This window comes from Pezoporus occidentalis, unplaced genomic scaffold, assembly GCF_034315485.1.
Source record: "Pezoporus occidentalis ecotype Australia unplaced genomic scaffold, CSIRO_AGI_Poc_V1 ctg14, whole genome shotgun sequence".
Classification (NCBI taxonomy): Eukaryota; Metazoa; Chordata; class Aves; order Psittaciformes; family Psittacidae; genus Pezoporus; species Pezoporus occidentalis.
This window is the reverse complement of record NW_026913209.1, coordinates 2,844,336-2,916,424: the sequence shown is the minus strand read 5'-3', so window position 1 is coordinate 2,916,424 and position 72,089 is coordinate 2,844,336. Positions and strand designations below refer to the sequence as shown.

At 36.6% G+C, this 72,089-nt stretch overlaps 1 protein-coding gene across 5 annotated transcripts; it reads right to left on the bottom strand.

The window, feature by feature from the left end:
• Positions 1 to 12,258: 12,258 nt before the first annotated feature.
• MDFIC (MyoD family inhibitor domain containing) lies at positions 12,259 to 65,248 on the bottom strand. Of its 5 annotated transcripts, none has more exons than XM_062609598.1 (6): positions 65,096 to 65,247; positions 62,870 to 63,025; positions 52,417 to 52,548; positions 29,683 to 29,958; positions 25,230 to 25,268; positions 12,259 to 15,900 (listed from the first exon to the last, which is right to left on the bottom strand). In XM_062609598.1, exons 2-6 carry the CDS (start codon positions 62,958 to 62,960, stop codon positions 15,653 to 15,655), a joined length of 786 nt encoding a protein of 261 aa, XP_062465582.1. In that variant the 5' UTR covers positions 62,961 to 63,025; positions 65,096 to 65,247; the 3' UTR covers positions 12,259 to 15,652. The 5 variants fall into 5 exon arrangements, with proteins under 5 accessions (XP_062465582.1, XP_062465584.1, XP_062465583.1 ...); XM_062609600.1 differs by lacking the exon at positions 65,096 to 65,247 and adding an exon at positions 63,474 to 63,608; XM_062609599.1 differs by lacking the exon at positions 65,096 to 65,247 and adding an exon at positions 63,316 to 63,397.
• Positions 65,249 to 72,089: the final 6,841 nt, after the last annotated feature.

The following is a 72,089-nucleotide window of genomic DNA, read 5'->3' as shown; positions in this document are numbered from 1 at the left end:
GTGGAATCCTTAGAAATGTTTTTCTGCACTTTAGCTACTATTGTGAATGATTCCCTTGCATAGCTCCACAAGCTACTCTTATACAAGGAACAGAAGGACAAGTTAAGAAAATGGTAAGAGAAGTCACTAGGGAAGGGAGTACTGCACTGTACATTAGAGATCAGAGGGAGCCCAGAAGCAGAACTAGAAAAAAATCTCGGTTCCCAACATGCATCACAGTGCAGAAATTCCCAGAAAACTCAAATACCATCATTGGGAATTTTGAAATCAAGAAAGCTGGGGAAAAAATATTGCAGAAGGGACCTGATAAAAATAAAATCTAACGAGTCACTTCAACAGAAAGATTTTATTGAGACATTTGACCTTAAACAATGGATACATTAGATTTTTAAGTCCAGAAAAAAGACTATCAGTCCTTGAATCCAAAGCACCTCCATATATTGTGAAGAAAGCTACTAAAACTTGCATATTTTTATTTCCTACTGTGAAAGGAATTCACTGAAACAACCAACCAAACAAAAAAAACTTTCAGCCTAAGAAAAAAAAACAGAAATTGCTTTAGAAAGAGTTTAGAGCAGCATATTTATCCAGAAATATTTACCGTGATGAACTGTAAGCATTTGGTGAGAGAATGTGTCCAAAACACTGCTGTGTTAAGGAAACAACCCTTGAGTTTGTACATACACAACCATATAAATCCCTCAATTTCATTTGTTGTCGCCTCTTGTTACAGAAGTGATAGAACATGTTTCATTGGTATGTTTACCAGGTGTTAGAGAACACCAAGAATAGAAACCAAGTGGCTGTTTTTTTTAGAAATAGAAATGAAATTGAGAAAAATGCTTTTAATAACTAACCAGAAGAAAATGTAGAACAAGTAAGGAATCTACCTGGCAACAGACAAATCAGAAATCATCAGGATCATTTAGTGGACCATTCAGAAAAGCTGAAACGCAATTTGTGCTGAACCTGATCACTTTCTGTATAAGTTACTGATCAATAAACTGAGATCCAGTACATGGAGGCTTTTTAAAATTATTTTAATAATGGAACACATCTGAGAAACATGCTGCAAGTTGGTGCAAAATTTGCTGATCAGCAAAACAAGGAGAAGGAGGAGGCTTCAGCTAGGGCAAGTATTGCAAATGAAATAATGGCATATCATTGTAAGCTGCACAGTACCTTGTATTGTCTTTTAAATGTCAGATATTGGAACGGTTCATATGAGAATCTTTGTTTTTTGACTTTTTCTTTTAAGTTGTTTTTTTGCTACTGCTTTTTAAGGAAGCAGCCTCTGTGATTCTGAAGCATGAAAATAAAAGCTGTGTTTTCAGGTATCCAGCTACTGGTTTGTCATCCAAACTCTACATAGTTATAGATCATAAAATAATAAATCAGTGATCTCTGTGATTCAAGATATTCTAATATATGACAGTTCATTAACATTAGTACTTATAGATTTGTATTTCTGTATATAAAAATTCTAGACTACTCTTATTTGTGATATTCTGATATTTTGTTTATTTGAAGAATTAAAAATAACCCCAAACCAAATGTGAATTACAGTATGTCTAAGTTGGGAATTACAAAGTCTACAGAACGGGTGATGAAGTCTATGTCTTTCATTTAGGAAGCACAAATTAAAATAAATTTTGCTCTTTCCTGGATGGTTAGAGTTGCAATGTTACTATGATCCAGAGATGTCCAACATCTCCATGCTTACATGTGATATTCCCCTGATGCAGTCTCTTCCATTAATCTTCTAAATGTTGTGTGTGATTCTTTCCGTGTGTAAAAGCTACAGGGCAAACTGCAATCAATGTGCAATTTGACTTGATGCCCTTTGAGTTTCCCAGTACTCTGAAACAGGCAAAACCACTTAGAGCATCTGACTCAATTTGTCAGGCAGCACTGTGTGTATCGGCCCTAATTCAGCTCTAGCAGAATAGTGCGCCTTGTCAGTCTGTCAGCACATTGGGTTATTCACACAAGCAGGACAGTGTAGAACATGAACCATAAGCACTCCAAGCAAGAATATTTAGTTAGAGAGGAAGTCATATGCATGTATAAATATTAACATTTACAGACACATAGCAATACATTTTGTGGAGATAAATTCAGTGCTTGTAGATATTGAAAGTTCACAGGACAGGTGCTCTTCCATGTACCTCACTGAAGGAACAAAAAAAATTCTCCCTGGGGCTGTTTTTGAATATGGTTTCCAGTTTTCTAGGCTACCATGTCTCAGGAGGCTTTGAGGGTTCTCTTTTGGTTTTGGTTTGTTTTGCGTTAGTTGGGTTGGGTTTCTTTTGTTTGGTGGTTAATTTGTGTTTTTTTCCTCTTCAACTGCCTGACACCATCTCTCCCAGCACTCAGAGGCATATTTCTGAGCTGGGAAAGGAAGAAGGAGTTTCAGGTTCCTCCTGCTATAGGAGGAGAAGAAAAAAAAACTTAATAAAAAAAAAAGCCCTTAACAGTGATTTCAGCGCTGAAGTTCTTTATACAAATCAGCAAAGGCAGAAGTTCCCATGCCATAGCAGACTGCTACTCTACTGTCAGACCTTTATATTCAGTGTTTGAAACATGCTTAGCAATAGAAAATTATAATGGAACAAACAATGCATGTCTGTTAACATATTAATGTCAGGAAGTAGCCATTCACGCTAATTGTATCTACATGTGAGCAATCAGTTCCATTGTTCATGGTTTAAAAAACCACTACAGAAGACTATGTAATGATACGACCTCCTTAATTCCAGGATTTACCTGAAGGCTACGGTAATATTCATACAGGCAGGCAGACAGTGGGCCTATGCTAATGCAGGTGGACATTTGTAATTCCATTTCATAAATAATAGTTTTATAAAATATACAAATTAGGTGTTTGAATTGTAACCCAGGATCATATCTTTTGCTTGAAATATGCTGGAACACCTTTGCCCTTTATTGAAAATACAAAAACATCTAACCTGAGAAAAAAGTGAGATATCCTACATTTATTTAAACCACATACAACACTGAAGAATCTTTTACCAAAGATGCAGGAGTACTTACCTTTCCTGCTACACTATTTCTTGAAATGTCAGGATCCTAGAGAATTTCCATTAAGCCTCCAGACAGCATGTGCTTTCTCTGATTTTCTCCTCTATTGTTTATCTGAGCTCAGAATTGGGCCCAAATAATTCAGACTCAAGGCTTCAACAAGCACATTAACCCAAGCAATGTCACATGCAGTGTTTCATACATCATTAGCAAAACATCAAGCATCAGACATACAGTCAGAACAGACACTGAAAACATATTGTGCCCTTCCCATTTTAACTTTAACAAAAGGCTTCAAAAAGTCTTTACACTTCTGTGCAAATTGCCCTTTGTGCGCCAGCATCCTCACTGGGGTTCTACTCAGGGCACCTACAGTCAACAGGATCTGCTTTTCACTACCCTGATTAAGTAAGTAATGTTCACTTTCCAAGAATCCCCCATGGAGCAGCAGCATTCCTATGTGCCCAGCTGCAAAACCAGTAATGACTGGATTTTGAGAGGATTTGAAAACTTTCATCAAACACTTATTTCTGTTTTTCAACCTCTATTCAAAGAGATACTTTGGCATTGTTATGTGATTTCTGATGGGGACACAGTAAATTCATCATGTTAAACTGAAATATTTCTGTTAGATGTCCACTCTGCAACAATCAAGCTATGTGCACAGTAAAATGTGACAACCACAGTACTACTTCTACTTGTAAAAATTACACATACAATATTTATTAATGCTAACTGGGAGCATAATTATGCAGTATATCTTTTTCTTTTCTTTTTAGAGATTTTTTTATTGCAAGAAGTTGTTTCAGTATATTATATGGAATTAAAACTTTAAAAATTTAGTCTTGAGTCAAAAATTGTTATTTTTAAAAAGAAAATAAACAAATGAATTCATTAATGAAAACAGGCTTTCTTTCTCAACCCCTCAAATTTTTTCTTAGCCAATATCAAATTATTTTTTTCAGTCATTTTTAGTTTTCTTCCTGAAGGCTACTCTGGAACAATGGATTTAGAAAGCTATTTGGTGGGGAAAACCCATAATCATTAAAAGGGAACACCATCACTTTTTCAAAAGTCACGTTAGAAGCAAACGTTAGAAAACAGGAGACAAAGAATCAGCAATTATTTTGAAAGCAATTTAGTCTATTCCTATTTACAGAAGTCAAGCTTGTATTTATCACATAAACCAAGTTGTTTCATGAGCAGAGTTAATTTTTATTTGTGTGATTTCAGTCTCTCAGCTTGGTTCCCTTCCATTTAATAAAATGGGAACTTCAGCTACAGGTTTTTCCACAATTAAACATTTTCAGTAAGTCTCCCTTCTGTGGATTCTCTGACAGCTTATAAAACCTGAGAAAATTCTGCAAGTGCCCCTTCAGTGAGGTAAGAATAGCCTCATTCTCCTTTGTTAGGTTTTTCTTTTTTAAAATTGTTCTCATTTTTCTTATGGCATAAATGGGCACAACAGGTCTAAAAGTTATTAACAGGGAATAAGAAAATGGATAAGCACACATGCAAGTATATACATCACAGTGGATTAATTTTCTCTGGAAAAGTCTAAGAAGGGGAAAATTCATTTCTGTCATTGGAGAAACCCACATATGTCTCACGATACAGTCTAACAAACTACTTACGATTTCCACAGGGGTCACTTTTCATTTTATCATTTGACTCCCTCAAGTACACCACAGAAGCACATGAGGGTGTAGCCTGAGGGAAACAAACAAACAAACAGGAAAACAAACCAAATGGTATAGTTTGTGAGTTAAATTTCTCCTGGAGTAGGGGAATGCAAAACTATTCCTGAATCTATGTAACACAGCATTGCATTAGCCTCTAACTAAGGAGTGGGGAAGAGAAATATGCAGTAAAGGCTCTACACACGCCTGACCTTTCTACCTGCTCTATAATTTCCTGCATTGCAGCATGGGAAAGGATAGCATATAAAAAAAGTCAGTATCCACTTCTTTCCCCCAGCCCAGAGAACTGGACCTTATAGCTCTATATTTTTGCTCTTTTAATATTTCAGAGTAGATCTGTAATGGTCATGATGAGCCTACTGACAGCTCACAATACACAAGCCCCAGTGGTCCTTTGTTTAATATACTGGAATGCATTTTGTCTTGTAAATTTTCCATAAACTTTTATATCATAGATGAACTTTCCTGCTTTATTTCAGTGTGAGTGGACTATTTATCATAACACTACTGCTCATCTCCTTTCAAAGCCTGTTTTATTAACTTTTTTATGCTAAGTAAATTCACTTTTTATTTATGATGTTTGTTTTACAGGTAATTCATCTAATTTAAAGTATTTCTTAAGAACCTCAATTTAGCTTTGCCCTTGAAATTAACATTTAATGTTTTTTACATTTTTACAACAGAAATTAATCTTTATTTGAATTATTAGTCCAGAACTATAACCTACATTCACCATATCTGAATGTTGGTAAGGGAAACATCCATGACTGTCACATTAACCCAGAGAACTACCATGACAAAGGACATATACCTTTGCGTTGCAGAGAACCTGCACTAGCAAAGAAAAAGCACCATTTCAGGCAAGTCTGACATGGTCTAGGGTGAGGTGTCCCTGCCCATGGCAGGGGAGTTAGAATTAGATGATCTTCTAACCCCTAACTATTCTATGATTCTGTTTCAATGGAATAGACATATATACTGATACTTCTCATGCTCCCACCAGTAAGGGGAAGGAAAGAAAGAAAAAAAAAAAAACACAAAAAAACCACCCCAACCCACAGAGATGTTGTAGAATCTGTTAGAGGAGCAATTCGCCTTGTAGGTTCATGAGAACTGTCCCTGCATTATCTGACGCATGTATCCTACTTGCAGAGCACAGATCAGAAAACGTCACTTCCTCATTAGATAATCTCTCTAAACACAGGTGATAAAAATAGCACAGAATACTGTTACTTTTCTTATATACCTAGAGTATATAGAGATACTCTGCCAATGAAATTTTTATGGAAAAACATTTTCTTCTATTTTTTTTTATGTTTGACAGAAATAAGAATTTTACAAACCTCACTCAAATAATTAAATTGTTTATTACTGCTGTCAGACAATAAACCCACGAGGTATTACTTCACCATCTCATCTAATCTCACTAATATGAAAGAAAATAAAATTCCATCCAGTTCAATGCTTATTGATTATATATATTTTCTATATTTTTTATATATTTATATTTAATTTTTCCTATACATGCTATTTATATGTATGTATGCATACAGCCACAGCCTTTGAAAGGTAAGCAGAAAAGCATTCAGTTGTGAGCTAAGACTATCAGGAGGTTAGTAATCAAATGCTGGGTTTGGTACTTTGCCCTTCTCATCCTCACACTTACATTTGGATAAGAAACTAGACATGAATTTTTGTTTAGCCTTAGTTTTTAGCTCCTTCTGCACCTGTCTGGTGCTTCAGAACACTGTAATTTGTACCTGTGAAATTACTGGTACAGTGTGATGAAGTCACAACTCAGTCTTCTGCTGGATATACTTGAGCAGAATAAGTTCTGCAGTTCTCACTGTTAAAAACAATTTTATGTCTCTAAGTAACTTCTCTGCCTCTGTTTTGGACTATTTCTGGTTTTCAGAACAAGAAATTCTGAAAGCAGACTTCTGAAACTGGTTTCCTATGTACACTCTCCCCTCCTTCCACTCACTGCATATCTATTTAAAAATCAGAATGTCACCATGAAAGGCCACAGCATTTCTGCTGAAAACTACTGTTCAGTACATTCTTCATCATAACTCTCAAGTCTTTTCAAAGCATTTAAAATTAATCCTTTTTCTATGAAGTAAACTAAGTATTTCTTTTCCATTTCATAGCATGGAAAAATATTTCCTTAGAAGAGGTGCATCCTACAAGATCCAGATTGCTCTAAATTAGCTCCTATTAACAAGGGACATATTTAATTTATTGTTCCATCAGCTACTGATTCATCTAAAAATTCTTCCAGAAAAACTTCTAGATTGAAGAGCAATAGGGTAGCATCAACCTTTGGAAATACAGTTAAAATCTCTTCTTGCCCAAGGTCTTAAAACCATTTTATAAGGCTACCACAAATTTCAGGGAAGTTCAATAAGCAAAATGCCCCACTGTTGTGCAGGGCCTTGGGTTTTAGGGTTTTTTGTTGCTGGTTGGTTGGTTGTGGTGTTTTGGGGGGATTTTTTCACCAGAGAGAAAAACATATTTATTAATATACATTTATCAACATAGGCATCAAAGAAGCAATAAGAAACAATATAACTGGACAGGAAGTTTTAGTGAAAACACGGAGGACACTGGATTAGTAAACAGTTCTGAACAAAAGTGGCAGGAAGCCAAAAGCTGAGACAGAGTAAAAATACAGAAGTAACGAGTGGAGATAAGTGTTAATGACATGATAGATTTATTTTGCCTCTTTGTTTGTTAAGACAACACTTGTGGTTCTCCACCCTGGAAATTTTAAAAAAGTGTTGTACAAATCCCATTAAACTCTTTCAAGTGCTTATGTAGGAGATCATAATGTTGATTCTTTGGACTGTTTCCTTTACAGAAGTCCAACACCTACCCTTCTCATTAGTGGAGAAAGTTGCTTCACAAGATATTTCCTCAGTCTTAGAATCATAGAATAGTTAGGGTTGCAAAGGACCTTAAGATCATCTAGCTCCAACCCCCCTGCCATGGGCAGGGACACCTCACACTAAAGCATGCCACCCAGTCTTGTGATACTTTAAAATGAGAAGCATAGCTCACAGAGTCTATAATGGCTGAAATACTGAAGAAGACAGATTGAAGAAACCGAGCTGGATTTCTTTGGACTAAGTAAAACAAAACTAGGTAGGACTACGCAATCTGTATAAAAGGTTATGTTATGAAAAGTCATGACAAGGGTATGGTGACTGTCCTACACATCCACTGGGAATATATCGGTCTTACTTGTGGAAATGAACATAAGATTAAATGGGATGTTAGGAAAAAATCTATCTACCTGTAAGATTACTATAGCACTAGTGCAGACTATCTCTAGATAGGGTCCCAAATCCCCTTCATTATAGGTTTTCAAGAATATGCTTTTAGACACTATTGGAGCTTAGACTGCTGAACTAGAAGTTCTCTAGAAGTTCCTTCCAACAATGTACTTGTGTTGCCAGAATATTCGTGCATGCATTTTGGAATTAATATCTTTCAGTATTAGACTTATTTATACAAATGATTCTGCAAAATTATTTCCAGAAAAATTTAGAAGTTAGTATTAATCAGAAACACAGTATGTTTTTGTCCTTTCCAAACAGAACGTGAGATACAAGTTCAGTATAATATAGCCGTTTTTTTCATTTACATGTATAAACTACAAAAATACTACAGTCCTAGTTTCAAATACTATAAAAATATCAGCTTAAAAAGGAATTGAAACATGTGAAAATATAATTTTAACACCAAAACATACATTTTCACCACAGGTTTTTGTAACAAGACTTGCATACGCAATATGTGGAACAATTTAAAAGTCATTTTGATGCATTATGAATCATCTGTAAAAAAATAAATAAGTGAAGACATTCTCAATTTTGGTAAATATTTATAGAGCCAAACAATATGAAGTATATGTAACAATCAAATTTCTAGTGAAAATGTGTGCAAGTAGGTTTATTTTGAAAGGAAAATTCCTACTCCCAGTGTCATACCCAATTAAATTCTCCAGGTAATGACCCCATTTGCATAGAGAGCTGAACCCACAAGTGGGAATTTTAATGGGCACACCACCTGAGTACATTAATTGAGAGTGACACTACTTGAACTAGTTTTGTGCTTACCCCACTGAAAATTCTACTCATATTATTTTTAATGTCAAGCTACAAGTCAAATTTCAAGATGATGGATTTGTTCTTTTTTAAGCATTGAATTTGAATAAAAGAAAGCTTTAATTCTGTTATGCATTGCATAGCTTTAACTAATCTGTAGTTCTGATTCTCACCATTGCTTCATTTTTTCAGTGATTGGAATTTAATTTTATTCATTAATTTGTGAATAATTAGATAGAAAATAATGCTTTCAGCAGCTAAATTGCTTTTGGATTGCTGTTTAATGTACTTCTACCAGAATACATGTTACAGTTAAACTGGCATAATAGTTTACTAAAATGTAATTGAGTAAATATGTCTAATTATGCTTTCTGAAGAAACAAGACTGAATATAAAATTTCAGTCATGGATACCTTAATTTTCTTAAACTTAACCCCAAGAAAGCTTGGTAGCTGCAAAGCAGATTACTGATGCAGAGACAGCAGTTGTCAACAGTAACGGAATACTCGCACCATATTTCCCTTTATCCTTCACACGCTACTTGTAATGACCTTGAAGTTATTGTGGATTCTGAACCACTGCTGTTAGTCTACATTAAATATGTAATCAAGGTGTCTCCTCCTCACATGAGGAAACAGACAAATGGAGTTGTGTTTCCTAGGGAGGAAAGCAAATTCATGTTGTGTAATACATTTCTTTTTCCCAGCTTATTTTTATCAGTAGCAGACAATGTAGAACTAGCAATATATATGCCACTGTAAAATGTGTTAAACTAATGTACCAGTCTTATTCTTGTGAGTAGAACTATTTTGAAGATTGCCAGTTTCCAAGACTCTGCAGAGTCCATCTCAGCAGAAATTCTGAGGTTTTTATTTGAATGAGCAAGACAGAATTAACGTATTTTGAACTGCATATATTCAAATATAAACCACTGTTGAGCTACAGTTACTTAGATATATTCAAAAGTTCCAAAGGCATCACTTTCACAAGCCTGTTTGACCTAGGAGTCGCATATAGCAGTGAACACAGAAAAGATGGAGAAATAACTTGCAGTGTAACATACATCTTTGTATTGTGCTAGATGTCCATAATGAAAGCCCTTTGAACATCAAAGATTTAAAAAAAAAACAACAACTAAACAAACAAACCAACCACCTTGTGATAAAGCTTAAGAAACAAAGGTAGGCAGTGTGGAAAAATACTATAATGTGAAACACTTTTGAGTTTGTGTTCCACTTGAAACCCAAGTTGGAGTGCAGCACATTCACAGTGTGGTCACTTCGTGCAACTTGGAGATGAGACAAATTGCAGAAGCCTACACCACTGATTGAAGAGGAATTGTATAGTGCTTGGGCACCAATTACATAGCCTACTGAGATGATATAAAGAGCCTCAATTACCTCAATTATAGTAGAGGATTTTGTCAGTTAAAATAGCATATGCATATCAGAATAAAAATTAGCAAGATACTATTACAGGTATAAAAGATATATATTTTTATCATCTAACATCCCATTTTTATGAGTATCGAATAGTAATATACTAACTGCTATTATATACATACATAAAGGAGACAAACAGAATTGTATGCAGTGTTTTATTAAATTTTTAAGTGAGGTGAACTGATATACTAAAACCATAAAGATATTAAGAACACCTAATCAAACTCAACATCCGCCTGTTTTGCAGAATGGTAATTCAGGAAAAGTTCTCTCTTTCCAACTATCACAGAAATAGCCCATCATATCAAAGACTTGTAAAGAAGAGAAAGGCCATCCTTTTATGTCACTAGCACCAAATCACTGGTAAATAGCATAAGCAAGTGCTTATGAGGAGGCTGAATTTTGTACAATCAATCAACTTCACATTCAAGTGTACTGAGCACAGTGAGTAAGTGCATCATGGAAGCTGGTGCAGGGTATTATTTTGATTGAACTTCTTTCAATATACTGATGCTAAAATTGAGTTAAGTTCCCCCTGCCCTCTTTGGAAGTGATAAGAACTGGCAGAAGGGTTATGAGATAGGAAATAAAGATTAATGTCAGCAGGGCTGTAGAGTTACTATTGTCAACATTTTCACTACCTTAAGTCTTTCAACACAAGGTGTATACACTCATATATAGACAAAGAGAAGGACATACAGAAGATACCAGGGAGATATTTCTCTAAGTTTGGGACCAAGAGTAAGACTTCAGATATGTGATTCATTCTATGATACATGCACTGCCTTTCAGAAAGTTACAAGTCTGGTAACAAAAGGAAGTTTACTGTAGAAAAACATCAATTCAGTTGGCATTGCATTCACAGAACATGCATCAACTATTACAATCACTAAGACAATTTTAAAAAAAAAGTGTGAAAAAGTTCAGAAAAGATTCAGAAAAGATTAGAAAAGCAGTGATTCACCGAATTCAACAAACAGTTCTTAACACGAGTAGCATGGCTGAAATAGAGTCATTATTTATTCCAAAAGCTCCCAAATGTTCCTGATCCTTCTTCACAGATGCCATTTTTTCTAGAAATATTATGTATTATTGATAGTGGCTCAAATGGTGCTATCTGCCTATGCATTTGTTAGTTCTCTTACACAATAATTTCGGCACACAATCTCAATGGCAAGACTTCATGGTATGCACTCAAGCAAAAGTTCTGTCAGTTTTAATATCTTACCTCTGTAATGCTCAGAGGGGACATATCAAAATGTTTTTAGACCCCACAAGCACTCATGTATATACAGTCATGGTAGAACAGTCAATAACTTTTTTAAAAATTAGTGCAAAATTAGTGCAAAAAACTGTAGATGTGCAGTTTCTGCAGCTTTAAAGTAGCATAAGAATATTCACACATGGCCTAAACCAACATGGAAGAAAAAAAACCCCAAACCAGCTTTTTGCTTAAATCACAGTTGAAACAGTTTACTCAGTGTTTAAACTAGTCGGTTTTAAAAACAAACCTTACTTTAAAATAGCGGTACTGTGTGTGAGTCTTCATTTCATAGGCCACATAGGCCATTAGACCTTAATAGGTCTACTGCGATACCGACTACAATGTTGTTCAGCTTGTTTTTAGTAAACTGAATACTGTTGCTGCAGATGTATTAAAATAATATTAATTTTGATAAAATACAATCATTGCTGGAATTTCACCTCACTAACGCAACTTCACTAAGGAATGACTCTGCCCTTTTACTGACAAAGTATTTTACTATTGGAGATTCATGCTAGCACAGCTTCTAGTGCCTGAGATGGCTCCACCTGTAAGACAACTCACGTACAGTGGCTCATCCTCTGTGCAAACAACTCAAAGGCCAAAGCCACCAGGAAATGTAACAGGAAAAAAAAAAAAAATCAAAAATAAGACATGAAATTATAATTCAGATGAGTAACAGGGCAAGACTAGAAGATCTCTCAAAGTTTCAAAATAAAGATCTTTATTTCAAAATAGTGTTTGAGAATAGCACATCCAGTTGATCTAAAATACAAATAGCAAGTTACCATTTTTTCAAATGGGCCAGTTTGCAGAACTATTTACTGAAACACTGTACAAGTTCACAAGAACTATTATAAAACAGACAGTTAAGTTCTGATGTTTTAATTTTATTTAAACTGTATTTTCACATTTGACTCCTTCTAATTCTGCTTGATTTAATTACACAAGGTGCTTACAAGATTGCCTATAGAGTGAAAATCACAAAACAGCATTTAAGAATATAAATATAGAAAGGAATTACTTAAACTACATACTAATATTCTCTGCTACAGATACATTTTACAAAAGTGCTAATATCTCTATGACAAACAGTAGCAGACTATATTTAAATGTCAAAGAAATCACATATTTTTTAATTTTTTTTCAATTGTCTGTAACACTTTGATACTTCTATTCACTATGAGGGTTAAACAGCACTATTTTCACTTCCTAGTATTTCACAAACGAAGTGGGAAAAGAAGTAATATATTTGCATACGTGTGTGTGCATGTGTGTGAGAGAGAGGCTGTACACATACACATATAGGCATCAATAAAGTTCCTGTAATTATTATTTGTATTTTAACAGTACTGGAAGTAAATGCTTAATAGCAAAGACATTTCCAAGGTTTTCATAATTTCAACAGATCAAAAATCCCTCTCAATTCCTGTAAGTAGAAACAAGGGTTTGTGCTGGGCAAATTGTATAGATAAACTTTTACACAGATTGGCATTTTCATTTTTTCTTAACGATATCTTTCTGTGGTAAAAATATTTTTTATTAGGATCTGGTATTCATTAAAAGCTTAATAGAACTGTGCAGTTTTCCAAGCACAAAAATGAAACTGCTCTGGCAGGGCACAGACATTGGGTCAGGACAGGACACTGGAAACCTTCTTCCCCGTTCTCAAAAGCACAGTTGGACAGCCATAATTCATCTCTCCATGACCAGAAGGACATGAGGAAGGACAGTTTATGCTGCTGCCTAGCACCAGAGAGTACATCCCCACGACCACGGTGTCAACCACAGAACTACATTGGGTGAAGCACTCTCTACAGTTTTTCCAAGGTGCATCAAGTCCCAGTGCTCACTGTGATGCCCCCAATTTCCCCAGAGGCACTATACCTTACAAAGGCAAAATGCCTCCAGGCACTGCCACTCAACCAAGGCACCTCTTCCCCCCTTCCCAGAGTGGTTCAGACTTTTAGGAGTCATAATTGAGCCCTGTGGGCCTGATTCTGAGCTCAGGGAATTTATCAATTTAACTATATGATTCCTTATTAGCCTGCCTATTACCATAATATCTTTGTGCTCTCTAGCTGGAGCTAAACCAATGGAAAATTCTGACATTAATGAAAATGCACCTAGTTTATGCAACACCAATCTGAATCTGGCCCAATATATGAAAAACAAACCAAGTAAACAAACTGAACCAAAACACCATGGTAAGGATCAATTCGTGTAGTAACTATGAAAAAACAGGTAAGAAACCCTCAAGGTAAGTCTGCACTGTATGAGAATACACCACAATATCGCAGATGATAAGGCAAAACGTAACACCTCCCAGCTCCCTAGCATAGTTGAGGATTCGGCTATGTTACCTTCAGTGATAACTTGCAGTAGTAGGCACTACTAGTCAGTGTTCACAGGGAGAGAAGCTTTGGTTCATACCAGACCATTTGTTGACTTAGCTTCACACTCCTGTGATCTTTAGCTTGTCACATTTGAATAAACTGAATTCACTACAGCGGAAAGAGACATTATGGTCAATTCACTCTACAGAAATACGCTATTGGCTCTCGATGACTCTTGTAACAAAGCCTAAATTTATGAGATCCAACAACCTACAAATGGGACATCTGGAGTGTAGACAGGAAAGTTTATGTGATCAAGATGTGTAGGTGGTTTACACTGAAAAGTTGACGAGCTACAGACATGGATGTAAGAAACTAACAAGTGGTAAAGAAAATGGTACCATTATTCCCTAAATGAATGACATAAACCTCTTTCTGTGTTGGACCAAGTTCTTTTCACAATTACAATGACAAGCAGAGATTTTTTCACAGAAAACCTTAATCATATACAGGGAAAAAGTTGCCATCAGATCCTAACTGTATTTTTCAAACATTTTAAATCCCAATCCTTTTATTTTTAAAGGACTTCATACATTTTTTAGATTTCATTCTTTTTTTCACAGTTATTTTAAAATAACACTTAAAACATATCTGAAAATAAACATTTTTGCATTTGCTTTTTATGTTCAATGACAGAATTTCTTGATCAAGTCAGTTTTAATTTTGTCTTTATAACCCATTTAAATTCTGCCATCCTCTGCAGATCTTTCTCAAGCAGTGAAGAAATAAATACTACATTATGTGACTGGCTCTAATACCCCAAACACTGACAGGGCCACTTAACGTCAGGCTTAGATTCTTGAGTTAAATTCTGATAATCACAGAATCATAGAATAGTTAAGGGTTGGAAAGGACCTTATATAATTTCCTTTTAATAGCCAAAACTTGAAGATTCGTTAGTCTATTAGTTAGTCTGTTAGCCTAAGGATATATTTCATGTCTATACAGATTTACGAAGTCTCTTTCTAAAAAGAAGCATTTCAAGTAATATTAGTAGTGAAAAAAAATATAAGTTCTCTGTTCTGTCTTGATTTATAACAACGAAATCTTGTTACTCTAGCCCATGGCAAAACTTACATTGATTTTAGTTTGCCATATCTTCCCATAGTATCAATACTAAGATATTCAAAACAAAAGAAATATTGCCAACGTGACTACTGTAGCAAAACCAACAGTAGATTTCTGTTGCTAACTTCTCGATTAAGTTTAAAACAAGAGAGCAAAGTTGATTTCAACCCAAACAGATTGAAATAAAGTTATTTTGCTTTTCAGAATGCCCGTAAAGGCATGTTATGCATGGAGGCATTTAAGCGTTTAAACATTAAACTAGGTAAAGGCAAATACTTAAGTCTTTGCCCTGTAATCTCTTCTCTGACAAAAATCTGTCATTATATTCAAATGGCAATTTTGCCCTCATGCAGCCTGTGGCATCAGGCCTATAATTCGGTTTCAATAAAGTCTTCCATTTGCAAAGCCAAAAGGAAGCTGGAATGTAGCTTGAGTTTCACATACAAAGCTATACGATTTGTGTTAGAATACAGATTTGAGGACTGGTTTAAAAAAAAAAAAAATTATATAAAGAGAATTAACAGTGCAATACCAGTTGGTTGTGTGAATATCTTACCTTGTATTTCTTCAAATGTATTTAAAGAAAAGCTCTCCAGTTTTATAGAGAATAAAATAAAAAGGGATAAATATTTCATGATGGGAAGCAGATCCCACAGCATTCCATGCAGATCTCTAAGCAATCTGAAGATTCACAACATGCGTCCATTATGCCACAGTCCATATCACATGGGCAGTTACAGTCATCTCCCATCTCGTCCCCACAGCAGCAGCAGCAGGCCTCCGATGTGCAGATGCCACAGGATGCTTGTCCGAGAACAATGTTACAGAGGGTGAGAAATTCACAGAACAAGCAAGCCAGTATACAGTGAACACAGCAATCTTCATAGGTACCAGTTCAGTAGCATGTCATGTACAAACAAAAAAAACAAACAAACAGAATGAAGAAAACAAAACAAAACAAAAAAAGGGAAAAAAAAAAGAAATCATTAACATGTTATTCTAAATCCAGTTATAGCACAATATAAAAAATAAGTAGCTGAAAGACAATGATTCAGAATAGCCATAATCTAGCACCACAAAGAAGATGTTTCCTAACTTCAAGGTCACTTTTGCGGCCTAACTCACCTCCTAGTTCAGTTTTGGTGCAAGTTTCCTTTTGCCACTTCACTTCATGCAAATCTAAGCATCAGCTTAGATCCATTTTTTCAGTCATTTATTATGTAAAATATCCATATCTATTATCTTCAGTTGTAACTTCTGCAGGCCCACAAAGTGATTAAAAAAAAAAATCAGCTTATGAAGAAATCTATCTAAAATTATTTCCAGCCTCTCCAAGTACATCTTGCCTTTCTGAATCTCTTTTGCTACTTATGAAGAAAATAAGGGAGTTGCCACATTTTTTGCACACCTTAAACCAGCATAACAACATGCTATATGTATTTCTGTACTTTCAACAATATGTAAAACATTCAACCAAAACAGATTTTTCTATTGCTTTTCGACATAAATCTCTTAGCAAACCTTTTAATGTACTAGAATCTTCAATAACCACACTTGAACATCAACATCCATCTGTCATAAGTACTATTAAATTACATGGGATAATTGAGGTGACCCACAAACTGTCTGCACCCAAAGAGTAAATATATAAAATAACTTCAAATAATTAATACATTCACAAGACAAGAAAACAGAAAGATTGCAACTAAACATATGCCACTGAAAAGGAAACTGCAGGAGCAAGGGATATGCTCAGTTATTTTCACTCTCCTTCCCTAGTAAGCACATAACATGTATAAATTTGTATGTATAAACATATTTAATCTGTAAGAGGCAGTGAAGAGTCCTCCAGAAAGAAAACAAAAACTTAAAAATTCAAGAAATGTTCAGGATAGAGAATTACTGTTCTTTCCTAGCATCAGCTTTCCTTCTTTTTACTGCTTACTAGTCCTGAACTCTTTTAGCCACAGACAGTTGAAGACTGGGAAAATGTGCAGGGGAAAATATTCTGCACCAGGCTCATCCTTTCCCTGTCCCTAAATTCTGTCAAAGGTATCTGCTATGAGAGGCCAGTAGGAAAGAGCATATTGAGCTATATGGGTAATTGGTCTGACTATCTACAGACTTTACAGTTCACAGGCTGGAGACTGCTATCATAGGGGAAGGGCTGCAATTACTTGCAACAGTAATACAATTACCAGGACTCCTAAACAGATTTATAAATGTCAAAAAATGATGCAGTAGCTGTGGCAAGTAACGATTGAGTCAAAGGACTTCTAACATTACAGAAACTCTCACTGCAGGATAGCACAGCGATGACTTTACATGAGCAAGCACAAGTACTAAAGCAATGCAGTGATAGTCTTAGACATGCGAAACATGTCCTAAAGAGCAAAATAAATACCTGAGCTCCTAGTCCACTCTAAACATCACACTACTGGGGATTCATTTCTTTACTTCCTACACTACTTAGATCACTGAGATCACAGATTAGCTTGCGAATACCTGTACTGCAATGTGCTCACAGTCACAATATGCAGAATGAGCACTTATGTCCAAATGAAAAAAAATGGAAATGTCAGGAAAAGCAAGAAAAAAAAAAAACAAATGAGGAAAGCCACAACAACAACAAAACTATGAAAAAAAAAACAAAACAAACCAAAAAACCCAAACCAAAACACAAGAACCAAAAAAACAAACCACAAAACCCCCACAGAAACAAACAAACAAACCTCAGAAACTCCCCACTACTGTGCAGCATCAAAACTGACAGGAAACTACAGGTAAGATTGAGTTGTTTTTAAAGAAAGTTGCTGCTTGTATTAAAAAACTGCTTTTCCCAAAGAAATACTGTCACTAAATAAATGATCTTCGTAGCAAATGCAGAAGATATGAAATAAAGCTGAGGAGTATCAGTTCACTGAAGAGGACCAAAGCCAGAGTGATAGCGATTAATTAGCTGGTTGTCATGGAGATGGTGTTAAATTTGTTCAGGTACAATCTCCTTTCAGATTTTCTTTTAATATGAAGGAAAAAGATAAAGAAGCCAAGAGTTCTATGTAAGAAGCCTTCATATTTGAGGAACTGAGATTTTTACTATTTTGCGTCTTTAAAATACAGCTAAAAGAAGACAATGCCACAACAAATTCTGTTCTACAAATATTGTTTTTAAACAAAGGACCATAAGAAAACTTCATGTGTATCAGTACTGAAAATCATGTTCAGCAAACATTGACTGCTTCATGCAGGGATATATAAAATTGCAGCAAGAGAAATAAACGGTCACAAAAATTATAATGCACATATTTATTATTGGGCAAGAGAGAGAATTATAGGTTAAATGAATGGGACTGCACTCAGAAAGCACTTTCTGAACCCACAAAAAAACTTCACCTTTCTAATCTAAAAAAAACACAAAAATCAATACTTACAAGAAGAGGTTGTGCTGATTTAAATAAAGGTATTTCAAAGGTAAAAACTATGAAAAACTGGCCCAAGACACAGAAAGAAATTTTGGCCATTAGTGCTATGATGAAAACTCTGGGGTAGGTCTTTCTTTCCATCTCTTCTTCACTGACTGAAACACTAAAAGGATTCATTTACCAACTGTTTATTTTATTTCCTTCTCCCCAGATGGTAAAACTAATTTTACATTCAGAAAATCTTTACATAACAATACTTTACTTAACCCACACAAACACTTAACAGAAAGTAAAGATGCCATTCACTGCTTTCTTCATTCTTGCAATGACTCATTTCTACAATGAACATAAACTTTGATCCACATTTCAAGGACAAACCCAAAATAGTCTTGCTTTTATGTTCTTCATGTTATTGACTTTTAACAGCTATCCAGGTAGTCATTATTTAACCCATGACAAAGCATACTGTTGCCTAGTCCTGCCTAACTTGCTGAATTTCGAATCATGACTCTAAAGGTCTAAATATTTGGATAAAATGGGTGGAAGAATAATTTCTTCCACATATGACTCCTACTTCTTAGCTTCTTATCTACAGTAGCAATTATAAGGAAAAGATAGTCACTGCTGGGTTTTGGTTTGGTTTTTTTTTGTAATAATAACCAATTTATTTTTGTAATAACCAATCTACATGCTACACAAAACTCACATCCTTCTCTAGTACCCGTATTCCTACAGAAACCTATCAGTTCCACAGGAAAAAATATGCAGCTAAACCCCACTTCCTTTCATTTCTGTTGCAGGGTGTCATGATCAGTGGAATCTAGCCACACAGAAGATGCTTTATAAACCTCACTCCAAAAAAGATGATCTCAGGTTTTTCATTACCATGTTGGAGACCCCTAAAATATATTTCACTGCTTTTACAAGACTTTCTGATAATTCTTTCCTGCTTCTAAGACCAAAGAGTCTATTTTAAATTACAGATTAAATTTCAAAACTATTTTAACTTATTAAGAATAAAGACTATACTTAACTTCCACTCTTTGACCTTACCATATCAAAATTCTAATAGCTTTTGCACATGAGTGATTGGTGGAACACATTAACTGAACTGGAACTAAACTTAATTTCTGTATTTGGGAAAAAAAGTAAATTCGGTGATCTTAATGTCTGACAACATGTTTTCTGTAAACCCTGAGTGTATTTTAATATTTTCTGATAAACTATAAAGAGATGCCAGCTTAAAATGATTTATTTCTTCGCATTCTTTTTTTTTCTTAATTAGAATTAGAAGAATCATACTTCTTTTCCCATTAGATATACCAATGTAATTAAGAATTACATGTGTGCCTTTATCAAGGACCAAACTCCATCTGCCTTGATGTTTATGAAGCCGTACTGTTGATAACATTAAATACTTCCACAGAGAAAGAACTTAGTCTATGTCTACTGCATAAGCCTAGCATTAATGAAGATAAGCTTTTCCTTAGGACTTCCATACTACACCACAAGTCTCAAATTTCCATAGTCTTTCAATTCTTCTATTATTACACTTTACTGAATGGAGGAATGCTGCACTACAGACCAGCACTATACAAAAGTAAACATATGCGGTGTCAAACATTGTACAGATGTAAATTTTAGAACCCCAAAATGGTACATCTGCTTTAGTTCTCTTTTCAAATGCATTTAATTTCATCAAAGCACACTATCGCATTTGTTGACTGTGACCAAAAACTATGTTGAATGGCATAAATTACAAAAGGTTTGGTTTGTAGGAAGTGATAGTATAACTTATTAGATGAACTTAACAGTTGGGGAAAAAAAGATGAGCTTTCAGACATGCAAGCTTATATTATCCTTACATTTAGCCTGGGATGAAAATTAGACCTGAAGTTAAAAGGGTCATTCCAAGCAGCATTTTTAAATACCAATGTAAGTAAAGATGTTTCCTTAGTCCGCTGGCACATTGCTGAAAGTTACATGTTTGTTAGGGAACTTCATCAAAACTGTTAAACAATGCCAAGGCAAGCAGGAACCCAACCAACTTGTCCAAGGTTTTGCTGCTTATATTGTATACATATCCAGCTACTTTGTGCTGATTTAACCAAAGAGTATATATACAGTACACGTAAATCTACTTTGGCTTATAAATATTACGACACACAATATTCTGACAAGAAATAGCCTAAAATACCTTAAAACACCTCAAAATACCTTAAAACCTTCACATATTTAATCAAAGTCCAGAGGGCCCCAGTCTATTCCAGTGTCATGGCTCTGAGACTTAAGTTGGAAACAGAGCACTGCTCCAGCTACTAAGAAGGATAAAAATAACTGTTAAACAGCTGAACCCAGGACACTCAGCTGTAACAGCTATGCTCATTTAAGCAAAATAAACAATATAAACAATTAACTTTAAATTTTGTCCATGTCTTTAAATATTTGTTTGTGCACACCACTCTTTAGTTCCAAAACTTTTGCAAACAGACATTACCCCGATCTTTAATTCCTTTTAAATACCAAGATGTACATTTCTTTCATTTCAACTTCCCTTTCATCACCTCCTCTTCATTTTTATGAAAAGGTGTAGCTCTACTTAAGAAACAGACTTTTAAGATAACTATTGACCATCAAAACTGTACAAGGGACAAGGAAGTTAAACTGAAAAATGTACAAACACACACAGGCTGATTTGTGCTGCTTTTGTAATATTTGACACCAAACTGTCACAAACTGACCCAATGAGCTTTCATATCAAGCAGGCAGGTCACATATGATAAAAGTTTTTAATGTCTGCAACAGTGAATAAGCTCGCTTACAGGATGGTGACCCTGGTCAGCTTCTTACTAACTGTATTCACCGAGTTCAGCCAACTCAGAACAAATCTCCAGGCACTCTGCTGTCTCACAGCAAGAACCAAGAAGGGCAGAACCACAATCAAAGTGGTACCTGAGGTTGTCTGCAGTGGTTTACTGCTGGCCCCTGCAGAGCCCGGAACAGAAGCCCCAGCAGGTGCTACAGGCAGCAGCAGCAGGGATGAACACGCAGCACCGACAGTGGAGAGAGTCCACAGCCAGAGTGGCACAGCCAGTGTACGAGGAACCATCCCACACAAGTGTCTTAAAGGTGTGCGTTGCACTGAGGTGAGGCCTAAATTTCCCAAGCAGCTGTCCACACACCATCACACCACTGTTCCTGTAATGTACAGGGTTCATGTGCAGCATCTGCTACCCATTCCCACCCAGAAAAATGCTCAAGGAAAAGTAAGAAATGCAGAAAGAATATACTGACATGTCATATGGAGTATAGTTATCTCTAGATAACAGAGCTACATCTATTTAGACAGAGGAAAATATACTTACAAAGCATAGTGTATGTGACATTTTGGCATTTTAAAATAGAAGACTATCTCAATTGATCAAAAAAATTAGAATGTTGCCTGAACAGACAAATTACACCGCAAAACACATGGAAACTTTCACCAAATTCTCAATGCAGCTATAACTTCAGGAGTAAAACGATACAGTTCAAACATACAAATATACTAAAAAAATGGGCCAATTTCCAGCATCTAAGACTTCCTTAGAAGCTTTCTTTGCCTGATGAGCACATCACTGCAAATACTGAGACTAGTTAGGCGCTAGCTAGACCACGACCTTAGACTGGATACTGTGAGAAGACCTTTTTATGTTACAGTCCCTCTTGTTACACAACATGAAAATCACCTCCCAAGACCTCTGTGCAAACAAAAATATTACCCAGCCTTAAAACATACAACTCCTCAAAATGCCTTCTTACAAATCACAGGTTTGACCATATTATAATGTTATCTGCCCGCTGCCCGATTGACAGCTGTGTTCTGATACGACCTTGTCCCACAGTAAAAGCTGTGTAGCAATTCACGCTTAGTCACAAATCCACTTTGAATCAATTTCTAAAAGATAACAATGGAAATTTTGGCCCAAATAGAGAGATTTGCAGAATACTAGGTAGCTGCCTAAATTCTACTTAATGCTATGGGATAGATTTCAGAAGTGTATGCAAGTTTAAAAAAAAACAGAGAAATGATCAGCAGATACTTCTGCAATGTTAGGCGACGCGTGGTATAATGCAGTTATACCAAATTTCAGTAAATAATACCAGTCCAATGACAGAGTAGTATATAAAAGAAAACCTACTGTATATAAAAGAAAACCTACTGCTGCTCTTGTGGCAATCAAGAAGGAAAAAAGTAATTAAAAATAAATAAAATCATAGGTCTAAAAGGAAAGTAAAGTTGACTGAAAACTATTTTTCAGTTTATACAAAGTTACATAAACCAAAATAAGATGCTCCTATATCAAACAGAGGTCTGCTACCCTGCTAAAGAACTACCCACTACTTGCTGTGTATATGAACCTAGTGGTTCTTAAGACTGTGGCTTAACACAAAGGGTATTTGGTGGACTTGCTTCATCTTCAGTTAAGCCATGAATATCACTTGGGATACTGCAATAACTTAATGTAGTCAGCACCGTAAGTTAAATAGTGCCCACCAACCCCATGCTTGGATTCAACACTTAGAACAGATGAAGTTGCATTATACTAAAAAGGGGGAAAAAATGTCTTATTTAAATGCACACTGAAAAGTTGAATTTTAAACAATGGATTTAAAAAAACCCTACAAGTTGGGTGAGATGGTTCACTGCATCTCTAAGTTCAGCAGCACAAGATACACAGTCCAGCAGGTTGAGGAAAGTTGCTTCAGGACTTGCTTCTGGAAAAGCACAAGTGGCAACTTCAATCTGGCTGCAAGCCTTCACTGCCTGTCCTTCCCCAGAGCCTCACCCCTACACTGCAGGCTTTCTTTATCTACCTCACATATCCTGTATCTAGCCTTAGTACACTTCCTAAGACCCATCTTAAAAAAAAATTCTTGGAACAAAGATGCCTTCTAATGTCTGTCTGGTTTAGGGAGTCTGGGAAGGAATAAAGTGAAGAACTCTCTGTACACACGGGTGGCAGGCTCATGATTTGCTCATAGTAGTCTAACAAGCTACCATTTCCAGATGAATACAGCAATTGTGTATGCTCTCAGCCTTTTGCACAGGTGAAGTATCACCCTAAACTCAAATTATCACAAAATACTGGAGTGGTGGGAACTATCCTGATAACTAAACTTGCAAGGTCACAGAAACATGATGAGAAGCAAGAGCTCTGTTTCAAAACTGTATTAAAAACTGTGTTCCCTCTCTCCATCGCTAACTTTAATAAATGACTGCTTTTGTTATAAAAATGCGTAACATAAAGCTTCAAGAGGTTTTGGTAGGAAAACTTTTTCATTTTTATAAAACTATTAGTGCCTACTTCATTTTGTCCCTTCCACCTGCTTAATTAAATTCCTTTTCCATCTGTCCCACTTCCAGTTTCTTCTTCTGTTTTCTCCTCCAACTCTTCATGTCATTACTACTTACACCTTCCACTACTCTAATACATATATGTATGTAATTCAGCTACCCATTTTTCTTAATTTCCTAACATGTAGATTTACTATTAGCTGCTACGCTGCTATCTCCGTTAGAACTCCTCCCCTGTTAAAGTTGCTTCAGAGAGGTTCCACTGCTTCCAAACACAGCAGCTAGACTGCTGCCTTTTAACTTGTTTACAATTGCTTTTGCAGGTTTCCAGGTGTTTCTCTGCACTACATACGACGGGTGCCATGGAGTGACAATTCTCTGCTAGAGGTCCAGAGTTTTGGGAGAAATGTGACACTTCCAACATAAATAAGTAAAATATTATTAAAATTTCTTTGAATAAAAAAAATATTTTATTCCCAATATGCACTAAAACCTATCCAGTTCCTTTGAAAAAGCGTTAGAACTGAAACAGTGTTTAAAAACTGTTTTTCAGGAGAGACACTCCTACTATTTCATAATTCCTTTGGAATTTTCTAATGTAAGTTATGTAGCTGAGTAAGAGTTCTTCAGGGACAATATGGATTAACAATAGCTGCAGAGGAAGAGAAGAGTTGGTGAGTGCATTCACACCCTCCTAAGCTTCACGGGATGCAGAAGTGTTTCTAAACAGCATATTCTGGAATGCTGACACAACTCCATACACTACAGGCTGAAAAAAGGAATTTTTCAAAGCATCAACACTACTGGTACCAAAATTCCTGCTATATTTTAAGCACTTCAATTTCAAAAGCTCACAACACTTGGAAGAGTTTGCAGCTGGAACAATTAGTACAAGCGTTGTTAACTATGGTGGGGGATTTTGATGGGGTGGGGTACTGGGAGATTTTATAGCTTGCATTAGGGCTGTCTAGTACTCTGGAAACCAACAGAAGCACTAACCTTCGTGAGATGTGCTATCCTGGGTAAAATAATACTGAAATTCATTTACCTTTCTGGTATATATCCTCAAGACTGCAGTATATGAAACAACATGCTTTTGCATGTCAAAAAAGGACTCTTCATCAGGGACTGTAGCAGTAGGACAAGAGCTAATGGATTTAAACTTCTATGGAGGAAGTTCAGGTTAGATATAAGAAACAAGTTATCTACTGTGAGGGTGGTGAGGCACTGGAAAAGGTTGCCCAAAGAAGTGGTAAATGCTCCATCCCTGGCAGTGTTCAAGGTCAGGTAGGACAGAGCCTTGGGCGATATGGTCTAGGGTGAGGCATCCCTGCCCACGGCAGGGGGGTTGGAACTTGATGATTTTAAGGTCCTCTTCAATCCTAACCATTCTATCATTCTATTTGCTAACCTTTTAAACAAACATGAGCTACAAGACCTGGACTTACTTTGCATTACAAATAGGTGTGGTGCTCCAGATATCTTGTCTTTTAAGAAGAAACAAGAAGAATGCAGATGTTGGGAGGGAATAAGAAAGTGAAAAATACAAGTCAGCTTGACAACCATAATTTTCACTTTTCTTCCTTCTGAGGACATAAACTATTTCTTTTTTCTGTCCCCTTTGCTTTACTTAAAATCAGTTATTCTCCTGACTGGCAAGAATGCAGAGCACTCATGGTGGAAGAGCTGGCAGATGAAGTAAAAATATATGGCATGTGTTTTCAGGTTTGGTTACTAAGACAAACAAACGAACAAACAACCCCCCCCCAACCCACCCAAACAAACAAACCAACACCACCCTACCCTCCACCCCCAACTAAAAATTAGACCATAAAATCTAAGGTCATACATAAGGAACAGCAAAATTACAAATGAATGGAATAACTGCAAGGGTCAAGGTTTATCTGTATTTCTTCCTACTAAAATCATTTGGGCACTAGAGTAAATGGAAGTAGCTAAGTTAATTCAGGTGATTGACTATTCAGTACTCACAGTATAAAAATGAACATAACTTTTCTCTTTCTGCATAAGGTTACATAAGAACCTGCACAGTTATATTATTATACTGTAGAGATGTGCACAGAAATGCATAGCTTCAAGTAAACTTTAACCCAGCAACTCTTCAGCTTCCGAGGTTAACATGGTACAAGTTAAAGCAAAGCTAAGTAAAGCAACACTGCAAATAATTTCCAAGAATTTCTTATCTTTTCTATCCTCCTGCAAACCTTTTTGCTAGTTTCTACAGAAATGTCACTGGATCAGAAGAGACAACTGCTCACAGAAATGCCTCTTTGCCCACAAAATTATGATTCATAATACAAGGAAGCTTTCGAAGTTAGGTTCAAATCAATGTGTACATCATTTTGAAATAAAGTCTATGCAATCCTCAGTCATGGGACTTACTAAGGTACTCTTCTGGCTTAGTATAGTTAGATGCATTCATCAAGCGTATATATACAGCTGGTTTCAATGCAAATGAGCTCCTTTGAACAAATAACCTGGCTAATTATAACAAGTTTTTAAAGTGTAGCCATCCAAAAGTAGTCATAAAGGTTTAACATTTCTTAGATGAATAAATTATTTTTAAGCTACAGATAAATCTACATTATTTTTTCATAGTGCTCTTCTTTGTGTTTTACATATTTCAACTGACCATTGCCAGAGTCACTGATTGTGCATCTTACAAAAAACTGAGGGATAATAGAACAAATTAAGTATATATTGATACTTCCTGCAAGGTAATGATTTGATAAGAACACTACTTATAGCCTATAGTTCCTCCATGCAGCCCAAGAGGGTAAATAACTGAAAAGCTGAAGAAACTCTCAGGTGGCATGTACATGTTTGCATGCACATGTGCAGACACAAACATCTGACTACCAGAGAACTGTAAAGTAAAAGTGTAAAAATATATATATCTTTTTAAAACAAATATTCCTTTATAGGCATATCAAAATACCCTAAATATACTTTAATTGTTGCATGATAGAATTTGTGCTTGACTACATTGGTTAACAGAAAACTCAGAGCAGCAGACATTATCAGCCAAGCTATTCAGAGTAGATATCCAAGTTCCCACATTCAAAAATGAGAACACTGCAAAGTTAGATGTATAACGTTGAATATATTTCATTTAGCTATTAGGTGACTCAAGAAACTACCTGTTACAGTAAGGATTCCCCTGCATTTCTGTACTTTGGAAATCTAAGTAAGTGTGACAACACAATTTAATTATTTATACTGTAATCAGATATGCCTTTAAAAATATAACTTCTTATTGTATATAGAAAATTATATACTAACAGTTTCAGGCAACTAACACAAATCGTGTTGGCTATTAAAATAAGACATTAGAATTTAGAGCTAAAATGAAGGTATCTTAATTTTCTCCTCAATCATTTAGTAAGTTGACATAATCATTGCCAAGGTTGTAAAACAAACAAGCAAGCAAACAAAAAACCTCACTGACTGTATTTATTCCACTATAATTTTAAAGAAAAAAAGAAGTGTTTCTTATACATAACTGCATAGCGGCACGAACAGGGCAGGCACCATCTCGTTAGAACTCTTTAATATTTTTTTCGGAGGCTGAATTTCTTAAATTCAGAGGCCTGCACTTTGTACCAGTCCTGTCAGCAGATCTAGGTCTCTTCACTTACAGTTTTTTGATACGGCATGAAGGAGTAATATGTAACAAAAATATCTAGAGGCTGGAGGGCGAACCGGTTTTCACATAACAGAAAGAGATAAGGGGAATATAGGATGTATGAAGTTTTGATTTTGGAAAGAAATGTTAGAGGGCTGCAAGTGCAACAGAAAAATAACAGTAGGCTCTTGAAGATACAAAAATAAACCACAGCAAGGAGGACCAGCCCATAGCACAGTCTGAGTGAAGCTGTTCTTGATATTACTACATAAATTCACTGAGTAGGTTTGACTGAAGTAGTTGAAGTCAAAATAAGTCACTCCACTGTCATCAGTAGACTTCATTCAGGCCACCATGTGCAGTCATGACCCTTCTTCCTTTTCATCTAGGCAAAGAATCCTCCCTGTTTCACAGAACAATACCATCTCCCAGTTCTCTAAGAAACTGTGTCAGTACCCACCTCCCAGAGGTTTTTTTTTAAGCAGTTGCATCTATGCCTGCCTCAAACCAATAAAATTCATAAAGCCTCTGCACATTTCTTGTGACACACAGGAGCAAAGCCCATTCAGTGTATTAGCATTAATGGGAAGATTGAGGGGAGGCTCAGTAACTCTGGGACCATTATGGTAACTGCAAGCAATGAAAACACACACAGCTAAAACATAGAATCATAGAATAGTTAGGGTTGGAAAGGACCTTAAGATCATCTAGTTCCAACCCCCCTGCCATGGGCAGAGACACCTCACACTAAATCATACCACCCAAGGCTTCGTCGTCCAACCTAGCCTTGAACACCGCCAGGGATGGAGAATTCACAACTTCCCTGGGCAACCCATTCCAGTGCTCTCCACCCTTACAGTAAAGAATTTCTTCCTTATATCCAATCTAAACTTCCCCTGTTTGAGTTTTAACCCAATTACCCCTTGTCCTATCACTACAGTCTCTAATGAATAGTCCCTCTCCAGTGTCCTTATAAGCCCCCCTTCAGATACTGGAAGGCTGCTATGAAGTCTCCATGCAGCCTTCTCTTCTCCAGGCTCAAGAGCTCCAACTTCCTCAGCCTATCTTCATACAGGAGGTCCTCCAGTCCCCTGATCATCCTTGTGGCCCTTCTCTGGACTTGTTCCAACAGTTCCATGTCCTTTTTATGTTGAGAACACCAGAACTGCACACAATACTCCAAGTGAGATCTCACGAGAGCAGAGTAGGGGGGCAGGATCACCTCCTTCGACCTGCTGGTCACGCTCCTTTTGATGCAGCCCAGGATACGGTTGGCTTTCTGGGCTGGGAGCACACACTGAAGCCGGCTCATGTTCATTTTCTCAGTGACCAACACCCCTAAGTCCTTCTCTGCAGGGCTGCTCTCAATCTCATCTTTGCCCAACCTGTACCTGTGCCTGGGATTGCTCCAACCCAGGTGTAGGACCTTGCACTTGGCATGGTTAAACTTCGTAAAGTTGGCATCAGCCCACCTCACAAGCATGTCGAGGTCCCTCTGGATGGCATTCCTTCCCTCCAGCGTATCAACCGAACCACACAGCTTGGTATCATCAGCAAACTTGCTGAGGGCACACTCAATCCCACTGTCTATGTCAGTGACAAAGACCGGTCCCAACACCGATCCCTGAGGACACCACTTGTTACTGGTCTCCAGCTGGACACTGAGCCGTTGACCACAACTCTTTGCATGAAAGGAAATTATTTTTGCTTATTTAAGTTGTGCATGTGGAGTAAAAAGCTCTTTCAGGCAAATTATCTACTGCCCAAATACAGCATAAGGCATGTAAAACACTGAAGCACAGGTCCAAACCTAGTGTTCAGACCCCACGGCTAGTCAGAATACCTGCTAACATAACATTTTCAAAAGTAAACTCTGCCCTCATGGAGCCTGCCATGACTGGATTTAAACATTTCCTATGCTTTGAACTAGTGCTTTAACCTGTTTTTCTGGTGTATGCGTGACAATGTTGACAAGAGTTTCTAACAGTTCAGGATTCTAACTAAAGTGATCAAAACATTATGAGGCGATGTTGGCCAAATGTTTGAAAGCAAGAAATCTCCCATTGCTTCAAATTCCTTCAAATATTTTCCTTTGGGGACATAACTTGTATTTTATCATAATGATTTCTATTTGCTTCTGGAGCATGAGTCATGCTCTTCAATGATTTTTGGTTGATTGTGTAACTATTAGTGAGAACAGGGTTTGGCTAGTTTTTATTCGTTTTGGTTTTTTTTTAATAAGAGTTCCTGCTTACCTTCAGGTGAAGTACCCGGCTTTTGAGAAAACGCAGAGCTTATTTTACTTTTTTTGCTGCCACTGCTGTTGACAGACAAGGTGGACTGAATTTTTCTGTGCATTTTTTCTGAAACAGGAGCCGAATGTTTTCTGTTGTCTGCAGGCACGTGCTTGATCCCATTGTGAATTCCACTTCCATTACTCAGACCCGCGTGGCCGTTTTGGATTTTGCCACTTTCTTCCTCACCCCTTTCCAGTGCTGAAGTATTCGGCTGAGGCAAGCGTTGAGGTTGTGCTTAAAATAAAAGAAAGAAAGGGTTAATTTAAATTCAGCACCACACAGAAGGTTTGCAAGAATCTGTGAATTACACAGGGAGAATAAGGCAAGCAATTTGAAGAGGGAAAAAATCAAGAATAGGAGAAAAAGTAGCAAAACTGAGATAAATTTCCTTTAGGGAAGACAAAGAAAGAATGGGGGAAATGCAAGAGAATGAGAGAAAAAGGTGTTGAATCATAGAATCATAGAATAGTTTCTTTTGGAAGGGACCTTCAAAGGTCATCTAGTCCAACCCCCTGCAGTGAGTAGGGACATCTTCAATAGATCAGCTGCTCAGAACCACATCCAGCCTGGTTTTGGATGTCTCCAGGGATGGCACATCCCCCACCTCTCTGGGCAACCTGTTCCAGTATTTTACCACCCTCATTTTAAAGAATTTTATTCCTTGCATCCAGCATGAATCTCCTCCTTTTAGCTTAGAACCATCACTCCTTGTTCTACTGCAACAGGCCCCACTAAAAAGCCTCTCATGGATTGCTGGGAAGAACAGAGCAAATCAAAATCTGGTTTTGTGGAAGAGGTGAATCAGTGACCAGAAGAAACACACATTCAAACACCACACAGCTGTGGCAAGCCACAGCTCAATTCAGAATGACAATTTTTAAAATTGCATTAATGGGCCAGTTAGGGCTCTTAATGGCAACAAACTGAAATGGTCAAAGGAAAAAAGTACAAAACCAGTCAAAGCAGGAATCTGCAGTAGCCTGGCTAAGACTCCAAGAGTATATAACCCCATTTTAAAGAGAGGGCATGAAACTTAACCATTCTTTGTTGAGGTACTGTATCATAAAGGAGAATGGAAAAACATTATATATTTAAAGCACGTATCTAAAGAAAAGATGCAGGATCCAACTTGAAGATTCATATTTAGAAAAAAAAGAAAAAAAACCAGACTTTGAAAACTAATTAAACTATGCACATAGTAACACAATAATATTTCATAATCAAAGGCTCAGCCCAATCACCTCTCTTAATCACCACTGCATCATGCTTGGACATAGTCTTTTCAGACAGCCCAATCTTCAACTATTTATAAATCTAATGTCAAGGAAGAAGTACAGATACTACTGACCACCCAGATGAAGAGAGACTGAACAGTGCCAGCAGTAAAGAAAAACAATGCTGCAGTTCATTCTCTTTTCAAATGATTAGCATCCATTTTCAGATGATTTTACAGTATAGCTTTGAATGTATGTTACACTGTGTCCAAGATAACAATATGTAAAGATAACTATACTTGCCTCCTTCTAAAAGAAACATCTCCACTGATCACTTCAGGTAAAAGTTACAAAACTTTTTAACAAATATTACTGGGACATGCATACCAACATGGTCTTTAAAAAGACTCTGAGTCCTGATTTTGCCTTCAAACTCTAAATGCTTCCCTTTTACCAAGGACACTGACACCATTCTCAGGCTGCTTCCTCCAACTATCACAAACTTGTCTAGATTAATCTTCATATGAATCTTAAACTTTAAGTCCTGGTTGCATTGACAGACAAAAAAGAGATACTCTTCATAATAGTTTAAATATGAACTAGGATTTTAAGAAGATACTCTAGACTAAACACATCTATTTAGGTCAGAGTAACCCTGATAGAACTTTATAAAAGTGATAATCTTGTGTTGCAGGAAAGAAAGGAAGGGCTGGGAAAAACATTTTTGGCTTAATCTTTCCAAAGATGTTGCAAGGAAGACAAAGATTACTCCCATCCATTACCAGAAGTAATTGCTCATGAACCTCCATCTAACCAAGCAGGAGCACAACGCTGACACCTGAACAACTAACCGTTGCACAAAAAGTTTTTCATTGCCAAAACTGAAACTGCTCTTCCTTCCACTTTTGCATTAGTGTTTGCAGAACTCACAAAGAGAAGCATAAGCAAGGCACTTTCTTCACTTTGGAATTTGATTTGTAGTATATATTCTGTTCACTTTTCCAGACTTTTATAAAGGACCCAAAGCAGATTTTCAGGGAGTTTTCACTTACCTGAATAGGATTCATTAAAAGAATACTATTCAGGAACCCTTTGTGTAGGTCCTTTCCACTTATGTGCACAACCAATTTTATTAAAATTAAAAAGGTTTTCATTCCATTTTAAAAATAGTCAATGTAGACTTAACCTCAGTCAAAAAATAATTCTTTGTCAACATCAGGAATAAAAATTTTGCTCTCTGAAATTCAGTGTTCATACTCATAGTTCCCTATAGCTTTTTTTTCATTACCCCATTCAAATGTAAAATGTACTATTTAGAACAGTTCTTCTCACATTCCATGAAATGATGTTTCCTCACACTGCACTGCCTGATTCCCAGCTGTGGAGTGGTGCAGTTATACCAATAACCTGGCATTACTGGGGAGGGATTAACCTTCCTCAGTAAATAAAAACAATAGCTCATACTAAAAATTCTGCATGTCTGGACATAAGTTTCTGAAACTGACAGTTATGACCTTTTCCAAGCCAGCTAATTTGGTGGTGACAGCTTACAACTGTTTGTGTATTTTTGGTGCTTTGCTATAATACAGTTATGTGACAAATTATCCAAAATACAGTCTCCAAAATTAGGCGCGTTTCTGTCCAACTGTGGGTGAATGGGAAGTCTTAGGGAACCTAAACAGATGTAGGCTTTTATTATTATTTTTACTAAAGGTTTGGGAGACATTTTTGGTGTTTTGGTGAGGATTTTTTTTTAATCCTTTTATTAAATAATCCTGTTCCCAAAGTACTCTTACTTCAGTCTTTTAGCATTAACATACAACTTTTTAGCTGACTGGCTTTACAGTATTCACATGTGATATGCGGGTCAAATCGAAATGGAATAAAACCCCAAATGGATTAGTTATCTCAATTTAAATTTATTTTAACTTTATTGATAATTTTGCACTAGGGAGACTTGAATCTTATGGTTAAAACACACTTGAAACCAATTAGGAACCATATGACTGCATTCTAGCATAAAGAACAAAAGCAATTGACAGTTATAAGATTAAGCCACAACCACTCAGTTTAAAACAGAAATATTTTTACCTTATTTTTTAAAGGTTGTGTATGTCTTAAAAAAAAAAAAGGTGTAATATGGGGAACGACACAATGATTCTTAAAACACAGTGATACCCAGGGACTCTCACTCTCTCTTTAATGATCCACTGCTCTCATTCAGCTGTCTTTCTTTTTTCAAATCTTTACATATGTGACAGCTCTCAAAAGTAGACCATAGACCATCTGGCATTTTCCGAGGTGTAACTTGTGCAAATTCAGCTCTACTGGGAACACAATGCTATCTTCTGCCTGCGTTATAAAAGATACAATAGAATGTAGAACTTATGAGTTGTTTTGAATTATTCATTTTTTGCCTGTATATTCAAGAAATTTTACAAACTCTGCATTTTGTACTACATAATCACATGCGTTAAAGGTACAAAGAAACTTTTTGACACCTCTTTTCTACAGAAAGATGGCATTTTGTTTGATATGTGAACATTCAGCGCCTGTTATATCATTCTAAACAGGCCGTGTGCTGCTACAAAAGATCCCATTTTATACTCTATGTATGAGCAAAAAATTTATTCTTGATATTCAGTAACTAAGGCAATACACATCAAAATTTAAAATATGAGTTGGATGAACATTCAGCATCTTTAAATCAGGATGGCACTGGTCACTTACTATATGTTAGAGATTTAAAAAAAAAAAAAATCATTCCTCATGCAACACAGAAAAATTGCCATTTCAAACATCCACAATGAATAGTTTCAAATGTCCTAAGAAATACTGTGCTTTTTAGGTTAATATGTTTTTAATCTTTAGCAAAACCAGTAGATTTAAGTCAATATTTTATACAGTGCTAACACTAGTGGATTTTCAATAAGAATGATAAATATTGGATTAATGATTCAATAGACTGAATCTTTTTTGATAGAAAACTAGCAGATAATGTAGCTAGTAATAACTGTACATGAATCTGCTGCCTGTGGAAAAGCAATAAAAAAGCAATATATTGCTATAGCATATAATCTATTAGCGTGTTTCACTGCTTCCCTGTCATTGGTTTCCTTGCAAAGTGGGCCTTAATACAATAACTTTTGCTATTATTTAACTGACTTTACATCATAATTTAATTGTGAGGTTACTATCTGGTGAAAAAATATCTGAGTACCAAATATTTACTTGATGGTTTTGAAGTAACTCTGCACATTCCCGTTCAGACTGTAAAATTCTTAGCACAGTTAAAATGAATATGGACATACGTATCCACATTGACAATACATTATTTACACCTTTCAAAAGCTATTCTTAGGAGAAAAATCCTGATGCAGGCATTTAATAGAAAAATGTATGTCAACACATGGAAACTCTCAACCAAAAGAGTACAGTCTAAGCTATCATTAGGGATTCTATACAAAACACAAAAACAAACATACATACAATACTGACTCCTCAGAATCAAAGTGAATCAAAAGAAAACATCAGGAGGGAGAGAAGAATTGAGACAGCTAATTAGTAGCTTAATCACATGAAAAGCAAATCCAAGGCAGCTGAAACAGATGCCCATGGAGCTTGCTAGTGTGGCTAATGCCACCAGTGGAAAAAATACTTTCCAGTTTACAACCTGAGTCATCTGACTGTACACCCAGAGAGGTAAAAACACTGTTTTTCTTCACTTATGACACAATAGTTTATCACACCAGATCAGGCCACAGAAGCAATGTTTTTGCAGGTGGACTCGGGAAGAATAAAATGCACAACTCCTGGGTGTAAAAAAAAATAAAATAAAATACAACCTTTGGTATTTTCAAATATTGAAAAAATTCAAAGTATCATTTAATTTGAAAATATCCTCAAACCTCCTCTGCCTCCCAAAACAGCTGAAACCACAATAAGGGTGTGAGCTCTTTTTAGGAAACACAGAGGTCCTGTTTGGGTCCATTAATGTTGAAAGCCAAGATCTACATGCTAATTTGACCTGGGGAAATTGTTTGATCTCAGTGGTAGCTGCTCCTACTCCCTCTGTATGGATCACACAGAGCAGACCACGTGCAAGGCAAGTAGAAATCAGGCCTCTGTTTTTTATCAGTGCTTCTTCGTAACACCAACCTAAGCTTGAGGCGAAAAAGAACACAAATGACAGTCATGGATTGCACAGTAAAACCAGGCGCTGCCTGGATTCTAGAGTAAAATTAAGGTGATTCCAAATTGCTTCTGGAAAAGATATCAATTTCTGAGATATAAAAGGCGACACTTCCAACTGACTAGCAAAAGATCTTACCTTTTCAAAAGTACTACAAATCGTATGCATTCATACACTCAATAAGCATAAAATTTCAGTGAAGCTGGGAGAACTCAAATATCTCAATCTATTTCCCTCCCCACTTTTCTAACCAAAATCCTGACTAGTCTCTATGTGATCGTCAAGCTACATCAATAGTTTGCTCTGCCTAGCTATCCAGAATATTAACATTCAGATTACAAGATGTACCTCTGAGTCAACCTGTGAAGTGGCTTTTGTCAGCAATTATTTTTGAAGATTTTCTAGGACATAAATAGCATATACTGCAGCTTCTATATCAGAGAAGGCATACATTAACTAAATAACAAGGTACCATCAAGGTACAATCTATCTTTTAAAATCAATTTTTTACACTGAATTTTTTATACCATGCTGACTTTACAAGGAAAACAAAGTACCAACTAACAGCATCAGCCACCTTTTTAGAATTGCTTCTTGTAAGACATGAGGACACCTTCAAAATGAATATATTATTATGAAACAGGATGTCCTTTGTAATGAAAATACTGTAGTAAAATTACTGGTACGAGTTTCACAGGACCCACACTGAGAACACTTTGTTAAAATACGTCTGAGAACACATTCAGAGAACACTGGCTATAACAGGGGCCTGGCAGGGGACAAAGGGAAAAGACATTTTATCCCGTCAGCTCTCAGTTGGTGAAGGGCTGATGCAGGTGGCAAACGCCTGTATTCGTGTATGTTTATGGGTTGAGAAGGCAATGCAAGTGCACAAAAAGGTGCCAAGACTACTCTTAAATCTGTGCAAAGACACCTGCAGTGCCTTCCTTTGGAAGCACCGCAGGACCTTACACGCTGTTTGAAGGGTTGCACGAATTGTATAAAGATGTCTTTGACATACCCAGAAAGAAGCAGTTACCACAGTGAAGCATGAAAAGCGCTGGTAGCCAGAGGTTTACAAAGTTGATAGGCATTCCTAATGAAAATGTGGAGCGAATTTCTCTATTTACAAATCCTCTTTCCTGACATGCTTTTGCAAAAGGAAGAGATGCCTGCTGATTTTTCTTCATGATTATCAACAGCAAATTTTTAATCATTGCTGAAGTGAACAAATGCTTAACATTTTTAATTACCTATCTTTTAACAATTATCTCAAAATCCAAATATCCTTTTGTCTTCTAATTACCATTAGATTATCAGTGAATTCTCCCTCTTTATCATACACAAATCTTGCCATCATTAGCAATGTTTTTTGCGATACTGCAAATATTGGCATCTATGATAAACTTTGCGGATGATTTGGAAATTCTTGCTAGATCACAGTATAATTAGAAATAAAGATGTTTCACATAATGCAATGATTTTTAAGCCACATCTACATAAAGTGCAGTATAGCCCTTACTCTAGGATACAGTTTTCAGGTCTTGAGAACAAACTGTAGCAGCTCACCATGAAAAATCCAAGAAAAGAGCCAAACACAAAATAGAACATTATGGGTAACAGACATCTGGGAAATAAATTTCTATATAAAGCTGCATTCAGAAGTGGGAAATTTTACCACAAGCTTTCTGCTTGCAAATTTATCTACCCTTTTTTCTCCTTATACATTCTGCTAGAGGACTGGAAAAAAAAAAAAAAAAAGCAGTATATTTGCCCTTATCTCTTATAGCATTACAACTAACCACAGCAGTGGTGATCATTGCACAGAGATATGCAACGACAGATTAACTCACGGTCACCATTCCAACATTCCACTGGCGTATTTATGTTGGTTTACACCATTAATTACTACTGAAGCTGATTTTTTTTTTTTTAATTTAAGGTGAAATGCTTAGGTATTTCTACATGTTTTCTACACAGGTAGCTTATTAAGAGGCATCTTAATCTACTTGATTTTTTTTTGTTAAATCTTGCTTTATAGTGTACAGTGGCTTGTAAAAGTTGGCTCTGAGAACAAAATGATAAACACATTAAGAATCAGAGATTTTTTTGTTAATTTCTAAAGTGCTGAATTTGATCTATAACATATATAATCATTAATTTAATAAAGTGAAGACAGTCCCCCAAACAGTAAAGGATACAAAGGGGTGCAAATCCAATACAATCACATCTCACTGAGTAACAGAATGCTTTGCTTCTGGAGCTCTGATTTTCAAAGGAAGGTTAATTAACCACTAGATGTAAAAAAGGTAATCCAAGCTGCTGGCATGACAATTACAGCAGTTATGCAATTAGTACCTATTACAACATATGGTTATACTATTGCATAAAGACACACTGGTCTCCCATGGAATTTAAGACATTAAGTCAGATATTTGGAGCAGTTTTGATGCCCCTCACCATTGTGTTACTGGTTCCCAAATCAAATAACAAAACATCAAAGAGAAGCTACAAACAACAGGATATCGCTTGCTGGGTACTGCCTCATAAGCAGCACAGCAGGATGTACCAGGCAGGAGAGATAACCTCAATGTCATTAACAGCCTTAACATGTGCAAGTGCACCAGCATGTCCTCTTAGCCCCAGCACCTCCTGCTCCCTTCCTCAAAACCCCAGCCACCACTAACAAAACAGACACTGTTTCACTGCAGTAAAGAACATCGGATGGTGATTCAAATAGCTTCTCAGCCTAACCAGTTCACTGCTTGCCTCTGAGTCAGAAAATACTCAAAGGTCAGATTCATTCCCCACTGACCATATACCCTGAGTTTTCAGATGATGAGATTGCAGTGTTCAGTTAAACTCATACAAATATACATAAACACTGGCTCTACTTGTTTTTTAAAAGAACATAAAAGGAAATGCTGGAACAAGCATTTCCCTTCGGGTTCACTGCTCTCTTGATTTCTAGTCCTCCACTCACAGAAGATTCCAAAAAGTGTTCAACCTTAAGTGTGAATCTGATCACCTGTTCTCAGTGCTCTGTCTTTTGTCATCTCTATAATTCTAAGTAATAACCAATAGCTACTATTAACAAAACTAATAAGATGTAGAAATAAAATAAGTTAAAAAAAAAAGGAATAAAACCAGAATGACAGCAACAAAGAGTGGGTAATATAAAAAGGTAGCAGGAAAATACAGAATATCAGTACAAAAGTAGTAATACATACATTGATAACTGAGTTTCTGATCCCTTTGCTGCACTTGTTTTCTCTCTAGTATTCTTTCTTGCAACCTAGAGCTGATGCTAAGTTTGGCATCCACTGACATCAAGTATTGGAAAACCAAAGAAAGAAAGACAGAAAGCACAGCTTCAAGGAAAATTGAACAGGAGAAGCAAATGGGCAGTAACCACAAGGAACAGGCTAAAACTTGGGATTTTACATTATTAAAACAAGAGTAGGGCAAAAACATCAAAAGAAAAAAGAGCAGACAGAAACCACCCAGAAGAAGACAGCACTGGAGGGGAAGGAGACAGAAAGAGAAAAAAAAATCCCCCCAGTGAGCTGAGACACTTTCAGTCTGTGAGGGCAGAAAAGAGTAGAGAAGAAGAAACAACAAAAAAAAAAACCCAACAAGTAAAATCCCATTCAAGCAGAAGTATTTTCTTAATTTTTACAAAAGGATTAAATAAGAAATTATTAGTTGATAAACAATGAAATAAAATAAACACATTGTACTTATACAGTGATCTCACACTGACGCAATAGTTCCCCTTCTGCTGGAGGTCAGAGAGGCTCCTGAAGCCTAAGCCAAAAATCAGCCACATTCAGCAATAGCAGCATGATGGAAAATGGAAATTCCATGTCAGAAAACAGGGTGAGGACTTCATGTCCATAACAATAACTCTTCATGACCCAGCTTGTCATTACTAGAGACAGGATAGCTCATAGAGTGATTGTCAGTAGGAGAAAAAAGATGTGGAAAAGTAGCAGAGAGTGAAGCAAGTGTCCAGCTATTTTCCCATCCTGAAAAAGCAGAGGATGATCAGAAAGAGAAGCAACATGCATCTGCACCAGTAACATTAAACACACTGAGAAGGGTTACTCTCTGAGTGTCCTTCAGCTAAGGGAATTCCCTCATAGCTAACAGGGTCTAGGCGATGGTGGCAGGAGTCCTGTCACCGATCCACCTGGCTGCTATGCCCATGAGTGGGATGAATGGGGCTCTCCCATCCCAAAGCACTGCAGAGATCCCAGGTCACCAAAGGACTTTGGGCACACACATGAAGTCCAGGCAAAGCTATCATAAACTGGGTCTTGGGCTGCTTTATGCCACCAATGCACCAGTTTGGCATTAAGATGAAATGAGAGCTCCTTTTCCTGTTTTCAAACTGTTTTGGCATGCCTTGAAGAGATATGTTACAATCTCACCTGAAATGTTTTTGTGCAAGCTGTACAGATTCTTGAGAATACACCTTCAAAGTCTTCTTATCAGAGTCCTTAAAAAACCTAAATTCTCTTTTTTTTTCCTTATTTAAATTCAAAATTGCAAGGAACCATGGACTGAAGGCTGCATCTCTGCATCAGAGCTCACTGCCCTGTCCCTTCCCCACCCCACAGGCAGTTTTACACAGAAACAGTAGCTTCATATACTGAAGAGAAAGGGAATGTTTTATATCAGAGTGCAAAAATTTATCAGCTAAGGGATTAGTGTGTTCAATTCAAAGCTGAATGTGCTTAACACCTAATCATTGTCACCAAGACTTAGGACACAGGAAAGTGTTTTTTACTTACTTCTTATTTACTGTATTCTACCAAAATGACACAGGAAGTCCTCTTTCTGACTCAGCTGGACAAACCCACCCATCCTGGCCAAGCTTTCATACATGACCTGCATTGCATGAATTCAATATAGTAAAAAAAACCAACCAAAAGCTGCTAAATGAGTTTTTGTCTGCTGCTCATTCACATATCCCTTAGAGCAGTGCAAAAGTCAGATTGCTCTCCGTGCCTGGTGAAGACCGAACTTCCTACAAAAATGATGCACTTAGTTTCCTGAAAGGAAGCAAAGCATAAGCTGCTCAAACAATTCACAAGAGAGCTCTGATATCTGAGCCACGCAGTTACAAATCTGCCCTGCTACAGAAATACAGTGTCACATCAGTGACCGACAGCTACAAGCATGAAAATTCAGAGAAACAAATGCATTAATGCAAAGGAAAAAGCACCAGATTATCTGAAGAAAGAGGTAAATTGTCTTAACGGGACGAAATTACCTGTAAAACCTTTTTCCTTCATCCACAACTGAGTTAAATTCTGATTCTCCACTCACCTCATGAAACAAGATAAAATCTCTATGAAATTATTATGCCCAAACTATTTCAGTATAGTAGAGGCAAGTAGTACCTGCAAGTCCTTATACTACAGAACTGACTGAATAGCAGCAGAAAACTGGTTTTTATCTCTAACATACAGAAAGAGAGTATTCTTATTTCAACATGCTTAAAGGCGTTCAACATTATGTATGGAATCGTTTTAATTCTTTACTAAAAATATAACAAATATTCCTTCCAACTTATAAAACTATGCAATTTGGCCCACTGAATTTTATTTAGTTCACCCTCTGTTTAAAATACTTCTGAGCAGCATTTAAATTTGGACAAGGCCCATGCTTTGAATGCTTCTTGCAACAGGGATCTTTTTTCTGAAAACCTTGTTTTGTCTTATTTAGAAAACATAATTCCTTTTATTTGCAGAGGTAAAGACAATCCTTCTCCACTAATCACCATTACTCATTTCTTTCAATGGAGTACAGACTCAGCAGTGAGATCTGTGCTATGTTAATGTTATTCATAATACTGAAAAGTACCAATTTCTACGTCTAAAACCATTTTGCAAATAAGCTTAAGGATTTTACAGGAAATCCAACATTTAGAATTTACAGTTACTTTTTTGTCCTTTTACAATTAAAAAGCTTTAAAAAAATCACAGCTGAGGCAGCAAGTTCCTCTTACCCAAAAAAGATCCAAAGTGCAGGAGCAAACCTCATCTTATAGCAAAGAAAGCAACTACATCACATGCAAACAACCTTTCGTCACTGCTTACACAAGCCTTCAGCCCCACAAAAGCATTCATGTCACCATGAGCAACAGCAGCTCGACAGGCTGGCTATGGGTGAGCCAAACTGCTGCCTCCATCCCTTTGTGCTGGGCAGCTGTTCCATGCTTGGGAAACATCTCTGCCTCACTTCTTGCATTTCTTGGCCCTGAACAAAAAAGCCCTTAGGAAATCATTCAAACAACTGCCAAAAGGACAGAACTGCACTGTTTTTTATACACCCTTATCCACTCTACTAAAGATTCATGCCATCTGCCATTTTATTTGCACTGCTATGATAGCCCTGCCACTTGCAGTTAATTCCAGAACCCTTTTCTTTACTGTTCCTTTATTACAACTAGCTATATTTTATTAGGCCATACCATTTTCTCAGGCTACTGGAATTAACAGCTCACAATGGAAACATCTCCCTACCACCTTATATTTAATTAGTGATATATTAATCAAGACAAAATTCCTTGATTCTGATTAGTACGGTACTGCCAAGCCAAACTACTCAAAAATCTTCAAAAGTTTCTTTTTAAATGCATCCTTTTTATTGGCATTGTCAATTTTGAGTCTTTAACTGTCAGCTTTTGTCAGTACTTATCGACTAAGACCAGGTTAATTTTTTGTTTATTTTATAAAAAATTAAATCTCACATTATCATGACTCCAGAAGCTAAGATTTGCATAGTGTGTTGTAATAGTTAACAGTTGTTTTGTTTTCCCTGAATACACAGTTTCTTTCCATAATGTTTAATTTACTGTTAATTTTCCAGTAGTCAAAATAATCATTCTAGTAACAAGGTTCACTGCTACTTACAAAATAGCTTAAATGTTCATGTTAACACACAGAAGCTGAACTGAACAGTCCTTTATACTGAGGCACTTTAAACACACACACAGTCAGCCTCTAAGAACAACCCTGCTGTCATTGCTTACAAGTACATAACCGTAATAGAGTAAAAATTGGGGAAACAGGAAAAAGGACTATTCAAACAAAAAAAAAAAAGAGGGAAAGGGGGACTAGAGAAAATTGTGCAAACAGAAAAGAGAAAGATGGCTTAGAGATAGTAACTATAATAGGGATGGGTCAGTCTTTTTTTACTTTATAAAATAAATATGGGGAAGGGGACGTAGAACCATTTATTGCGAATGGGATCAAATCTTAAACACTCTTCCAAGTTTGACTCTACCAAGATCTACCACTTCTCTTTCTATTGTATCAGCAATCCATATACTTTATTCCAAAATTACCATAATTTCTAAAGGATTCTTTCTTTACTGATCAAAACCTTCACATGCCATTATGTTACAGTCATTGTGAAATGGGTATCTAACTCTGCCTTCAAGTTTTCAGAGCAAAGTGGATTATTCTACAGGAACCTTGCCTGTGCTATCAAGCAACTTTTCTCACCTTTTCCATAAGGACCTGTTCCACAAATACCCAACAAACTATTGATAATGAGACCGAAATCACTTGTCCTATTCCAGCTATCCTAGCAGAATCCCTGGTGTGGATGCAAACCTTATAACAAAAGAGACCTATTGCCAGGTTATTTTCAAAGAGGTTATTTTGCCAAGTTCAAGGAGGGAGCACAGCACAGCAAGTGAGGTCTCTCCATTATGCTGCTCTTCTCACAGAGCTATAGTGGATACTATGCAATACACAAATGGACAAAAACAATCAGTAAATTATTTAAAATTAAGATTGAATTTATTGAATAAATTGTAGGGAAAAGATTCATCATGTATAACACTACCCTACTGATGGGAATCAGAAAATCAAGTGGATAGAGAAATAGAAGTAACAGTCAAAGGAAAGGAACAAGAAGAGGAAGGGAGGGGAAAAGAAAAAAAAAAAAAGGTAACTTTTATTAGAATGCCTCCTTTAAAATGTTAAAATGGTGCTGTGTGTTGGTTGTTCCCTTCCATACCTTTCCAAAGGCAAACACTGTCTTATTTGTTGTAAATACAAAACTCATACTAGTTTCAAATTTCCAAGTCTTTCATCCAGGACAGAACAGTTTACAAAATACCTGTGATGAGGACTGCTTTGAAACGTAGATATTTCTAACTTATTCAGATGCATGAACGTACTCTGCTAGATACTTTATAGAATGATTAGGGCATAGCTCCACTGAAAGATCTATTCCCATATAAAAATATTTCTCAATAGTGATTTTACATCATAAATATGCTATGGACTATTATCACTGAAAACTCAGCACACAATAAAAAGAATATATACCAAGGTAGGGAAATACTTTATAAAGTTATAGTTGCAAAGTGAGCTAGGAAATACTAAATTGTTAGATGAGCTGGTGTAATTTAGTAAAATCACATATATGACAAGTACATGGGCATTACCCCAAAGTTAGCTCCATAGCCCGCTGAGCCATCCAAATATATATTTTTTTTGTATCACCTTGTGAAAAACTCAGTTTAATCACTCAGACAATCCTTCCCAAGCAGGATGATCCCAAATCTTCTCACCAAAGCTTACTGCTTCCTTTATTTTGAAATTCAAGCAAAAAGAGTATTCTTTACTCATCTCCTGATTGTCTGAGTTGTGCTGACCAAAAAGATGTTCAGTCTGTTTTGACACTTCTCTTATGGCCAATTTTGGTAAACATAATAATCTTTCATTGCTTTTCTGTTAAAATGTGAGTTTTATTTTAACTTGGCAGAATGCAGTTAAATTATGTATTTGTCCTAATAAAGAAAAAAGGAAAGGGTACATGCCTTCTGCCTGGCTAAGAGCTTTAACTTCTGAAGAAAGACGTCTCTCACAGCTACCCATACTTGAAGACAGACTTGCTCTTGCTCTGCTGAGGAATGGGCAAACAGCTTATGCTGTCTCTCAGGGGCAAAAACTTGTCCTGAAGGTTAAATCTGACTCATAGGCCACATATCTTACAGGCTTGCCTAACAGCTTGCTCTACTTGATTTGCCTCAAAAGTAAACTTCATAACATTTTATGCAAACATTATACCACCTTAAGTCTGAGCTATAAATCAATAAAACTCACTTAAGCTTGAGGAACTTCTGCAATAGGAAATAACCTCTCAGTTGAAATTCTGCTCTAATTAACACTAGCGTTCCTAAATCTGACATTTTTCTCTAAACAAGTATCATAATATTTATAGCTTCAGATTTAAGTAATAACATGATAGTTGAGATATTGCATAGAATTTGAGGGAAACTGGTTTAAAAGGAAAAATTTAAGCCTCTAAATTTCATGGGTCCAGACATAAACTTCCAAATTTGAAACCTCTCATCTCAGAATGCCATGGGTTTGTATTTCATGATCAAAAATTACAAGCATAGTTTCCATGCAAAAACCTGTTTCTCACATGCCAGAACACTACTGTTTAATTAAAAATAGTTAAGTCTCAGGTGGCAAATAATTCATTATTCTCTTAAATCAAACCTCTATTTTTGGAGGCCTACCTCATCAGTATAATGAGTTAACAAAACCAGTATTAGAAATAGCCCAAGTGACCACAGCTGTTTGACATTTGAATGTTTTTCAAAGGGACTCTTTGGGTTTGGATCATGAATAATATTTTTTTTAGGGAAAACAAAAAACTGCCAGCACTAGCACCACAGCAACACACAAACAGGTCATAAGCTCCTGTTTTTCCTTGTCCTTTACAAAAATACCTTCAGGGAAAGGTACTTGTGGGTACTTTTGCACTGCAGATATTACCAGAATGCAGAACAACTAGTATTCAGACCTTTCTTTCCTCTGGATAGCTATTTAAAGAAGAAAAATATTTAACCATAATTACTCGGCTAAGCCTTCTGCTGTGACCATAAGCTCCCCTTCATCTTTCACTTTTTTACCAGCAAATACAGTATTTGAAAGATTAAAAACTCTTTTTATTCTCTAAATTTTGAAGAATTAATCATTTTGATGTACACAGAATATACAGTACTACAGTACTACTTTTCAGCTGTATAAACTACTCCAGGACTCCAGGTATTACAAACACACAATAGCAAATGTAAAATAAAATTTTAAACAGAAAAACTAAGACAGTTTTTCTCATGTTATAAGTTTAAGACATCCTTGCCAGAAGCAGGTTCCTAAAAGTACAAGTTGCATGATGATACTTTTGCACACTTTGTAATTTGGTGTTTGCTAAAAATGGCTTACTGAATACCGTTAGCACAGAAAATAGCAGACTGAAACCACACTGACTCATTGGTTTCGTAGGGCAATATTTCACATAGAACACAGTCAGAATTTTATTACTCTTCCTTTTTAAGGAACTACTACAAATGTATTGTACTTTTTCCCCTATAAGAGGAACTAACCAGGAAAAGAACATAAATATTCTTTCCAATCTAGGCAAAACAGCACATTAATTCTGAGACAGTAGCAATACAACAAAGGAAAATATTCTGAAATTAAGATACAGTTTACTTCAGGCTCAAACACAGCAAGCACATTAATCTTCACACTACTTGAAGAATTTCACCTTTTTCTGCTACCGATGATTATTGCCATTCAAACTTCCCCAGCCTCAGACCATAAATTCAGATGATGTTCTGAAAGTCAGAAGGAGTAAAACACAGAAAATGAAAGGCTTCAGGTAATTCTAGCTACTAGTGATATGCAGAATACATGCACCTATCATACGGTCATCTGGTGCAGTTTAAAGTTCTCACTGAAGTTTGACTACTGTTCTGTAAATGGATCAACAACAGTAAGTTTATTTCTCCACATGGAGTCACCACAGAGTATACAAATTCCTCACCCTTTGCAGTCCATCATTAACTGTATTGCTTCAAAACATTCAACCCAGATTTGAAGGGAAGAGGCTACACAGAAAACATCTGCATCCCACAGCAGCTCTGTTTATAAGGGGCTACTAATTCAGCAACACGTGGGTCTTTCCACAGATATCTTCTGTAAACACCGAAGACCAAGTCTTTGAAGACTAACTGCAAGGATACAGATATCTGTGAATAAGCGTCTTTGCCCAGGAGATGGTGAAATGAAAATTAAATTAAAATGCTATGGTTGTGCAACAACGAGGTGTGAAATTCCCTCTCAACTGAGAGATTTGATCCCAGAAATTCCTAGGGGAAATGAAAAGTGGTGAGATGGATACACTTGCAACAAGAAAAGACCTACCTTTCTGCAGAAGTCTCCAGGCAGACACTGGAAAGAGTGTGTCATCTTTATCCATTAAAAAAAAAAGAGGAGGGCAATCTAAACAAGCCCAGCTGAATCATCAAGACTCAGATGAACAGTAGCAAACATGAGCTCCAGTTGAGTATGTGTGCACCAGCTGCAAACCCTGATTAGTCTATCTGGAATACTGAAAATGTTTGGTCTCTTGGTATTCTGATAGCACTGGCTTCTGATTTTTCAATTGTATTTCTCAGCCCACTGCCAAAGTACTGCTGATCGCTTCTCTCCTCAGCTTCAACTGGTGTACCATCAGCAGGACTAAATCCATGAGTCTTTCACTGCCTTAGTACTTCTGATGCACGACACACTGACCTGTCTGTAAGCCAACTGAATTCCAAAATTTTGTTAAACAGCATAATTTTCACTACCACCTTTACGAGATGCTTTATCTTGACTGGCATGAGTACTCCAAATATGCTCTACAACACAGGTAACTTTCTTCCAGTTTATATAATCAAAGCCGTAGTTCACTATTTAGTGGCTGAAAACTTGCCACAGCATATCCCTGGTAGGCAGCTATGAAGAAAATTAACTCTTTCACAGCAAAACCAGTAACAAAACTATTATAATAAATCACATTCTACCTCCTGTGTTGTGCTAAGGGACTAGCTCATGCACAACATTTTCAAAGAATGTTTGCAAAAATGCTTGTGTTGTCAGCTGGTTGGGAAGAAGTTAAAAACATCAGGCTCCTCAGGAGACATGAGCGGAGTTATCTGAGGACTTCTGGAACAGAAGTAGTATGAGATCTGTCAGGTCAGAGGCAGAAACAGAAGTAACACAGGCTAGTTCTATGCTTGGGAAAGGATTAGAAAATCTCTCTGGGAGGAGTTCTTAAGGAAGACCTTCACACTTCTTTTTCTTCTACTGGCCAGATTCCTCAAAGAGTTATCCCTTTTAAAGAAGGATCTAAATATCAAATACTGCATTCCTGTAGTTAAATATTGAACTGATTAAAGTTTTTTCATTCACAGTTTGCAGATTTTTATACCTGGGCATATTTGGAACATTGTACATAAATCACTTTTTTAACTAAAAGAATACACCTTTCAGATTTAGCAATATATTTTGAATAATTTCCATTAATCTATTCTGCACAATTTCTGTACTCACAAACTCAGTTACACTGCAAGAAGATTATCATACTTTCTAGCTTTCAAGAGAACCATTTAAGTTACTTCAAGCTCTGTGCAATATTTTAGAGATAGAATTAAAAAAGGCAACTGAAATCACAATAACTGGAAGATGACTCTGCACCATAAATTAGCCAAGAAGATAAATATGGATTAATATCAAACGAACAGTTCTAACAGCAGATTATCTTCATTTTCTTGGAAAAAAAGTCCCAAACCCAAACTGTGTAATTTAAGCTACAGTAATCAGTCACTTAGCCAAAGGGAAAAGGGAATCTCCCGATGTTAAAATTAAATAAAGTCATTATTTATTTAATAGTAAATTAAAAGTAAAAATGTAAACATAAAAATATAGAAAACAAAAATATTAGGATATCTAGGCTTATATTTAAATAAAACAAAAGAATGTAATAAAATAGTGGGCACAAGAACATGTAAAATTGTTTAATCCCCACTGATCTGAATGAAGCATCCCTTTCTCTGAAGAACCACTCTTATCAGGTGGGTGTTTCATGGAGGAGAGAGAGGCAATTGAAGCTAGGAAATGATGGATAGCAATGACCTTTCTATCTGTAAAACATGGGCATATTTTAGGTATTTAATCTTGAGAATTGGATTATTATTAATCAATTATTAATGACAATTTGAATCTATGGTAGATGTTTTTTGTTTTCTTAAATATCACATAGCTAAGGTCCTGCTTGAAAACCAGAAAGGAGATTAAATTCTCACAAGCAAATAGTGTTCAAGACTGGCATTTTCTTCCCTCCTAAACATTTCTTCCCCTGCATAACAGCACACACTGATGATAACCTAGTAGCCTCTGTAAAAAATTCTGCCTAAGTATTCTGAAAACCGCCTTTATAGCTTTTTTTTTTTTTTAAAAAAAAAAAAGGAGCAAAAATTATCCCTAACCTTTCCCAAAGAACAAAGCAGGCCATTGTGGTAAAATGGAGAAGCAAAACTACCTATGGCTTCATTCCTATAGCCACTAGTTACTCAACTGCATGTCTTAACATCCACACTTCCTCACTTGCCAAATCTGAGTGATAACAGAAGCAGAACATCTCCACTACAAGCCACCAGATCATATAATGAAAATAAGCAGAAGGTGTTTGCAGATATTTAAAATGCATTGACAAAGAAGGAAAAGCAGATGGAGTGATTCAAAGGCTAAGCTCTTTTGAAAAGCAGAACCCCTACAGCCTGCAATAAAATACAAAATATATGTGCATCTGTGAGTGCAAAGGAATAGGTCCCAGTGTTGCCTTGAACACCTGAGCTGAAAAATATAGAGGTTATACCAGTTTGGAGGAATCACTATGACAAAGAGACTCTTCCTCACTCAGGTTCTAAAATGGAAGGATACGGATAGCAATGGCCACCTTATGAAGAATAAAGCAAATTTAACACATCTAAGACCACCACATATTTGGCAGGTCTTCCCGTACTTAAATTCTCTGCTAAAAAATGTACACCTGATTTCTAGTCTAACTAACTGAACTTCCAGGCATTACACCTAGTTCTCCCTTTGTCTGCTTCAGTTGATGAGTTGTCTTAACATATTTCTGTGTTTTGTGGTATCATGTTTCTTAGGGACTAGACAAGGGCCTCTTTACTCCCTTGTTAACACTAAACAGATTTAATTCTAGGAGGTTTTCCACAATAAGACATGTTTTCAACTACTCCAGTCATTCCTGAAATATTTGTGGTTCTCCCCTGACCCTTCTCCAACTGAACACAGTATTCCAGTAACAGTCATGCAAGTGCATTAACAATTAATACAGAAAGGTAATATAACCATTTCTTCTCATTTAGCTATTCCCTGCCTATATAGCAGAATACTGTAACCTTTTGACTCTCAAGGTCTCTTCAAAAACAATTCCTTGGTTGAAGCTTCCCATAAGATTACCCATTTACCCAGGGTATTACGAGCTTTTCCATTTGGGGGGAGAGAAGGGACTCTCTCTAAAGGAGGTGGGAAAGGGCTCTAAAGGAGGTGGGAAAGGGCTAATCTGGAGAAATCTCATAATCTAGAAATTAAAAAAGGGGGGTTGAGAAAAGGACTGCAAGAGCAAGGCAAGGTGAACTGAAAACATCATACTGTGGAAAACGGGAGCAGCATTTTATTTTATTGATGTTGCCTGGTAAACTGAGTTCACAAGTGCAAATGAGAAATCATACATAATGAAGTCATTACAGAGCCTCTAACACTGGACTTCGTTGTTGGTGTGCCAGTAAAACTGACTGATTAATCTACTTCCATATAACAGCAGGATAAAACAGCTGCAAACAAGGAAAACCTTGGAAATAAAATACTGGAAATATTTACAAAGTGAAAAATAAGGCTAACAAATGGAGTGTGTATCAACTGTGGGGGTGGAAAACAATCTGTATGGGAAAAAAAGAAACTGACTCGTTAGGATAGTGAATGGTTGTTAATACCTGAGAAAATTGAAATATGCCTTGTCTAAAACAATTTAAAGGGTTTTTAAATATACCATAATGATCAAAACATTTTATTTGTAACCTCAAGCTTCTTTCAATATGCAGCATTTGGGAAACTTTAGCCTAGTGGGGTAATAGATCTGGTTGAATCACAGCCATTCTGAGCTATGATACTTGTTATTTTAGATGAAATGCCTAAGTAATATTGTGATAAAGAAGCTTCTCTTTGCTCTCCTTGTTCTATCTTTCAAACTTGAGTTATGAAGTAGATTGAGTTGTAAAACTCTTGCAGACTACAAGAAGTACTTGTAATTGAGCCGGTGTTCCTCAGTTCTTTTAAGTAGAACAGACTTCCCTACTCATGGCCACAGCCTCCAAAAAAAGAAAAGAAGCTGTTTTAAGTTCATCATTTTTGTTTCTTTCATCTAGAAAACATTAACATTAAAGGTTAAAGGAAATCATTAATTTGAAACGAAGGATTGCATCATAGCAGCTACTCAAACATATCTCATAATAAAGCTACTACTACACAAAACTTAGCTATTAAGACCAGGAGGTTTAGAAACTTCCAGGTTTCACTTAAACTTGCTTTCATAAAATCAAAGGTAAAACTACTCATGACTCCAGAAGGAGCATAGCTGTACACACTGGAGCAGTACATTACACTTTGATTTTACCCTGCCTTTGCCCTTGTTCCTGATATTTTTTTTAATACAGCAGTAGATAAGCCTCCCATCACAGACACCACAGACACATACAACTGCACAGAACTGTCAAGTCACTTTACCAGGGACTTGCACAGTCTGCTGCAATTTCTACTGTACTTTGAAAAACATGATCTTTTCCTCTCCCTCTTTCCCAGTAGAGCCACTACAATATGCCCTTGTGGTGAACAGATTAGAGGAAGCACAGCACCATCCTACTGTCCTTGGTTCTTTCCTCCATAGTTCAGGTATGCTGCTAGCTGTCACAAAATAAATCTGCTTTCTTATTGTTCCGGAAATAAGGAAGGCTCTAGGAAGAGGGAAGGAGAAAGAGGCCACTCCAAAAGCAGCAGATTCTATATGTGCACCTTCCCATGTCCTCAACACAAGGAAAAATCAATTGCTTGTTCAGGGACAGTTAGGTTTAAAACAATAATCTTTTGGGATTTAAGTAAACTCTGAAGCTGTTCAGGACAATTCTCACTCTTTAGAGTCCTTTAGGAATTATTCTTAAATTGTGAAATAAATATCTGACATGCTAAATTAATTTCCTGTAAAGGATCTAGATAAGTATTCAATACATTAAGGGTATAAGTATTTATAAGGATTATTTAGAAAAAAGGATTAACTAAGGTTTGAAAAGAACTCCAAATGCTAACACAAAGTTCACATGTGGAATGCGTAGGTAAGACTAGAAAATGAGCAAACAAAACAAACCTAAAAAAAACAGGGTGACTCCATAGAAAATCACCAGTATTGACAACAGCAGGTTCAGAAATACGAATTTACCCCACTGTGCACAGTGTAGTACATGTGCAGTATAAAGACATACTGACCCCAAAGTGTGTGGTCAGACAATGATCTCCAAGAGCTGGCTCACTGCTCAGCCTTTAGTCCATTTGCTTTCTGAATACACCCTATAATTAGAGAACAATTTCTCATGCAGCCCCTCCCTTGAGCAACTAATGTTCAAGCATTCACAGAATTTTAAAGTAGCATTAGCTCTGGCAGTTGACAGAAATATTTTTGCCTCGGGAGGGTGCAATTGTGGCTGATCTTTTGGACAACATAAGAGCTCCAATTCAAGACAAAATTGGGAACAATCTTGCATCCCTTTTCATGTTTTAAAGCATTTAAGACATACACTAGGAACATGGACTTTCAAAAACTCATTAAAAAAACAGTTCCATATCTTAGGCCTAAACCTTGTCTTGCAGCATTCTTTAGTGTTGAAAGGAATAACTGCTTTAGGATTAAAAACTCTTCATAAACTTACACCTGACCAGTACCAAGTGCATCTGAAAGCAACTGCTCTCAGCATAGTTTACTCTGCCACTTAAATGTATAACCTGACAAATCAAGGCTGGTGACACCCAGCACAGCTGCATTCTGCAGCTCATGTGCCTACTAAATATACAGATCCCATGATGAATGATAAAAATATAACAATAAGGCTTAAAAAATGTAGATGCTACAGAGGCCTACATTCTACTGTACCACTCAAATCACACCTTTCTTTTAACTGACTGTTTATGCATGCTGACAGGAGTCATTCTGGGAAATAAACTCAGTAAGTACGCATTATAGTTGCAACACAATTGCATTTGACACGCATTTAACAGACTCAACAGGCAGTATCCCGTTACACTGCGAAAGCAAGTCTAAGTGGCAGCAATTTGCTCTGGAAATACTTACTTCTGATGAGGTCACCATCAGTGCGATTTCCCCAGATGGACTGGTCTTGTATCTCTGGCTGTATACTTTGGTTACTGGAAGGCTGGTTTATGTCTTTATCTCCTGCCGCGGTATTCTCTTGGTCTGCTTTTTCTAAGTCAAAAGAAATTTTAAAGTATTAGTTTCTGTGGTGTTTTTCCTCTATGTAAACAAAACTCATCTTTGGAAATTTAAACCAAAAAAGAATAACTCATCGCAGCCCCTCATGTAGCTTCCGTAGAAATAGTTCCTAATAAAGCTTATTTTCCATTTGTTTTCTTGTCTAGATCAAAACAAATTTTCTTTAAGAAAGTCTTTTAGTCATATTATGCTTAATCAGGCAAAATAATACTCACCAGCATTTGCCACCCCATGGTATGGTTCATTTTGTTTATGTTGAGTTACCTTCCACAAAATTTTCAGATAAAGGTTTGAATTGTTGTGTCACATAAAAAAAAAACATTATTTTTTTTGCCCACATACATGTGGCTCTGGCATATAAAATCTACAAGAATTCCACTAATGCCTGTTTTCTATTATTTAAAATTGGAAATATAATTAAACAGAAATATTGCTGAAACTTCAAAACTGCTAAGTACAAATATCCAGAAAATTTATTATAACACAATCACCCTTTTTGTTGAAAAAATAGCCTTTAAAAACCATTTTTGAATAAAAGTCAATATTTAGCCTATGATGAAAGGAAAAATTATTTCTTCTCTCCAAGTATATACAAGACACTGGGAAATTCTCATGGTAAGGTTATTTGAGGGATGCAAGTTTTTTCACAAGATAGCAGATCTTGTTGTTTTGATGATTTCACCAATTAACACACACAGACCTGCATTTTCACAAACCAAGGTAAGTGACAGCTTTCATTCTGACTGTCATTAATGTTTTAGCAATCAAATTCACGTACACAAATCTTTCTGATCTTGATTGCTACAGGATTTTCCTATGGGCATTCAAAGAAACACTTCCAAATCTGGAATTACTTTGTTCATTATTCACAGTGACAGATTATCAGTTTATATCACTTACTCAAGGGACCTGTAAAACACTAAACATTTTGTCTTAAGCTTTTTTTCTAATATACTTGCAACATTTGATAGTTACAGCATATCTAAATGAGCAACTGTTGAAAAAGTCTGTCAGGTCTATTTATTTGTTTCAAACAATGTGTTTATAAATCACTTATCACAACGTAATGACGCCATATCCTCTAACAAAGCAATGATTCCAGTCCTGAAACCCAGGAAAAACACTTCCTGCTACTGCGACATATGAAAATTAGTTTCTTTATGTAGCCAACAGCAGTTCAATTTTAAATCCTAACTTTCTGCCTTTGTTATCCACCCTATTAAATTGAAGCACTGATCATCACTTAATATATGCCATACTGTATGTATAGTAGCATGTGCCTTCAAGCACTGCTGCTCCCCTTCTATTAATTTCCACCTCTGAAATGTCTGACCCATCTGTGGTACTTCTATCTCAGCCCTCCCTCACCTTACCATTTCTTCAACAACTTGTCAATATTTCCTCAAGCCTGTCTTGAAATGAACAGTTTCACTGGGATTGGCATAGTTACTAAAGCAATTGGGAAGATACCCATTGACTTCTGTGAGTTTTGCATCTTGCCCTGATAATACCTAGATACTCATCCTACAAAAAAAAAAAAAAACAAACACCAAAACTAAATCAAAAAACTCAAACAAAAAAAAAAAAAAAACAAACTAAAAACCTAAGAGATGTTTTCAAGCCCTTTGACAGGCATCAGATACAAATCCAACTGCACTGAAGTATGATGATTCTTCCTGGGCGGTTATGTACTAGGTGCAAATGAGATTTAAAAATGTCTTGAGCTGATTCTCCTGGAGAGAGTCTGTTTTGTTCTGATGAAAATAAGCAGTGTCGTGGAGAGAGAGAGTGTAAAAACTCTGTTTTTCACATAGAGAAAGCTTAAATGAGCTGTTTTAAGAGATTTTGCTCTCAAATTACTTTATTGCAGTAACATCACCAAGATTGCCACAGTATCTTATAGACAGTGGTAGTACAAAACTGCAAAGTTACTGGACACAGTTTGGATAAGACTTTGCAGAGCCCTACCACTTCATGTAGTAAACAACGAATAGCCCTAAGGAAACATTAATGTTAGTGTTAATATTATGGGTCTTTCAGTGTTCCAGATTACATTCTTATCCAAGAAATCTAAAGGAGTGCAGAATACAGTCGTCATTATTCACAGGGATTTAGTTTTCATTCCTCTGCTTTGTTACTTGGTTTTGGTTCAGTATCTTTGCCTCTCTTTTTTTTTTTCTTAAAGGTCATACATGTATTTTTCATGTGTACTTTTATTATTCTAGCCAGATATGGTAAACAGCCAGGTATAATTATTTAATTTGCATGCAATTGTAAATTATATTAACGGTTAGCAAGAAAGTAGAAAACGGCACCATTAAAAAGTAAAAAACCACAACGCTTCAATTGAACACCAACCCATTTTGATAGGAAGTTTATAACAATTAACATTAATTGAATACCTATTCTTTGATCTATGTAATTCACATGAAGATTTCCCCAGGAATGTGCATAACAGAAATCTACATCACTTCTCTGTTTTAATCAAGCTTAACCTTATGGATTTTTATGTAATACTTCCTTAGTATTTTAGCTTCTGCTTCCTTTAATACACCCCTCCGCTCTCATGTGATTAACCTCCAAAACTGAGAGCCAAGAAGAAAAAGAGATGCTCTTCCTAGCAGTTCAAATAATGGAAAGAAAAGACTCATTATGTTCTGAGGCTGGCAGTGCTGAAGTAGAAATACAATCTCTCTTTAAAACCGCAAGTCACGTCACAAAAGCAACATAGTCTTTTTACCTACCACCATACCACCCCAGACGAGTAACCCATGTGGCTACATACCACTCCTAAATTAACAGGCTGAAGAGTTGCTAGCCAAAAAACCCGCAGGAGTGGTGTACACCCACACAGAGTAATCATCCTGAAGGTAAGCAGGGGCACAAACTCTGCTTGTATACAGATTGATGCAAGTTTAAGGTTTCAATATGGAAGAGGTACAACATGTTGGCAAAGTATAGAACTGAGATGGTTAACAGCCCAAATCATTTACAGACAATTGGTAAGCCACTTACTGAAAAAAAAAGAACTTAATCACATCTCAAAATTACTATTTCATTAAACAAGTGAACTATTTTTTTTTTTCATTTGGAATTATTAAAGTATATATAAATCATTTCTATAGTACATGCATTCGTTTTAAAATAATCTTGTTATATTTGTTTTTAAAGTTACACAGCAATACATGTATTTCATAGAATCAAACTTGTTTTCACTGTTGGGACTATTGTAGCATTGATTGTTAGCTCCCATTTTAGTTCAGAGCATATGCTTCTTGTTACATACAATTCTTTGAATCATGACAAATACATTCCACAAGACTGGACTAACAACATTGTTGGTAGTCTGGGTCAGCAACAAGGCTGCTATTACAATAGCCCTCTCAAAAAGAAAATTTAACAAATAAACAGAATTGCTAAGAAAGACTTAGATACAGTTAGGCAAGAAGGGTATACAAGGCAATCTCTCTAGATCCTTTCCAATCCTTTCTTCTATGCTTTTATAAAGTTGCTGGGGCATAGTTCAAACTAATTTTTGAAATTTTCTTACAACACCCCAGTGGAATATCCCTCTTTTTAGAGCTATATTTATTCTATCTTCCTCTATGACAATGTAGAGGGTATTGAGTGGACGTCAAATTAACATACAAAATTGATAGAAAATACAAAACACATAGGTAATGGATATACATTTGCAGGACACACCTGGAAGAGCTCAGGGCTTTGTCTCTCTAAGTGCTTGTCCATTCACACTTCAGCTTCCCCCAAACACCCCACTATGTCTCTTGAGCTGACTCAGAAATGGGTCTCCGTGTTGAAACATGCCATAACACATCAGTAATTATGTAATATTCAATCTCTGAACACGCAAAAAAAATGGAAACAAGTGCCCACAATGAGTGGGTTGCATGTCCTCAGAGTATGATTGGCAGCTGATTTCTATTCATTGCATGACACATAAGCCTATGTACTCAGTAAGCCATCTCTTCCAAGCATGTGAACTATAAGACTGCTTGACTAGGAATATGGTAAACTGGACTTGAGAAACAGGTTTAGAGTTTGTCTACTGACACAGGGAAACTGTGAATGTAAAATGAGTTAAAAATCCTGTCACTACAACAATAGAAAGCTCTGTTGCTATGACACATTCATCTGTTCACCAAAAACATGGTGGACAGCACCAAACAAGTAAATCAAAAGTAACTGCTGGGAAAGTCTTCTGGAAACCTGAGTGCATCATTCTCATCAAGGAGAGAGGAACAAGAAGAATGGGCTGGCACAGTGTAGTCACTGTGACCTGCAAACATGCAGAGTCAGAAATAGCCCAAGAGTTTTACTGTTTAAGGGTGGAGGAACGGCTGAGGCACAGGGCAAAGCTTATTTATGCACCTAAATTTGACCCAGCTGCTGGAACGTAAACATGAATCCTCAGAAGGCCTGAGTTGTCCCTGAACAAGCAGAGGCAGATTTAAATATACATGGGCAAAGTTCAAACCATCCCAAATGGAATTTTGTCCTTCAAAGCACAGAAATCACAAAAAACACCCCAAAAACCAAACAAACAAACAAACAAAAAAAAAGACACAAAAGCCCCACAAAACCCATGAAGAAAAAAAACAAACCAAATAACAACAAAAAAAAACACACACACAAAAAACCCCAAACAAACATGAAAGTAGACCTATAAGGAACAAAGTTGAGGACTGTTTCCAAAAGGAAGCAGTATGGTTCTCTGGCTCAAGCATACAGTGGTTGGGAGGGACTGAAGAGCATGTGACAAACACTGCATTTCTAGCACTTCCTTTGTTCATTAATATCCTCCCTGGCAAGGAACCACTGAGGATGCTCTTTCCTACTGAAAATTCCACTGTTCACAACAGTAGCACAAAGGAATCGCAATAATACCAGGTTTCACAATGCAACCATTAACAGCAACACCCACCAGCAACCTAAAACTTTTAGTCATTCCACATAACAGGTTCAACTGCGCTGTTCATGTAACAGAGTAACTATTGCAGCTCATGATCTGCTTGAAATGATCTCATTTCATTAATGACTGATTGTACAATCTAATTTTAATATTAATAATCCATAAATTATGAAGTTGAAAGCATCCATTTAGATGTTTGCTTGTTTTAAAACTAATTTGGTTTATTTCAATGACTTTCACTTAAATGTCTTACTGCAACCTTCAGTGGCTTCAAAATGCCGCTGAAAAAAAGTCAGTCTCTTAAAACTAGAGCAATTCAACTGAACTTCTTGGAAAGCCCTTACACAGAATTTTACAGCAAGCTATACAACAACTATGACTGTACTACAGGTTTGACAGCCCTAGACAAATTTCACTCATGATAAATTGAAAATTACTACCAATATGCACACAGGTACTCCGCATTAATTAATTAAAAGCATTAAGAAAGTCAAATACAGAAGCAAAAACTTTACAAATAATGACACTAATTGTCATGTGGTCAGTTATAAATTTATGTTAATCATCCAAAATGTTTCACATGTGTACAAAACTAGTTGCTCATTAAATGCTAAGCATTACTTGGCTCAACATTAGCATGCTAATACTTGGTATTAGCAATAGTATGGCCCAATAAAAGTGGGCCTGTACAGTAAGAGCTGATTTTAAGGATACATTCCATATTATGCAGGGGATTTTCTTCTTTGGGCTAGCTCTCAGATTTAATCTCAAAGTCTGCAGGCTTATTAGTGGCTGGAGTGCATTAGGCACATTCCTGCAGTGCATCTTTCAGATTATATTGTCCAAAAGGAATCCAGTCCAGGTCACTCTCCAGGATCACTCCAAAATGCAAACCAAACCAGAGGCGAACAGGAGATCCATTTCAAAACTGCATTGCTGATCCAAATGAAAACACTAGCATAACACACTCGCTGCTGGATGCAACTTACTAGGTAAAAGCAAGTGTTTAAAACAAACAGAAATCTACCTTCTGAAGGCCTGGAATGGAATTTGAGAATTATTCTGGTATAAAATTAGCCTATGAGATGGAACAGAAATATTTCAAATTTGATGCAAGACCTTTACAGTCAACTCGATGAAATACAAGTCTATCACACCCATGTGGACATGAATCACTTAACTGGAACAGCATGAACGTGAAACTGAAAGCAGAAGTGTATTTTTATGACAAACCAGAGTTAGACACTTACGAAAGTTTTAGGTATTTTAGTCAGTAACGTTCAATAGATCTCTCAGGAATGAGACAGCAATGAAAGAAATTAACACGGATTCACTGAACTCTTGTCAGATTGCAAGTAGTAAGATAAATATAGAGGAAGTATTTGGTAAATTTGGGCAATCTGAGTCCACTGGTTAACCGTTAAAATAAAAATCCATTACTCATAACACTGAGGCACTGCTGGTAAAGTGCAATAATTATGATGATAGTAATCATTGCCTCAAGAATGTCCAAATGTGCATTGCAGTAAGTCCTCTGTCACCCCATCTCATCTAGTCAGCATGTTCCTTTAGTGCTCCTCATCTTGAAAACAGCTAAGCACAGAAAACGTGAAGAGGTTTGAATCACATTCTTGAAGAGGAGTACATGTTTTTTGTACTTTTCTGAATGGAAGTATTAGTTGCTGAACACGGTTTCCTCAGACTTCAAATCTGAACTGCACCTCCCTCCAGCATCAGTGACGTAATTTGTGCCAAAGCGAACTGTCACTTACAGAACTTGACTCTTAATATTTCTGCTGGACTTCTCCATCCTCCTCCCCACACCATTTAAAATAAAAAAAAACAAGAAAAAATCTAGTGTATTTCCATCATCTAAAGAGTCATCAGGAAGTTCTTATAGTTAAAGTGCAATTATCAGGCTCAATTTCATTAACAGAGGGTACTAGCAGTAGCAGTAGTAAATAGTAGTGAGAAAGCTAAATATTATTCACTTGTTATTCTAGGTTACACTTAGTTACATGCAACCAGAGGTAAAAGCATTTCAAATACTTTAGAGATGACAGTCCTCCATTGTCAAAAACATGGCTTGATTCTCTAAATAGTTCCATGTTCACTGAATTTCTCTCTTGTATTCCATGGATTATTCAAACGCAGAGGACTTAATGAAAAAACTCTACCCATAGCCCAGGCAATAATCATGATACGACCTCTAAGATGTTAAACATTTTCCTTAAAGCAGAGAGGCTAATGGTCACTAATTGTCAAATTCTTTGCTTAGGGACATTTTTTTGGTACCTACCAGTGAAGAAAATACTTGATTACAGCCAAACTGAAGTGGTCAGAATGTAGAGATGACAGTATTTGCTGACTACATTGCATAGCACACAGGTGTGCAATGAACTAGTCATAATTTGATTTCAAGGCCTGTGGAGCTATAGAAGAGAAACGGCATGAGCAGGGTCTTGAACAAGGGTGCACAAGTAGAGCTACACTTTTGGAAGGACGTGGAAAAAATAACTGAATCTTTGCAGAAATTATGTTAAACTTTAGATTAAACCTGTAGCCTGTACCTTAGAATAACAGTCTCCATTGGCACAGATAACGGTTTAAAGACTGAAATTAAGTACTGATATTGCCACAAAAGAAGACACTACGATTTCATTTGATCTCTCTCATAGCACACATAATTGTGGTGGGGCAAAGTCCAATAATCTCAGGAATATTTATGCATTAATTCAATAATGAATAGCAAAGAAGAACAGTGACAGGGCATATGTTGAGAGGGCATGCTGGTTAAAGTAGCAAAGTCTTTTAAGTTGTGAAAGCCAGAGCATGCCACAACTGTAGGCCAAACTATGTCTCAACCCAGAGTTTTCACTATATCCACAACTGATGCATATCCCTGCAATCTGCCTAAGTTTTACTACTTTTGTCTGTTTTTTAATTAGGTTGTGGGATAGCTATTTGTGGGATATTTAAAATTCAACTGAAGTCTCTTTTCTTTTCACAGAATAATACAATTTGGCTTCAGCATCTGAATTTACATGACAGCGAACAAAAGTAGCACTTTGAAGTTCTGGAAGTTTTGATGATACCTCACAGAACTACAGAAAAGTTTGTTCTCAGGTTATCTACACCAGTTAAACAAATATACAAAGTATAGTACAGCATGCTGTTATCAATCAAAAATTCTTTCTCACTAGAACGCACTTAATGCTTTATTATACATACAACATAAGCCAGTTTTTTTTTATTAAGTAATCTTTATTTCTAGGTGGACACAGATTTGAAGTACCTCACTGTAAATATATGAAGTCATCGCATAAATACAATGAGGTGAATCTAAGTAAAGTAGCAATTATTTTAAATTATTGCAGAATTTTCCAAATACCTCCAGCCTATTTCCAGAAATACTATGAATTTCAACCACAGCTTTTAAAATTATTGCTGAATTCTAGAAAAGTCAGTGTACTTTTAGATGTTCTGGGGGTAGTATAGGAAGAGTAGGGGGTGTTGAAAGTGCCAGACATACTATCTTAGATCTCCAGTCCTGGAATATCTGGACTACCTTACCCTGTAACCACACACTGCAAAGCTGACAACAGAAATGCTGGAATATAGACTGGAAATGTTATGAACTCACCTCTTCCTCTTTCCACCCCCATTTCCCCAACAGACTTAAGCTAGAAAAAAAGTAGCAAATAACCACAGCTAACCTTAAACCTAAGTTCATTAGAATAAAAATTACATATTTGAATGATGAATTCTGTAAAAAAAAAAAAAAACAAATAGCCTTGTCTTTCTATGAACTACACACATGGTTTAAAATTGAGCCTGTGCCTTGAAGGGTGTGGCCAATAAGCAAATCTGAATCAATATATTACACTTTTTTGTACCTTACTGATCCCTGAGAAAGTAATTTCAGAATCCTCCACCTCAACACTGTGAGCTGTAATTGTGTCATTGGGATTTTCTGCACATAACTTTTCTCTGGACAGATCAGTATTTGTTTCCTTACTTTTAATAAAAAGAACAGCAAGTACTGAATAAGACTATTTCATAGTGAAAACTCAGCTTAAAGTGGCACTGTAAGAATCAGACCACTTTCCAGTCTAGTTAGCTCACTAAGTTACAACTTCAGTAACTTGGATGTATGGCCCACATGCAGAATGTAACCAGTGTGGCCACCTGATCACATGTCAAATAAAAACAACACACTGAAAATAAACATATATCACAGCTATTGATGTTTCTGACAAAAACATGATTCTAACAGATCAGTTCTGTATGCTTGATCTTCTGTATCTAATCATTTTTATTTTTTTTACTGTTTAGAAGTTATGAGTCATTCTCTAAGACAAAAAACAAACAATAAGATAAGTATAAGCCAATTTAATATGTATCCCTGCCAGAACATTTTTTACTTAGCTACGGATACTTTCTGGTTTCTCAAATGAGTCTTCAGTTTTCATTTCACATAGCTATTGACTTTCCAAGTTGCAAAAACAAGACTGCATCTCTAATCCACAGTTGCACAACTGTGTTACCAGGCTCTGTTCCAGTTAACCAGTTATGAATAAAGTCACAGTTTTTGAACAAGCTTATTTGTCTGTTCTTCAGAGACTTTTTAAAACTCCTGTCAGAATTCTGGAAAACAAAACTGTAGTTGTAAACTGAAAGAAAAAAAAAATGCCTTATCTTCAAAGACCAAGACACAGGAAGCAAACATACTTCCCTACCTTGCAGATAACCTACACTACACCTTAACAAGCTTCCCTATATAAAGGTGATCAGAATACCAATGTATTTTGTGAAAATGCAAACAAGACATAACTTAAAGAACTTCTCTTCAAGATGAATGTACTTTCAAACAACCTTTTGAACAGCTGGCACAAAACAAGTTTACACTCCTAGAAATTGGTTTCAACTGAAGCATCACAAAGTAATCTAAGAACAAAACAGCAAAGTGACCTCGAACTTGAACAATGCTCCCGCTGCTGGAACAACCTTTCTCGTTCTACTGCAAGACCTGGAAGAGCTTTAGAGGAAAGAGCTTCTAAACACAAATAGAGCTGAGAAGCAAGAAAGTGATTTTTAAGGAGCAGCATCTGCCTCTGAATGACTGCAGTTTTTCAAGTACTGAAAACCAGCGCTCACAACAGTGCATTTATTATTCTTTTTTTTTTTTTTTTCTACATAGGAATTTCTGGTTAAAACTCTAAAGAGGTGTTACAGAGTTACACCGAAGAGGGGAGGGAGCGGGAGGAGGAGTAAGAGAGGGGTTAAAACCCACAAAACAAATCCGTAAATGTATCATTCAAATAAAAGGTGCAACAATTACAGTGAAACTTTAAAGCAACTTACCTCGAGGGAGAGAGATCAAAGCGCTGTTTTCAGTCGGAGCTTGCTCTGGCCCTTCAGGCCCCGGAGGAAGAGGTTCTCTCACTTGGGACATCTGCCAGCTCTCTCACCGAGGAACAGACAGCCTGCACCCCCTTCCAACAACACTAACACGCGACCCTGAAGGAACAAGCAAATGAAAGCACTCGTTAATGTATTTCGTGCTGAAAACTCGCGGCTTGGGGGCGGGGGACTGAGACTGAGCAGGGACAGCAAGGAAGCAGCGGCAACTTTGCGGTGCGGCGGCGGGCGAGTCGCCCGCCCCCCACTGCGAGCACCCGCGGGGCCGGGGGGAGGCGGCTGTGGGGCGGGGGCGGCCGAGGGCTGTCAGCCGGAGGGCCGGGGGTGCCCGGGACAGGGCTTTTGGGGGGGAGCCGGTCGGAGCCGACCCGCAGCGCAGCGCGCCCTACCTCTGCATTTCCTCCCGCTCCGCCCGGCCCTCCTCCGCGCCCCCGCCGCGGGAACTCCGCGCCTCCCGCCGCCGCTCTGTTTCCCCGGCGGCTGCCGCCTCTCCCGCCGCGCCCGCGGGCCTTCCCCCTGTGCCGGGGCGCGCACACTCTCCACTCACACCCGCTGTCCCCCCGCCGCCACAGTCACTCCTTCTCCATCATTTCCGGACAATGAAACATCCCACTCCCGCTGGCGCGGACGGGGCTCGGGACGGCGGTTCCGCAGGTCCTTACGCCCGCCAGCGACGGGCCCAAGGGCTGGCCTGGGCTAGGCTGGACCAGGCCGGGTCCTGGGGGGAGCGGCCGGCAGACCACTGCGCTGCCCCCCGCCCTCAGTCGGGCCTCAAGCCGCGGAAATTCCCCCAGGAGGCCGAAACCCGTCAGGCAGAAACAGGGAAGAAGGAAAAAAAAAGCATCTGAAAGGGAGGCTTTCATGCCTGGACAGGGTTTGCAGCTGTAGCGCTTGGCAGCGGTGCAGGGGCACTTAAAGGTGCAGCCGCGGGCTCACAAGTTGCCCGCTGCGGGGACTGATGTCTGCCAACCAGTTGCGCCTCCGCAGCGGGGTCAGCGAGCACGCGGAGCCCCGAAGGGCCCAGAGCCGGGCCCCTGGCCTGACACTCCACTTCTGAGACCGGGTCCAGGACAACCTAACCCTCCCCTGCACCTTAGGGTCCAAGTGTGTCTAGAAAATGGACTTCAAAGGGAGCATACTGAAACATTCAACACGAAGAACAGAACAAGCATTTTCCAAAAGTACAGCCTTAAAGTGCAAACTACTCTCTCTGCTATCATCTGCCAAGTAGTGGTGGTACCTGTGCTTTCTCCACGTAGGAAATACATTTCTTTCCCATGGTACTGATTGATTTTATTGTCAGTATCATGCTCTGTTCTTGCCCACACCATAGAGTAATGCAGTTACTGCTCATGTAGGTGATGGTATCCACCCACCATGAGCTGCAAGCCTTACCTTGCTTATGCTATCACAGTATATTATTTTGTTGAAGTGCATCCATGTTTAAACTTACACTTTAACAAGCAGATTTTTTATTATGGTTTAGCAAATATATTTTACTAGTATGTCTCATTACAGTGTACAGCCAGGTATTTTTGCGTAAACAAAAGTAGGAAAAAAAATAGCCAAGTTATAGACAATTTACATCCTAACATAAGAGACCACAACTAATGTATATTTATTGATATCATAAGTGCAAAGGAGTATGCTCAGCTATTAAAAGTTCACTTCTTAATGTTCAGCATTTCCTCACAATGCTGGCAAACCAACCAGGGTAGAGTGTAAGTATGGAGTAGGAGCCAGCTCTGTGTGAGACTCCACACACGTCAGGGCCTTGTCTCAGAAGTCATCAACTTGCACCACTCTGTAGCTTTATTACTGGTTGTTATTGGTGCAAAAGAGAACAGGGTGATGAAAGGTGAGTATGCTTTGCTCCGAGAAATACAATAATTTTTAAGTATTTCAGTAACCTAAGATGTTCTTTGGTACAACATAATCTTTCTTTAAACTTTTTCATTACAAAACGGGGAAAAAATGTTTTATTTGGGGAAGAAGCTAGGTAAAAAATCCATTTTGGGCACACAAAATTATTATTGTACTGCATAATAATAATACTGGTCTCAATATCTACATTTTTCATCTACAAAAATATTGCATAACTTTCCATAGTTCCTTCTCTCCTTGTTGTCCTGGGGCAGAGCGATTGAGACATAAGGTAGAATGACTTACCTCAAACTCCCAAGTGAGTCAGGAGCAGAAGTGAGGTTATGACTCAATCTACAAGCTTGTATTTTTCCCTCTGAAACTGGAAGCGTAGCAGATGACAGTGGGAGGAGCAAAAATTTAGCCAACCACACCCTGCCTTCAAAATATTTCATTGGATAATCAATGCCTATGAAGACCAGATAGCATCCAGGGTTGGTGTTTGGTGTTTTTTTAACCTTATCTATGAAACCCACATGGTTGCCTCCATGTCATTCAGTTTATCTTCTTAAAAAAGATGGGATGAGCTCACCCTGCCAAAGTTCAACTGCGTAGCTGCCTACATAGAATTTAAAGCAGCTAAGTGAATGGACGAGGATCCAGCTGACATTGCAACTGATGCAGTGGGAGATAACCCAGGAAAAATCAGATTAGAAAAAGGTAAGAGAATTCAATATACAAAAAGCACAATTCACTGAAATAGTACATTAAAGATATTGTGGAATGCAAAAAAATTGCATAACAAAGACTGTGATGATTGTAAAAAGGTCCAGATGGGGTAACTATTAATGAGATACCACAGACAACTAAAGCCCATTGTCATAAGCCAGTTATGCAGCACTTCCTGACAGTACTACATAGTTTTAGCAAGTACACAGCTAATCTAAAGTAATGGGTTTATTACTTTCCATTAAGATCTATATAGTCTTAAAATGTTACTGAAGATTCTTAGGAAGTGGGTAGTTCAGACGTTAACATCAGCAGCCTTTCAAGGAGGCTGCAAATATGAGATATGCTGTAGCTTACTACAGCAACAAGTTACAAGCTGTTGCACATATGTATTCCAATATGCTCATTCATTGCTAGATTATAAAATTCAGGTATGGTCTTCTAGACAATTAATGGCACATTCGGGGATAGATGTGAATAGAAGCTCAAATACTGGTAAATAGGTAATAAATATAGTTTGTAGGCAGGTAGAAATTTTCTGAAAGAAAGCAAAACAAAACACAAAATCACCACCACCACCAAAAAAAAACAAAAACAAAAAAAAAACAAAACAAAAAAACCCACCCCAAACCAAAACCAAACAAACAAATAAACACCTCTGAGGTTTTTTCCCTATTAAAAAAAAAGAAAAAATTAAAATCTGTAGAACAGATTCCTATTAAAAGTGCACAAAATGTAGAATATAATCGTATATTCTTCTGGACAGATCTGGTCATCACTATTTTTTAGTCTGAAGTCCCACGCAAACCATACGGTAGGTATTACCTCCAACCAAAATAGACTTGTCACTGAACATGAGTATGTTTTAGAAAGGCACAAGCTACTTATTTAAAGTAAACCTACAATATCACAAAATTAACCGATGCAAGGGTTATTTACTCATATTACTAAAAACACAAGCTATATTTCTAGCTTGAATTTTTCAAGGGAAACTTTTAGTCTTTGAGGTTATTCGGATATCAGATGGTTTCTTGTGGAGGAAATTTTGTATAGCAGAGTTGCTCGGCTCAGCAATGCTGAAGAAAATTTGTGCATAACTTTTCAAATAAAAAAAAATTATAAAAAAATATCTGCTTACACAGTGAAGTGATTGTAACTATTACTTATCCATCAGTGCAGGGGTAAGTACCCAGATTTCTTCCCCACCATAACACTTATCTTTCACTCCTCAAGGCTTATCTTACCTTTCACTTCTTCCTTCCATCAGCAGGAACAGAGGAAACTGGAAATATTTTACATCCTTCATAACACCCTGGATCACTTAAATGGTTTTGAAAGATGGACTGTAATATTTAGTAAATCTGATTGCTTCTACCTTAGTACCCGTGAGTTCAAGTTATCCTTCTGCTATGTCTAAGAACACGATTTTCAACTTTGTAATATACATTTTTAACATATGTGTGTTACTCTAAACTTCATAGCTCTTTCCAGTATGAAGATCAAGGCAGGATCTCTTTCCTAAATACTTTATAGTGCAGCAATACTGAAATGGGAAGACTTACAGTTGAAAGAGCTAAATAAAAAACTTGGCGTTAAAACCAAATTATGCTATAAAATAACAGTATTAGCAGTGAAGCTTTCAAATTTGATTTGTTTTGTTTTAAATTTCAATCAAAAGCAGAAATACATGCAGTATATGGATAAAACACAGTAAAAGGGTAACTACCATGCCTGGTTTGGAATACTTTTGATTCCTGGTTTCCACAGCCTAGTTTGTATAATAACCCTCTCCAAAACATCCTGTTTCAAGCCATATATTTTGTCATGCCAGAACAGAGCTAGATGCAGCTATGGAAGCATAACCACTGAAGTGTTGTGGGATTCATGGTTCCTAAGGCACCAGCTGGTCCAAACAGGGCAACCAACCCCTTCTAGTCCAAGAAAATCTACCTCCAGAAAGCACAAACAGTAACAAAGAGTAGGATGCCTAAAATGAAATCAGAGACATGCAGGTTTAACTCTTCCCATAACCAGAAATGGAATGAAGAAATACATACTGTTTTAGAGCAGCAATGCCTTCTAGTAATGCTGTGTATTGCCCTGGGAACAAGAAGTCTTTCTACCATATATGATTGTTGTCTAGGTTTGATTTTTATTTATTTATTTTTTTTGGCACTGGATGGAATCCACAGTGGGGAGAAAGGGAATAAGAGGATTAATGAGTGCTTTTTGCTGGCTTGAGTGTCAATTGAGAATTAAACTCAGTCTAAACATGAATTTTAAAATATGACAAAGCATTTTTCCTAGTTTTATTTTTCTGTTTATTGGGAGTACAATAGTATAAGAAATATTTTGTTTCTGTAAAATATTTTGTAGCACAGATGGCAAAGATTTTGTTAAAATGTATAAATTATGAAGTAAAACAAAATATTCTGAGATAAATAATTTTAATGTAACTCCAATGCAGTCCAAGGAGTTGCATGAAGATGAATTCAGCTCAACAAGCTTTATCCTGCTTAGTACAGAACACATCACATGGCATGGTTTATGGTAGTTTCAGCTATTCCTTAGCAAGCTCAAGCAAGTAGCTCACTCAAGCAGGTAATAGATCTCACATGAAAAAGTAACAGATCATATACTGAAGCATGCAGACTGACATTTCATCACAACAAAATGTCAACTGGTAATTCATTACATTCCTACAAATAAGCCAAGAAATATCCAGTATTCAATTACAACTAAGTGTGCTGGATTGCAATAGTTAATTTATTTGCATATTTTCCCCTTAGTTATCCAGCTTTTCACTTTGCAGTTAATATTGCACCTTAATAAAGGACTTATTTAGGACTTTAGAAGAATCTTGAAATTCAGCAAAAAAATAATGTTTCAAACTGTGTACTGTTTTTTAATGCATTCATAATTATTTGGAACTTGACATTAAAGTTCATCTCAGCAAAGGCAAAGGATGGATGACAGCATCTTTTAATTTAACTGGACAGGAAGTTTAAGGAAATATTGATTAAAAAGTGTGGCTAACTGAACTCAGAGTAATGTAACATGAACTATATAGACACATAGTAAATTTAGAATAACTTAATGAATTTACCTGAATCACTTAGTCATAACAATCCTAAAGGCTGTATTTATGGCAAGCAAAAAAGAAAAAAAATAAAAATTCTGTTGCTTTTCAGGCTAACAACTCTCCTTTTGCTTTGCAAACTGAGCAGTATCTGGTTCTGGCATTATTCTACATTAGCATTTTATGCACATTCCTTGCAGTTTTAAGTATTCATGACATTTACATTACCTTTTCTTAGCAGTATCAAACTAATTGCCAATATCAAATGACATTTGGAAAAATATTCTATCTAAAATTCTACAAAAATAAAAATATTTCCATATGAAAAGGATGGGAATAATCCTTCCCCCCCCCCCCCCAAATTGAAAATGAAATTACTAAAACAATTCTAAAAATTGTTTTAGAATAGAATATATAATGCAGTGGAACAGAAGACTGTATTATATTACTGTGCAATATCATGGTATCACATCCAGAGATCTATAAAAATTTAGTTAATTTTGTGCATCTTCAATATGAGTTCATAATACACGGTGCAGTTGCTCCTTTAGAGCTGCAAGAGAATATGCTGTGAATAAGTATTTAAAATATTGGGCATTCTATGTTATATTTACATAATATAGAATGCTCTTAGTTGCATATTGTGTATTATTCCTAACACATATTCAGAGCATATATTGTAACAGCTCCTTTGGAACCACTAACATGTGTGTTGTGAATGTATATTAACAGCGGAATGCATTTGCATATTATGAGTCCATAATACTGAATGCACAATCAAATCTTTTATAAAAAGTCATTGCTATACATACAAGCAGAAGTTATTTTCTCATGCTTCTTACTCACAACTGTGCCATCTTGCACAGTCATTTCTCATCTTTACAACTCACAAAGAAAAAAATACACAGTTCTGCAACAGTCCTGTGAATTGCAGTTTTCTTGAAGTATTTCATGAGGTCTTTTTTTCCTTTCTTTGTTCTATCTCATAATAGATATTTTCTTTAAATACCTCAATTTAAAGAAAACATTGGTTGTTTTCTCTTGGTTTTTAATTTTAAAATTCATATAAATGCCTGGCCTAAAGCCTTAGCATTAAATGCTCATTTGGATATTACGTGTAAAATACAGGTCATTGGAAAAACAAACGTAAGGAAAACCCTCAGTCAGTTGTACTAGTATTTTTAACTATGATGATTTTATTTGTTTGTATATTTGCCTAAAATAACAAGGTGGGGGAGCAGGGAGGGAGCAGACAGACACAAGCACGGGAGAAGGCAGGGAGGAGTGTTGCCAGCTAGGGACATACAATCGTCTAGATGAGGCAGAACTAATATTACAAAATACAATTACCAAATAACATGATTTCAAAACTTCATTTGGATCAAGAAGTTTTTGTGTTTCTACATTGACAGATGGGCGTCCTGGCAACCCATGCAAGTAAGGGTGGAAAAAGACGCATTTACTTGTCTAAAGCAGGGAATTTAAGAATAGTATCTGCCTTGGTTTCTTGTTTAGCTAAATGAAAGTAATGCAAATCTTGGGTCCAAATCTGATATCATTCTGTGTCTATGCTCCAGGCATAGGGTTTTTTTCCCCAGGAAGCAAAAGAAAAGCTAAGGACAACTTGGCTTTTGCCCAGTTCCCATGATCATCCTATAGATTTGCTGAAATAACTAGAAAGACACAAGAGGAAATCACCATACCATTTCAAGGACTGCTTGTGACCACACTGACTATTAGCTTAAAATTACTTTCAGATGTATTATTTTAATAACTAGTACTGAAATGTATTTTATAGTACTGATATCACCACAGAGATATTAACTTCAAAAAGTGTTCAGATAAGCATTCTGGCAATTCATGGCAAGTATAAACTACCAGCCATACAAGAAGCAAATATTTATGCACGACTATAATAACATCTCAGCTAAAATATTAATAAAATCAGAAAATGCAAATTAGATTCAAAAGATCCCCCATACGGCTGGGTTTTTTTTTTTTGTATCATCTATATGGGGATGCAGTCCTGCCCACTGAATGATGGACATAGTTACATTCTGCATTAATATGTGTAATATCTGCCACATATCAGAGGGAGAGAGTGTGTGTATGTGAGCATAAAATGACTGGAATTTTAGTGTTCTCCTTTTAAAAGAAAGGTTAAATTTTAGTTTAGTGAGGAAATCTATTACAGTGAACAAATTCCTTCATTTCTCTTTTCCTTTTTCTGTGGTTTATTTCAAATATTGTAAAGTATTAATGAAAATACTGTAAAAGTCATAATATTAAAGTATAATTTTAGTTGACATTGTTTTACATTGTAAGAGCTATAAACAGGCTCTTGTAAACTTATATGAGCAGTTATTTTTAAGTCTGAGCTTTTTTTTTTCTGTTATGATCGTAAATAAAAGTAAGGTAGTTTGGACTCAGTTCTTTAATAATTCTAACATACTAGCTGCTCTCTATCAGAGATTGTTTCAAGATACAAATGCCACCAGCCTGTAAATTACCTTGATCACCAGTGATAAATAAATTAAATACTTTTCTGTGGTTTTCCAAAGTGGGCTTCATATCTTTTCATTAAATTATATGGATTTTCAATTTAATACACTTTATTATAATAAAAGTTTTAATAACAGTGATCTACAGCCAAGTGAAATTTAAGCAACTGTGGCATGGGTGCTTTCACTGCAGAATCTCTGTTGTTTTCAGTCCTAAATCTCTGACCAGTTTCTTGAATTTTGACCGATTTTGCTCTATTAGAAAAATAAATTAAAAAAGAAAAAAAATAAATTTTTAAATGGAGTTCTGGTAAACCAATCCTGAGCTTGATCCAGTAATCTCTAGAGTTTACTTAAACTTTCAAGTAGACTTATTGTGGGTGTCAAGAAGATCTGATGCCTATTTTTTATGAGAAAAAGTATATTTTTGATTTGTTTACACCATAAACATAATTAAGGAGTAAATCAAGGGAGTAGCAAAAATGCTACTGCCATTATGTCTCATGTATTTGTCACTTCCAGTGGGGACAGGAGGTATCATAGCCTGCTCCATTTGTGCCCTCTTCAGCATCACTCTGAGGCTGGGAATAGGAGCTCTGCTCCTATGATCACCCCACACTCTTAGCCCAAAACAATAAATGCTGTTCCCCAGAATTGTATCTTGCTTATTTGTAGTACCATTTGTGGGTAATTTTGAAAAAAATCATATAAAACTTAGAAAAATGTTATTGAAGTGCTCTCTCAAAAGACCATAGCATCACCAAAGTCGTATTTTCTTGAGGAAAAAAATACAATTTACAACTGGAAATTTATGTGAAGGAGCACTCAAGGCCTATATTCACTAAGTATCTGCTTCTGCCTGACATTGTAATGGGACCAAAGATGCTAAGAATTAAAGAAAAAAAATCCTAAATAATTTGTATGTGAAAATTATGCAAGTCAGTCTGTAAAAGCTTGGTGCCATATATGAAGAATTAGTACAAAACACCTG

Excerpts from the sequence above, each read along its gene's own strand:
- MDFIC (XM_062609598.1), bottom strand. The coding sequence starts at position 62,960 with ATGTCCCAAGTGAGAGAACCTCTTCCTCCGGGGCCTGAAGGGCCAGAG. Across the intron at positions 29,959-52,416 it reads TGATGGTGACCTCATCAGAA|CACAACCTCAACGCTTGCCT; the intron begins GTAAGTATTTCC and ends TTTTATTTTAAG. Across the intron at positions 25,269-29,682 it reads GCCGGGTACTTCACCTGAAG|ACAAGATATCTGGAGCACCA; the intron begins GTAAGCAGGAAC and ends TCTTCTTAAAAG.